We start from the raw sequence: 72089 nt of genomic DNA, 5'->3' as shown, positions 1-72089 counted from the left end.
TGCCCGTATGGAACTCGTCGTACATCGTACAGAGCAGGGCCCGTTACAACTGCATGCCCCCATGCTAGATAATAAAATCCCTCGGCATTGAAAAGTGAAATACCGCAATTTCATTAAAATGTCCTAACGAGATAGTCACTCAGTGTAATGGCAACCCTACTCAACGCTCTCGTCATATATTTAAAGCCGTCTGTGCCAGTGGTGGCTGAGCGGCTTCGACTACACCGCACATCTCGCTTTTTGGATAATCCCAACTAGAATCCACGACTTAAATTCTGACAGCGTTTCTTTCATTTCTCCTCAGGGATTATTTTAGCTGGTTAGTCTCAGGCAATAACATACGTCGTTGCTCGACACAATCCCTAGAATGTCAAACATCGTAGTCATGTAGGGCTAGAGTGGGCAAATTGAGCCGAAACGTTTGTTATATTGCAGTATGCGACCCACTGTGGCCTGTTTCTCTGCAGTTGGGGGTGGCATCACCGAGGCGCGCACGGATGCAGACATCGACAGCGGCCCACCCGGAAGGCCGCATCCCTCAGCAGCAAAGCACCCAACGCCAGCCACCCCAGAACAGACACCTTCTACCCTACCCATTGGTAGGTGCCTTTTGTTATCGAAATGTGTTAACAATGCTTGATTGCATGGTAATTTCACTGATCATACCTTGCTGGTGAAGCAGCGCACTGACACGGACACAGTGAAGACACACACGAAAAGACGACACTCGCTGCACTCGCAACTATTTTATTTCAGAACACATACTTCATGTTTATATACCTGCGCACCCTCACGCGTCAAAGAAAATCAAGGCAAGATTAAAGGCATTTTCTAAAAATCATTTGCCCGCGCATACTCGGGCGTCAAAGATATGGCACCTATCTATCATGGTGTGCAATCCTATCGTATTTGTTGCACCCCTGACAACCATTTTTATTACACAGCAATACGACAGGATTGCACACAAATTTTATTACACAAATACGATAGGATTGCACACAATGATAGATAGGTGCCATATCTTTGACGCCCGAGTATGCACGGGCAAATGATTTTTTTTTAAATGCCTTTAATCTTGCCTTGATTTTCTTTGACGCCTAAGGGTGCGCAGGTATATAAATATGAAGTATGTGTTCTGAAATAAAATAGTTGCGAGTGTAGCGAGTGTCGTCTTTTCGTGTGTGTCTCCACTGTGTCCGTCTCAGTGCGCTGCTGCACCAGCAAGGTATGATAATTACTCACCAACTAGCCCAACTTTTCACTTTACCAGTAATTTCACTCTTTGCTTTCTTCTTTTTCTACAAGAGTGGTTCAAGGGAGGCTACAGTTTAGAAACGTCCATGTCATAAGCGTTTAAATTAGACTGGGACGAATTGAGTGCAGTTATGAAAATGACCATGTCCACCTTTAATGACCGTAGCGCACTGCTCATTGGCTTCAGCAGTAATGTCAGTCTCAAGACTTTCTTCCTTTTGTAGCCATAGCTATATTACGCCAGGTTTTCGCCTCTTCGCCGGGGCCGCACTTTGAGCCGTGGCCGCACTCTGACGCCACACCACGGCCCTCGACCCTCCAGCAATGCGGTTCGTCGCGGTCGCCGCGCGGCCACCGCTCCTGCCGTTCGGCGCTCGCTGCGCCCTCGGTATGACGTCACGCCCTGCGCTCCGCAGCTGTGATAATCGGGAGTATAGAAGGGGCGAGCGTCGCTGCTGCGTGTTAGTATTGGGAGATCAATCCCACCACTCGTAACCCGCTGTCAAGATTGGAGTCGGGCATGAATTAGATGGTTGCTGGCCCACGCCATCGTCCAACTTATCCACGCTGAGGACGTTGTTGAACGGAAGGACTGCTTCTCATTGAGAACGAGGAATATGGAACTAGGAACAGTATCTACATAAGGACGTTGCAGTTCATCAGTCGAGCATGAGTGCGAGAGAAAGTACCCTGAGCAGCCGCACAACAGCGGTTTATAAACACTCGCTCCTCCCCCGATCCCCAGGTGAGGGAAACGTCCGACCACTCAACGCAGCCGAGCCGCCGTTTTGCGGAAGGGCTTACACAAACACACAATTCCGCACCGACTTCACGGAGCCCACCGAGGTCCGACGCTCTTCGCAGAACTGGGGGCTTAAGTCAGGAAAGGTGCGTGGGAAGAGGCCTGCAAATACGCTTCCTCGGGAACTTCCTTCCTCACGGCAGACCGGGTCGGAGGTATCGTGTTCAGGCACAAAGCCTGGTTCATCGAACGCATCTCGGCAATCCCGCGACGAAGGGTCGACGACACGGCGCATTTTTCTCCGGCCACAGTAGACATAGTGACGCCGTGGTGCTAGAGGCGGGCGGTGGCTTTCCAGGAAAGTCAACGCCGTTCACACACCTGGCTGGCAAAAGTTGCTCCTCTGCAGGCCGTTCTTAACACGCCAAAGTTGAGGCCGAAGTATGGATGGTGAGAAGTAGGCCATTACTGAGTTTAACAACAACATGTCTAACTACAAGCGAAGCCTAAGCGCAGCCGGGGGTCTTTAGCTATCGCTACTCCACTAGGTTTAGCCAGAGCTAAAGCACATTCAATTTTTTTAATATATATTAACACTCATAGTACTTAAAATCAAGTGATGGATAGTGCTATAATTTAACATCTATGCTCTAGGAAAGGCCCAGGATCATAATGGTCCTAAAAAATCACGGCTCTAACAAAGTTCGCATTTCCACCATTCGCTTCAGCTAATACACTCTTTTTGCATTGTGTAAGTTCCGAACAAACGTATGACAACTCGGGATGGAGCGGCGTGCTCCAATTTTCGTATTAGCGCTCGCAGATTGTCCGTACACTTAAGGAACCGCTTATCTAAACAAAATTCTTGTTTTCATAAGCGGGTGTCAGTTTTTTAAAGAAGTCCTCAACTACCTTACGCTGAACCCTCAAAACGACCTTGGGACCTACATTTTGCCTCCCAAATATATTGCATTCCTTGTTCTTCAAAGGCTTCCTTCGTACTATTACGGCCCAACCTTCACAGTTGTCACGGACCACCACTCGATCTGCTGGCTCATGAACTTTCGTGATCCGTCTAGTCGGCTTGCGCGCTAGGCCGTTAAATTTCACGAGTAAGATTTCGCTGTGTCGTACAAGACCGAAAGGCGCCATGCTGACGCTGACTGCCTTTCAAGTATGTTAATTGGGTCCACGAACTGCGACGCTAACTACGTTTTAACACTATCTTGCTTCCCTGGCACCTGCTTTGCTTTCCCTACAGCGATGCGTTCAAGGTTCAGAAGCTGAAGTACCCATGTTTCAGCCATGTTTTTCCGGAGCACGATATTGTGCCCTTGCACGTTGTTTTCGCGCCCGCGATGGTTTACCCTACAAAAAGAACTACACTACAACTGATGCATCCATAAGATTGGTGGGTCCGGAGAGCCTTCGCCATGTTGCTGTACGTGTGCAGCCTCCAACCTCCCCTTTTGAGCGAACTGGCCTTTTCCACGAGCTACCGCGGGTAAAAACTGGATAGTCGTGTGCGTTCACTGCAATACTTGTTACGGTGAGATGGCAGCCGCTGTTCCTGCGCTCTCTTTTTTCTTCATTGCCTTCATAATTCCCTGGCAAAGGCAGCCTCCAGTGCGAGTCAGCGACCGTGGGCACTGACTGCACATCACTGCAGATGTGCAGGATCTCCTATGCTCGTGAGCTCTTACCTTCTGACATTCCACGCTGTACCATTCCCAAACAAATGTGCTTACATAACAGGCCAGCCTAACGCTTAGGCTTACAAATCTATGTCACATGAGATCATGGGAATTGGAATGAAATTATTTCGTTTATGACCTACGCTTCCCATCCCGCAAGGCACCCGACGACTTGCTACAGCCCATTCTTTCTTCTGCGTGCGCCCCCGTCTCGTTTCACCCTAGACACCACCCTCGCTGTGTCGCCTATACTGGCGATCCTTCTATGGCTGAGACACCCTGTCGTGCTGAGGAGGCTCGTCGGCTTGCTCGTCTACGCACGCTAGCTTCGCATGAGGAATCGTAGACACGATGCAACAGCTGCCGCTGCGGTGTCATCTATACAGCTAGTTTTTTGGTCTGGTTGGCGACCTCAGCACGAAAACCCGGTCTGTGAACACATGAATTATTGACGCTCAATGATGGCCCTTTTGCCGTACTCGACCACCTCATCAGGATGAACTATACAACAGCGCGACTCACCAAAAGACGACGTTCTGCCCCGACTGAAGTAGCGCCGGGCTGAAACCATATACCCAGCGCAAACCCGCGTGACTCGCCCGGAAGGCTGCGTCTGTATTGCTGTTTTTTGTGTGAAATCTTAATATTCTGGCATCTTGTGCTGAATTATGGGTTTTTCCGTGCCAAAACTACGACTTGATTATGAGGCATGCCGTAGTGTGGGACGCCAGGAATTGGGGCCACCTGGGGTTTTTTAACGTGCACCTGCATATTGTGTTGAGAAGAACGTCATCAATATTCAGAACTTATTATTTTCGTTGAAAACGACCAGCTTTTACTTTCTAATTAGCCGAGAATTACAATAACAGAGCCAAATCCCTTAATCTGTAAGCGGAGATCACCCGACAAGGCCCTAGTTCAGGTGAAGGAAGTGCAAGCATTGGCTTCACATTTTCTTGTAAGAGGCTACGGGAGTTTCCATTCCAGCAGTTTTTATTTAACCTCCTTGGTGGTAACGAAGCGATAAATTTAGGACTTATCTTTAGCACAGAGATAGTGGGAAGGGTGATGTTTAGTTAGGGGACGAGTAATTACATGGTACCGTTCAACACTCATAGACACCCACAGTAAAGCAATAAATAAAGATACTCCAGCATATAGATAAGCGAAGAAAAGGCTTACTCAAGCCCCAGCACAGGTAACTTCGAAATAAATGGAAGGCATAATGTAGCAATATTGAAACGAGGTACTTAGGGGCCACAATAAACATGAGGTGAGCGTGAAACCTGGGAAGCAGTAATGGTGCCCGCGCTAACGTCTGCAAATGCCATTCTGCGCTTAAAATCGAATATCTTCTCGGGGTTGGAAACCAAAGATCGTTAGGCCGGTTGGCTTTGGGAGCCCACGGTAAAATCACAAATGAGGCATTGCAGGATGGCATGTCGGAACGAAATGTTTTTCCTACTCGCTCTAAATTCATTCTACCGAAAAATGGTCCCCTTCTGTTCTGCTTCGTGAACACAAAAAAGAAGAACAGTCTGTGGTGGTTCATAACAGTTTCGGTTCACGTGCAAAAATTTTCGAAGCAATGTAACGATAAAAAACCGTATATTTATTTTCTCAGTAAGTGAATTACGAATTACGAGATGATGCTCAGTGGATTGACGCAAGGCGCTGAGCATGATTTCGCAAGCAGCACGTCATCGAGTGTACTCACTGAATTGCGAGGTCGCTGTTCCGATAAAACGAGGTTAAGCGAATATAAACGAAGGATGAAGCTTCGGTAACAAAGCGATGTGCCCGTAGAAAGCGAAACGATAAGCTCTGGGTTTTTCTACGATGCCCAACTGCTAGTGCACCGAACAGCATGCTTACATAAGTGGAACGCTCCACCGGCTGTCGCTCGCATTAACCCTGCCTGAGGTACGCGCTTATGCGGATCCATGAGATGCGCCCTAATGCTGAGGTTGCCTGACGTCGGTTGTTTTGGGTTGCTGACTTGAATTGAACCCAAAACCGGTAAAAAATATACCGGCTTCATTCCAAAACAACATAATAAATAACGTTTCGGTTACGTGTTCCCCGCAGGTTAATATTATTGTTTTTTTTCGTTTTCGTTTTTGTTCCGACAACATGGTGCAGGATGACTTGGGTTTGGCCAGTCAGAGAAGTGCAGAGCAAAATTTGTGTTGAAGCATGACTCACGAACATCGATCAAGATAAATGGGCGGCTAAAGTGCACAGGTATCTGTAACAAAAGAGTGCGGACACAGGATGGAGGAAGAGCTAAAGAAAGTTGGCAAGCAAGTACAGGTTCATTGAAAGTGTAAATAAACAACGAGGTGTCATAAAAACAAAGTGAAAAACAAAACAGAGACAAGGAATTAGATGCAAGGAATGGAAACAAAATAATCACTGTAGATTTTTACAAGAACGGCAACAAATAAATTAGAAGCTAAAAACCTGTACGACAACACAAAGCGCACTGCCTTGCTATTTGAAGCTCGACCTGGTATCCTAAGGACGAAAACATACCTAAGAACATGCTCCCAACAAAATGAAGCCTCAATATTTTGATGCAAAAATTGGCAGACTACTCAGCACATTGTAATCCAATGCGAAGGAATTTACTCAAGAAGATATTTAGGTAACGTATACCTGCCAGATGCGCTTGGATTTAACTTCAGTAGTCGAGATAAGCAAGAGACGTTAGGAGTATTGGCGGAAAATAGACACGGACACGATTGATACGACGGGTTTCCTTAAAAACATAAGTAGCGATACAAGGTAAAGAAGTTCTGATAAAGATAAAGAATGCACCGACCATTACGATGCTCCCTAATGCGCAATATGAGCGCAGCTCTATACGTGTTTGCCTTTCGCGATAATAATGGCGCGGACAACTTGTCTCGTGCGGCACGTTGCAAATGGAGCGAATTGCAGCGCGCCTGCCTCGCTAATCTGCATTTTGCGAGAGGCAGCGTGTGGGTGACGCGTGAGAGCGATTCACAGCAGCCGCCGCCGACTGACCTCCCAGACGACGCTTGCGACTCTGGCCCCATCGTCGCACTACGCTTTCCTCCTCGCCGCTACGCTCCGCGTTCGCTTTTTGTCTTTTGCTGCTACGCCGCCGTCGACGCCGACGCATGCCGCAGGAACAGGGGCGTAAGCGCTGTGCTCAAAAAGGATCAAGGAGATGTACACGAAAACGTTAGAATGAATACCCTGTATAGGATACCTGATTAAGTCAAGCAGTCTAGATGACTGTCACCCCCCCCCCCGCTTCAAAGTGGATACAAGTAAACCATCATCATCATCTTCATGTATGAAAGCCGCTTGTTTTCGTTCGCACGGTCTGCAACGACGGCTTGTTGTGCCGGTTGCATTTGCGAATGGTTCCTGTTTCATTTATTCATTTTGTTCAATGTCCTTACAGGCTTCCGGTGGAGTAACGCATAAGGGGGTTAGGAAAGATTAAATATATTCAAAAGCAGAAGTCAACTCATTACATAAAGTTTGCCAGTGCGAAATGGAATGTCATACAATAGTTACCGGCAGAAGTCCCAATCGTCGCTCATACATCGTCAGGCTGCAGATAATCAACAGCTGTGGATATGCACACTCATTTCTTCTAGTTACGTGTCATACAAGAAAAAACACTAATTATGAGGATTTTTGTATGCCGACACAACTTAAAAAATAAATGAACATTATGTAATCTGGCTGCTTGCTTTATACTTAGTCTCTTGATGAACAAGGTGTTCAGTATAGCAACAATACTTAATTACAAAAGGAATGCATAACTAATTACGCAGTTGTTTAATGTGAAATATGCAATGAATGTATGATTACTGTGGTTTTTATACCAAAACCATGACCTGATTATGAGGCACGCTCGATTATCATGCAGCCTCCGAAAAAGTTGTGACAGGGGACCTTCCACGTGCGCTCAATGCACGGGACGCTGGCGTTTTTTCGTTTGCCCCCATCGAGATGCGGCTGCCGGGTTCTCGAAACACATGAGCCAACATTCAAAATCAATAAATGAGTAAATAAACAAATGTTCCTGAAAAAACGTAACCATACTCGTTATTTAGATTAACAAATATCCAAATAATTGAGCGAATGAAGTGACTTCATTACTTTAGTATATCATTAAGTGCGGATGACAATATTCCGGTGACAACCGATGTCGGGATTTCAAGCGAAATTAAATCGGGCAAAATCAAGCCTTTGCTTTAAACGAATGCGTCACCTAAATTAGAAAAACTAGGAAAAATCACAAAGAACACGAACTTGGATGCCCACGTGAGCCACGCACAACCAGTGTGACTAATAACCGCAGTCCTGGGTAACGACGGATGTTGGCGATGGCGTTACTGCCGCGTGGGCTGGCCCGACGTTTCCACGCTTGCACCCGACACCAATGCATGGCGTGCGCCACTCCTGGGGCCGTATAACGTAAAACTATTCCAATATGTTTCTATTCCAATCTCCTGACGTCAAATTTGCGTAACCGCCGACGCAAGCATCGGGTGGTCACCCGCACGGTTGTCTGAACAAACCAATCGAATGCTCCCCTTGTTCATAGGAGGTCACTTTGTTTGCTTGAAAAACGAATAACATTGCCTGCTCTGAGCGGCTTGTCTTATCTAATTGACTCACAAGAGGCGAGGAGCATGCTCAAGGGGAGAGGGATTCGATAGGGCCGAGCCACTGCACTGAATATCGATAACATGATGAAGAGGGTGGTGCCGGCGTCTGCGATTCGCCCTCTTTCTCTTACTTAGCTTGCGGTGGCTCGTCGACACTCACGGCATCATGCAATGGAAGCTTAAGAATGGATCCTCAGCAAAGAAGAGTTGGCAAAACGAGGTCGTAAATGGGCTGAAAGTTCTCGAAAACGTTGCATGTCCACGCAAAAAGTTTTATTGCACGAAAATAAACCCATGCTCTCCGGCAGGGGCAAGTAGCTAGTGCCGGAGCGATCGCAGGCAGCCATCTTTTATTCCTTCCGGAACGGGGCAGCCTTAGGCCATTCAGAAGAAAATTCAGTTTTGTTCGGCATATTAATGGATATTGAACGCGTACGCGTCACTGTGACGCGGTAAGTTTTTGCGGTTTTGTGACGTCACGTGAGAGGCAGGTGAAGTGGTGCAGCTGGAAAATTTTGACCAATAGCCGAGGGCTATTGGCAAAAAGGCGTCGAGTCAAAAATAACTATTTCTGTTTTGTTCGCTCAAATTATACATAATAAGTGTGTACACGTCATATCAGATGGGGAGCTATCGCAGTTTTTCGTGACGTCGCGTGACAGACAGATGAAGTGGTGGGGGGGGGGGGGGTCCAAATTAGCTTTTGACGAATCGGGGTGGGCTGATTGCGGAATTGGAATAGAAAAGTTTGGAATAGTTTTACGTTATAGCGCCCCTGAACAAACTATCAACTTCCAGTACACTTTACTTCAGCGGCTGCGTGTTGCAGGAGACGATAGATTAAAGTACAGCCAACTATTTAGTTTACGTCCTCCGAAATCAGCGGGAGTTGCTTGCCTTAACCGTCGCCGTATCTTGGTTTCATATTCAACTAGTGCCGCCTCTCTAGTTAAGCCCACAACGAGAAAATAGTGAGTACGCACCTCAGAAACGGCGCCCTACTGTCACCAATGTATTGCTGTCGAAGCATCATGACAGAAGCTTAAGGCAAATGAAACTCAGTTGAGCACGAAAAAATGAAAGAGCACAGGAAGACGCCTTTGTATAACCGAAGCCGCCAGCTCCCTTTTTTTCTCGGTCGCCATGTTGGTATCCGCAAGGTTCTTTACATGCCTTAGCGTTGAACGTAATTGGGGAAAAAACGTGTCATTTTTGTGATAACTATTTCATTTGAGTAATAATTAGCATTTCACAAACGACATTTACGTTACTGAACAGAGTCGTTAGGATGAGACTTATGAAAGTGCCCAGGAACACATATGCCTGCAAAGAGTTAGTTCCCTAAACAAAGCATTCCTTACGTGAGAACAGGTGAAGGGAGATTTAAGAATATACTTGTTTCCGTCAGCCATCCTTCATGGTAAGGACGCTTTAAGGACGTCTGACATAATGTTCAGAAACGTTCTAAAGAAAGGAAGCTTTCAAAGGTGGCGTAAGGAACACGGAAGGTTTTCATGCTATGCATGAGTTAGGGTTGAAAATTTCCTGGCGCGTTTCTCTAAAGAACAGCGCTTTGTCGTACAGGTTCTTCTATTCTTTTTGGTAGTTCAGGTCCCCTGGACAGCTAAAAAGACGCTTGCTACTACAACGACAACGACGACTACTACAACGACGACTATCACCACTACGACGACGACGACAATAGTCCCAGGTAGCTGCACCCTTTTACCTCCTTTTTGCCGCTCACTTCCCTACTTCGTCCAAAATGAGTAACGGTTAGAAAACGCTTTATCAATTCCAGAACCAAATATGGTTCTCGCATTGTCTGCCGACGAATCTGGGGCAATTACTCTTGACATCGGTAGATGACTTGAAACCTACGTCGAAAAATTTACGGTGCATTGGGCCGATAGAGATTAATGGCGATGGCAACGCGATTAACATTTTCTCGCGACTGGTGGTGTGTAGCTGGTGATTATACGTGAGTAATTGTTGTTATTGCGTAAATACTGAGACACAAACAGGGTTATATGGTAAATGCAGTATCAGAATATAGTTTACATTTACGTTGTTAGTTGCTTTATATATGCCTTTCTAATTGCAATATTGTACATTTGAATATATGTAGTTGTTATACACGCTGTTCCAGCGAACACTTTCAAAAATGTTGAAAGATTGCCGCTGGCAGATAGCGCAATTCTAGTTCAGGAGCTGGTCTGCTAAAAGGGGCGTACAACACTTGCACAATATATTGAAGTGCATAAGAAGCTAATTAAGGATAATTCACTGATTAACTGACTTAGGAATTACCTAATGGTACATTTTGCTATCTAGAAATCCTAGCGTGTGAGACTGTAAAGAAAATCCACTTGAAAAGAATTGTGTGGATGACACCATTTACGAGATATACGCTGTCAAACTTCCAGCAAAAATGCCCTGTCGTTCCACTTACTTTGTGAACAAGACGTCGTTTTATGCATTGAAGCACAAAAGTAGCTTTTCACAAAGAACATTTCTCGGCAATGTTCGGAAAATAATATCTTATCCAGCGAATTCCTTCGACGTGGATATGCATTACGATATACCCAGCTAAAATTCTAATTTGCAATGTTCGCATAAGCTAGGTAGCTGAAAGCTTAATTAGCGTGTTTCTAATTAGTAGGTTATTAATATTAATTTTTGTTCAAGCAACGTGTGCCTCTTTGTGGAGACCAACTCATCCACTAGAATTTGGCTATCTGCCATGGCCATATTTTTAGAGCGCAGCTCTTTGGCGTCCGTTCCTGGGTTTCGCGTCGTCGTCGGCCTCGTAACCAGCTCCGCCCCCCTTTCATCCCCCCAGCGCTAGCAGCGAGCGACTGATACCGCTGGATGCCGCTGACGCCGCTAGAGAGTCAAGATAACGTGACTGCATAGAACACCGTCGCCGCCATGCAGAAAGAGGAGGAAAGGGTCCCCCCCCCTGTATCGGCGTCAGCGGCATCAGTCAGTCGCTGCTATCTCTTCCCTCCTCCCTTTATCGTGTTGTCCGCTTGCTGCGCGCGCTTCTGCCCCCATCGTTTGCCGCTGGGTGTACACGCCGCCCCCCTCCCCCCTCTTCCTGCGAGTCTCCGGTTGTCAAAGCGCCGGCTCGAACTTAATTCCTTTCTTCGCTCCTCCTCCAATGCAACCCCTGTGCGGTGGCAATCAGAGAGCCAGATCGGTGGCGGCGGATCTGTATATGTGCACCGCCCGAGCCGAAATTGCCGCTGCCGTTCGCCCTGTGCGGTGGCAATCAGAGAGCCAGATCGGTGGCGGCGGATCTGTATATGTGCACCGCCCGAGCCGAAATTGCCGCTGCCATTCGCCACTGCGAAATTATCTGCCAGTTCTTTCTGAGCCATAAGCGAGACGACCGATGGAAGTCCTCCGTCTGCTGCTGCTGCTGCTGCTGCTGCTGCTGCTAAACGAGCTGCCAGAGCAGAGGCCCAGCGCCGTCGCCGTCAGAATCCAGAGGTGCGTGCCGCCGAAGCAGAAGCTTACCGTCGCCGCCGTCGAGATGATCCAGGAGTACGGGAAATATAAAAAAAAAATTCTGTGATAGCGCATACATGTGTTGCTCGATTTCTTTGCCTCAATCTATCGAAAAGGTGAAACAGCTTATTTGCTGCGCTCAAATTTCGCATTAGGAAGTAACGTAATCGTCGGTAATTTTTTATTTGCAAGTATTCGCTCAAACACCCGGTATATGTTCTAGACATCTGTACAGCTCAGAACGAAATGCCCTACAGTTCGATAGTCCTATAATAAATAGCGGAGTATCATCATCTCGTCTGTCGCTTACGGTGACGAGCAGAGGCTGATTGATTGAGAAGTACGATACAATCGTGCGAGGCACAGAGTCTGCGATTATTCGGACAAAATTTTGATCGAGCACACCAGCGGTCATGACCATGGGTACCATGACGAAGGACGCCCGTTCGGCGCGAGACATATCCCTCATATATTCAGAAAATCAGGCACTTTGGGGTTTGGAGAGGTCGATGTACAAGTCCCGAAGATGGGGAAAGTGGCATGTATCGTTCTCTAGCATTGTCGTAGTGACGTATGAGCACAGTCTTCCTGTAAGCTATTAGGTTCATTGACATGAATTGCTGCACCATCTACTTGTTGACTCCACGACTTACGTAGACACCGGCGACAATGTTTTGCCCGTTCTACGCTACGTGACCCGTACAGACGTCTCCGACACTGTTGTGCACTAACGTGGCATCCACGTGGGGCGACATACGTAGCCTGACGGATTGGAACGTGAAATGGCGAAAGAAAACTTCCTTGTATAGGCGACGCCGGCGCACCTTCACTTGATGTGCTTTCTGTGCCTGACGAATTCCAACCCGCTTGCACTATGGAGCGGTTTGGCATTGGTACCACGTTTGGTTTCTAACCCTGTTCTCCCAGCGCAGCAGCTCGATGTACCCTACTCAGTGACTTACACAGGCGGGGCAAACGGACGGACACGGAAGGACGGACGAACGGACGGAGGTTACGCACGGACGGACAGACGGACGGACGGAGGGACGGACAGACAGAGACACAGACAGACAGACAGACAGACAGACAGACAGACAGACAGACAGACAGACAGACAGACAGACAGACAGACAGACAGACAGACAGACAGACGGACGGACGGACGGACGGACGGACGGACGGACGGACGGACGGACGGACGGACGGACGGACGGACGGACGGACAGACAGGCGCCTCTACTTCGGCCGCGGCCGCACTATTCCCTTTGGTCGACCGCGCCTGCCCCTCTTTTGGGGTGGCAGCCTCCCTCCGGTTTCGCTCGCTCGTTGCCTTTCGAGGGCCGCCGAGATCTGCTGGACGGCCTGGCTTTGGACATCTTGGTCATGGCACCTCGTTGCGGCCTCGAGCCGCGGCGGGATCGTTGTCATCGTTGCAGCTTCCTGCGGATTCTTAGCACAGTCCCAAAGGATGTGAGATGCAGTGGCTTTTTCCTTTCGGCACACACAACACAGATCACTTTCATAAACACTTGGACACACGTGCCTCATCAGCACCGGGGTCAATAACGACCCCGCTTGAAGTTGTCGATATAAAAGCGCCTCCTTACGGGTCAAGCCCGGATCAGGTGGCGGCATAGCCGTTCGCTCTAGTCGGTAGAATTTCATAATTTTGTTGTAATAAGTCATGTTGTCCTTGGTTTCTCACCACCACGACGGGTCGGCCGTAGTAGCAGCGGCGCGGTTGCTTAGTCCTCGCGCCACCGCGTTCGCCGTCTCGTTGTGGTTTGCGTTGCCGCGATCCGACACATCACTGCCCATGTGGGCCGGAAACCACTTTATCACAACACACCGACTTTCACTCGCGAGATCGACCACACGCAACACACGCGCGGCTTCACCACACACCCTTGCTCTGGCGTAATTTTTCACTGCCGTCCTAGAATCACAGAGCACAGTCGTGCACTCGGGGTCGGAGATGGCCAGGGCAATGGCCAGCTCCTCGGCTTGATGCGCCCCTCGAGTCCGCACACTCGCCGCTGTTCTCGTTGCACCGGCCGATGCCCCGACGACTGCAGCGGCGAATGCCTTGCTGTCATGCGGATACTCTGCCGCGTCCATAAACACGGCACCCCTGTCTTTGGCATGGAGATCGATGAGCGCCTTGGCCCTCGCCGCCCGCCGCTCTTTGTGGAACTCAGGGTTCATGTTTCTTGGCACCAGACATACCCGTAGCCGTCTACTAATTGCGTCCGGTACAGGCACTTCTGTATTTTCGGGTCCCCTTTCCTTTGGCCCCAGGCCTAGGTCACGCAGCACTTGTCTGCCCGTTCTTGTTTCCAATAGCCCCGCGAGCTGAGCGGTCCTCTGCGCGTCGGCGATTTCCTCCAGGGTGTTATGCACTCCCATGGCCAGGAACTTGTCGGTGCTTGTGCAGTCGAGAAGTCGGAGTGCGGCCTTGTACGCTTTGCGTATGAGCGCATTGATCTTATTTCGTTCGCACTGCCTCCAGTTGTGGAAAGCAGCAACGTATCTGATGTGGCTTATAGCGCAGGATTCCACTAGCCGGGTGAGGCTTTCTTCCTTCATGCCTGCTGTTCTGTGCGACACCCTCTTAATGAGGCAGATGGCCGTGGTGACTGGCCGCCAGACGGTTGACCGTCTCGCCGTTGACTCGTTTGCGCTCAATCAGCATCCCCAGCACGCGGATCTTCTCGACAACCGGGATCATGTGACCACCGCTCGTCTTGATCTTTACTGTGTCTTGCTCTCTCGCAGGTTCGTTGCCTTTCCTCTTCCTAGCTGACCTTTTCGGTGGCTTGCTTGGGGAGCCGACGAGCCCAGACCCGTCCAGCTGCTCTTCGATAGCGTCAACCGCCTCTTGCATTGTATTCTCGATGTGTCCCTCGTTTCCTCCTGGGACCCAGAGTGTTATGTCTTCGGCGTAGATGGTGTGTCGGACCCGCGCGACTCGTGAGAGGCGCTCGGCCACCGCTATCATTACAAGGTTGAAAAGTAATGGCGAGATGACTGGGCCCTGGGTGTCCCGACACTGCCGAGCTTCTTCTTTTGGAGCCGCCGGTCACTGGCGATGATTTCGGTAGTCCGCTCCGTCAAAAAATTCTTGATGTAGGCATATGTTCTCTTGCCCATGTTTAGCCGTGACACCTGGGCCAGAATCGCAGAGTGTCTCACTTTGGCAAAAGCGCTCTACAGGTCCAAACCGAAAATCGCTCGCTTGTCTTTCATGTTGGTAGTGTCATCGAGGATTTCATTTTTCAGTTGTATCATGGCGTCCTGAGTTCCGAGCTCGTTTCGGAACCCGATGACGGTGTTTGGGTAGAGCCCCGAATCTTCCAGGTACCTCTGCCACCTGTTCGTGAGTACATGCTCCAACGCTTTGCCCACACTGGACGTAAGCGAGATCGGCCGGAGGTTCTCAATATTGGGTGGCTTGCCCGGCTTGGGAATCAAGATGGTCTTGGCTGCTTTCCACTGCCGGGGTAATGATCCGACTCGCCAGCAAATGTTGAAGTATGCCGTGAGGTTCTCGATGGCCACTTCGTTAAGATTTCTTAGCGCTCTGTTCGTAACGCGGTCGGGACCAGCGGCGGAATTGCTGTTGAGATCGTGCAGGGCAACCCTTACTTCCCATACTTCAATGTCTCGATTGAGCCGCTCGTTTGCTTCGCCTAGGTAGTCCGAGTGCGTCTCTGTAGGAGTGACCGGGAGGTACTTGTCGTAGAGGCGTTTCTTCATTTCGTCTCCCCCGTGCTCGGTCAGCACCCTGCGGATGATCTTGGCCAGGTTGTGGTGCTGGTGAGACTTGGTCGTGGTCGCATCCAAAAGATGCCTCAGCATACTCCACGTCCTGCCGCAGTGCATCTGGCCGTCCGCTGCCTTACAGACCTCATTCCATTGCTGAGTGCATAGCACTCGGCTGTGGGACTCGATCTCGCGGTTGAGTTCGGCGACCTTGTTGCGTAGCTTTCTGTTTGTCCTCTGCGTCTTCCACCTTGACAAGATGGACTGCTTGGCTGCGATGAGGTGGGCGAGGCCGCTGTCGACCCTGTGGACACGATCGTGCATCTCGACTTCCTTGGTGGCCTTCTCTACCTTGTTTATAATCTCGGCGGACCACTGTTCAATGTCCGTAATTTCGGTCTGCTCCTCGGGTAACAATCCTCGAAACACGTCCCAGTCAGTAAATCTATGTTTCCGAAAGCTTCTGCCAACTTCTTCGTTACCACCGAGCGGGACAGCGACCTCCACAATCTAATGGTCACTTCCCAATTCGTGGCCCGTGTTTCGCCATTCAAAGTCTGCCATACCACCGCCATTACTCCTGACGAAAGTGAGATCGGGCGTTGTGTCTCGGTTGATCGAGTTGCCGATTCTTGTAGGGTATGCTGGGTGGGTGATTGAGATATAGTCCCAAGTCGGCAGCATCTTGCATTACGTTCCTGCCCTTTGCCAATGTTTTGGGGTAACCCCAGGCTTGATTCGGCGCGTTAAAGTCCCCGCAGATTACCACCCTGTTATCGGGCCCCGAGACGTTGCACGCTTTGTGTAACAGTGATTTGAATTTCTGCTTTCCGTGCGACGGGCTACTGTACACGTTTACCAGAAAGGTGCTTTCCTTCTGCTTTTTCCCGGTAACCATGGTGTGCTCGATTGGGCTTTTGCTCACTAACTTGTGCTCAACGTACGTGATGTCTTTTCTCACCAGGGTGCAATTCCCCTGCTGTTACTGCCGGCCGCGGTCCGGAGGCTTGGTGGGCTGGCGTGGGACCGGCAACCTGAGAGCTTTACTTCCTCAATGAGGGTCTCTTGCAACATGATAATATCTGGCTTTCTTGATACTTGTTCTAAGTGTTTCTGAAGTACAGCCTTTTTACCTGCAAAACCGTTGCAATTCCAATGCCAGACCAAGAGGCCTTTCACTGCTGTTGTGGTTGCGGTAGTTGATGTCCTATCCATGTTTGCTGAAAGTTAGCCATTTGAGTCGCCAAATTCTGTACTGTCGTAGTTAATTGCTGGCACATCTCTTCGATTGCTATGAAACGGTCGGTGATTGTCTTGGTGAATGTCGTGCGAATATACTCTTCAAAGTGGTTGAGCCTATCTTCAAGGTTGTCTACCCTATCGCTGAGTCTCAGCTCTTTAAGATTTTCAATTGCTCTTCTCTTGGGTGCTGGACCCGCCGAGGCCGCGTTCTCTGGCCTCGGGTTCATCGCTACTTCTGGTTCATCCACGGTCATTGCCATCTGCTGTGGTTGTGGCGATACATGCTGTGCCTGCTGCTGCTGTAGCTGGACCGCCATCATTCTCTTGATCTCTGCCATTTCCTTACTGATCTTTTGACTGTCGCCTCTAGTTCAGTGTTCTTCTTCCGCAACACCTCGTTTGCCTCTCTTAGCGCCTTCATTGTCTCACTTTCGTCTTTAAATTTCCCTCCACCACTTCTAAATGGCGGTGACTGCTGCTGCTGTCGCTGCTGTTGCTGCTGCTTTTTCTTGGCTATCCCCGACTTTACTACGTCTGCCCAGGCTACCCTGTCTTTGCATTGGGATCAGCAGTGGCGGCTGATGCTTCTGTTTCGACCTTCGCTGTTGTTCCCGCGCGAGCGTGACTCATGGCGACCAGCTGTGCCGCTCGCTCCTGCTGACATCATCAACGGTGGAAACTCTCCGGATGCTAGTTGTTGCTGCACGCGCTGTTCCGCCATCTTGCGCTCCCACTTCCTTTTCGTTACTACGTAGGGAGTTTTGTATTTGTTCTTACATTCTCTATCGGCCGTTGGGTGTTGTCCCCCACATAGTTTGTATTTAGGGTTACACTCGTGGCCATCGACAGGGTTACTGTCCCCACAATCGAAGCAAACTTTCATATTGGGGTTAGGACAAACGTCTCTTCTGTGGCCTATTTTGCCGCACTGTTTGCAGGCATCGAAGTGCTTGCGGTACAGACTGCACCTCGTTAACACAGGGCCATAACATACATAATTTGGAACTTTTTGGCCTTCAAAAACTACAATTACGGTAGTCGTATTGCCAATTCTTTGCGCCCCTCTTGCTAATAGATTTCTTGCGTTAACAACGTTCCGGTCAATCTCCGCCGGAGTATCTTCAATGGGAATGCCTCGAATGATCCCCTTGACCGTGCCATATGGTGTGGTTTGGTTCGCGCCTACCTCGTGTATCTTGTCCCCGATGCGGATGGCCTGAATCTTGGCATAGGGCAAAGCACGCCCCTTATCGGGGGTACTCACCACCATGATATTCTGGTGTAGGTTGGGGCAGAAGGTATCCGCCGCACCGTCTTCTCTCGAAACTATCGCCGCCGCCATGATGGCCGAGGCAACGATCCCAGTCTGCGTTCTTGCGATGTTTAGGCCTCCCCGCGGCCTCACGATCAATTTGCTTTCCTCTCTCGGCAGCACGTCTGGCATTCTCGCTGCCCTTGTTGTCGTTGCGATCACTTTTCTGTTCACGTGGTCTCTTGTTTTAGGCCTCGACTGGCGAGCGGCGGAGCCCTCACTCGCCAGGGTTGTTATGCGCTGGCCCCCTTGCCACCAGCCGATCCCAGTGTGCAACTCCTCAGGAGAAATCTCTTCCCCTTGCACCTCGACGCTCATCTGGCCGGAGCCAGGGCTCGATGTCGTCAGAGACTTGGCCGTCTCCATCTCGGACGCCATGTCGTATGGTTCCACGCCGGGGTCAGGCCCAATCCCGGCGGCCACGATGCAAGCCTAGGCTTAGCTCACCACCGCACCGTGGCCGCCGAACAAGTTCCAGAAAACGGCGAAATACTCGCCTTACGTTGAAAGTTGGGTATCGGGCGATTCCTAGTGCCTTCACAAATACACTGGTAACAACGAAACCTCTGTGCAACTTTGATTAAAAAACGCCTTTTGGCGAACCGAATAAAATTTTTCTTTACATAATGCTTTTTGTTTCATTTAGGCCCCATTGAAAAAGTCCTCAAGCTGCTTTTAAGCAGAAAGGCACTTGAAATATTTAGCGCAAGTTCTCTCAAGCGGATTGCTGCTTACAAGACAGCGTCTTGCGACGTTGGCGAGGGGATATTGTGAAGTTGACAAGTTACCAATTTCTATGGGGGAATTAATTTAACCCCGTGAGAAGTACGCAGGGGGTACGCTTGCGAATTCTGGAAGCTCTCCCCTGCATTGAGATCAATATTTACCGAAAACAATCGAAAAACCTATTAGTACAGCAGCCACAAGTTGGACCTTGAAAGCGTGCGCTCTTCATACACGCGTGTGAAGACATCGCCTTTTTTTTTCTTTGACCCCATGCCTGGAAATGGCTATAACCAGCATTGAGCCCTCGTCATTATTCAGTTGCAAAGTAAAGAGCGATGCTGTTCAGTCAATTTTGCTGCAAATATGCTGCCACGATCCATTGCCATATCTGGGAATGGAAATGCACTGGCTGCGTGTAGCGCTGGCCGTACGCTACATTTCTGAAAAGAGGTAGCTATTACAACGTCGGCAAACGTACTCTCGGCAAACGTGGTGTACAGAAATCGTTAGATGTACCGGGCTTTGAGGGTACTGTTAGATACGGGATATTTTACTTAGCCGCCTTCGAGTTCCTCGGAGCACTTCGAATCGCTGTCACACCTAATTAATAAACGCGGAAGCACATCTACCCCGTTCCCGTGCAATGATGCTTTGCGGTTATGAAAGCTCACTCGAGAACAAACCACCTGCCCCAGCTCAACGCTTGGAAACCCGGAGGCAACGACGGCTGTAAGTCACCGTGAAGCCCTCGGAAACCCCATCCACCTATTGTGACAGCGCTTGCAAGCCGCAAGGCAACGACGGCCGAAATGCGCCGTTAAGCCCTGGGAGAAATCCCCCCGTCCGCCTTTGTGACGGCAATTGCAGACCAGCAAGGCAATACCGCAGACAAGTAATAACTCAGACAATTGGAGCCCAAGGAGCGACCCTCTGAGCCGAATGTGACGTACACTCGCACGGGCGCCTACCATTGGCCGAAAATGACGACGCCTGAGCGGGCTCGCCGATTGGCTGAACGGGACGTGACTTCGAGACACCGAAGGGGTTAAAAGCCAGAGACCGGGAGCAGCAAGGAGAGCATTCCTTCATTCACCTCTTTCCAGCTTCTTGCCACGGGCCGCAGCGTCCGAGTCGCTGCCGGCCAGCAATGATTTTATGACTGTTAATTTCTGTGCAATCTCAGTGTAAATAACGTAAATAAACCTCCAGTTTTCATCTCAAAATCCTCCTCAACTTCGGCCAACTCCTGCACTCAAAGGCAAGGTCCAAGATCTGGGAGACAGCAATTGGGATTGTCCTCCAGCTCCAACACTACGTAAAAAAATCCGAGCTAGTAAGACTTGTTCTCGAGCATTCCGCAGCTCTCGTAGTTTCTTGCATTGCCTGGCGGTGTTAGTTTCAAGACGACTCTTGGAATGCACTCAGAAAATAATAACGACTCTGCTCGAAGAGCTGCCCATAGAGTTTGTGTTCAGCTCAGATGCAAGCACGGAAAGCTTTCGCTTAGAAGAAACGCACCTCAATTAGACTTGACAAACGTGTGTCCGGAATAGTAATCCTCTTTTTCTCGTAGTTGAGCTACACATGAGTAATCGATAAGCGCAAGACTAATCCTGTGCTTCTCATTTTCCTGCACGCAGTGAAAGAAATCATCTGCACCGTAAACCAGGATGCCACAAATGAAAGGATGTACCCACCGGACAAGTACTGTGACTACCTCTTCTACCATGACGTGGAAGTAGGTAATGGCGTAATTAGAGGACCGGCAAATCCCATCAGCTGGGATGTATTCCTCGAGAGGGTCGTGAAATACAAGATTATCAAGCCGGGAATTTCGTTCGACATTGAGTAAGTTTTAAAAATCGCTGGCTTTTGAGGTTAAGAAAGTGATCTCCGGAAAACAACTTCGCAAGTTCGCCGCAAACGCGAGGCACCGATTGCGATAGCAAATTCCTATATAGCTGTACAAATTAAGCCACTAAATTAACAATGATAGTATGAGTAAGCTTGACTCAACGAGGACGTACAAAGAAACAGACACACGGAGACAGCGCTGTATTTGTGTGTCTGCTTCTTTCTACCTACTTGTTCAGTCGCGCCTACACATTCTATCATGGTTTAAAACCAAGTAGCCCGTAAAACACGTTTTAAATAAATTAACCAGCACCGTTTCACGCGCACAGGTAAACATGAACACTCATCGCTCGATGACAGCGGGAACTGTCTCCGAAAACGCTGGAGTTAGGAATCGCGGCCGGCAGCAGCGAGCCAATTGATCTCCGTGCATCAGTCGCTTCAACGCGTACGAAACATCGAAAGCACAGCGTACACGAAGCTACCGACACTACGCGCACTGTACCAACATCGCAGATGGCTTTGAAGATGAGGCCCGTGCGGACGCGCACATTACCCACGTCGCAGACCGCTTTCAAGACATACGAGCGCCTGCAACGCGTTCCCGCGGCGTTCGCCAAAGGCGTCCATAGAATAAAGAACCAACTTTACAGAAGGGAAACTGTACCTTCCAAAGTGGTTCGAAATTATGAAGCGGCAGCGCATGGAGATGCGCTGTCGCTTCATATTTCGTCGCTTTTGTCGCTTCCTGTTTAAGTTGCGCCATCTCTATGCGCTGTCGCGCATAGAGATGGCGCAACTTAAACAGGAAGCGCAAATGCCATTTTGTTTAGCGCAATATCCAATGTGACCGCTTTTTAGCGGTTGCGTACGCTGGGTACCCGCCGTGCCCGCGTTGTTGGCTTTGCGGCATGCCTCGGCTGCCGCGCTTTTCTCGCCAGGAGACTACAGAGCCTCTACTGACGCCCATACAAACAAGCCACAAGTGAATGAACAGGATGGGCGATTTTATTGGCAGAAGAAAAGCAGGGCACCTTCTCGTACAAGAGCACAAATAACATTTGCATGTCGAGATGCGCTGAAACTATTAACGCCAGCTCGTAAACTGCTCACTTTCGTCGTCGCACATGGCGATCTGGTAACGAGCGACGAACAGTAGCGCAAGCAAATTGGGCAATGCAACACCTGTTTGCGTCGACAGTCGCCGTAACTTGCATTGCGAAGCATTTGGGTGAAGCAAAGCATCTGCTGCCGCAACCAACACAGCGACATGGACTACCCGGTATTTTAACGTTACCTACTTTCCAACCTGCACGTTTCTTCTTGTTCTTTCGGGGGGCGCTAATGTGTAACTTATACTTGGTGGTGCCCACATTATCAATATGGGCATCGCCATTTTTCAGCCACTCTTGCAGGCCTTTCCACCCATGTGGCTATCGACTTCACACACTTCGGACCATGCAATCTCGTTTGCTGGTCTCCGTTCACGGCACATCACGGCCGATGAAGGCTCACAAGCATAATCTACCCGCTGCTGCAGCAGGAAAGGAAAAACAGGGAGCACCAATTACAGTACATGTAAACAGGGGGTCTGTGTCGCTGTGCGGTTTGCAGGAGCAGGTGCTTACCTCGAGAGGCCTTTGCCCAATGCAACTGGCCAGGCCGCCACACCCGAGAAATGAAACACGGTAACCATGGCCAAGTGGGACAACATTGAAACAAGACACTGCAATCACTTCAGCATACTCTAACATTAACGCTCAATCTATGCATTGGCACTATACACTATACATTGGCTACAATCCACTTGACAACAGTGAGCATACACGCACACGGGTTGCTTGTGGCACATTCAACCTTCCGTTTGTAAGCATAGTGCTTGCCTTCGTCGCACATGGCAGTCTCGTAACAAGCAACAACCAGCAGCGGAAGCAGATTGGACAGTGTGTCCCACGTGTTTGCACCGACAGTCGCCGTTGAAGATGAGCAACTTGCACTGCGAAGCACTCGGATGACACAAGCATTTGCTGCCACAGCCAACACAGTGACATGCAGTGCCCTGCATTTTAGCGTTATCGCCTTTCAAACCTGCATGTTTGTTCTTGTTCTTTTGCATGCCACTAATGTGTAACTCCCACTTGGTGCCCCACATTCTCTAAATAAAGGCATGGTCGGTTTTGTGGACTGCATCATTTTGCAGCCACTTTGGCAGGCCTTTCCACAAATGTCGATATCAACTTCATACACTCAGAACCATGTAATCATATATGAGCCTCCGTTGACGCCAAATTATGGCCGAGGAAGGCCACGAGCAAAATTTGCGCATGGCAGCAGCAGGAAAGGACGGAACGGGGAGCACCAACAACGGTGCGTGTAAATTCGCAGTCTATGTCATGGTGCAGGCTGTAGGAGCAGGTGCTTGCCTCGAAAGACTGTTTTCCAAAGCAACTGAACAGGCTCCCACATATGAGAAACGTAACACGGTGACAAGTACCAAGTCGGACAGCAGCAAAACCAGATTCTGCAATTAATCACTTCTATGTATATTGCGCAAAACCACAGGCTGTCGAGCAAGAATAGCAATCCTGAATGAGACTAGGAATTAAATATGGGAATGAGAAAGCCTGCATTCAAGAAAGAAGCCACTCTACCTTGCAAGCACTGAAAGGCAAAAACATTAGGCAAGATTGTATGCTACATAGCACACAGTGTAAAGGGTAATGCAAGACACACGCCAATGCCGCATTAGCTATTTCAGGAGAGGAATTGCACATGGCAACGTACACTAGAAAATTCTTCTACAGATATGTTATGGTACTTGACAGTGACTGGTATTAAGTAGGAGCGAAGAATCGGTTGACTTTTAATGTTTGGTGGAGCAAGAGGAATGACCTCTAACAAAAATGTGGAATGAAAAAGCTTCCATTCATTGTAAAAAAATTATACGTAGCACGAATTGGCAAGGCCAGGAAGCTCACTAAGGAAGGGCGAGCTGACGGAACACTCTTGGCCAGCTTCGTCTGTGCTTGCAGAGGTTGCAGGTACATCTGAACACACAGAATTTTTGTTGTTGAGGTACCTGAATTACTCGGCCAATATCCGTGCTCGTGGAATGATGGTGGAGGCTGTTTTCACTCTTGACACAGTCGTCCGTAGACTTGATATCTCATCCAAATAATTATGGAATGGCTTCTTTATTCGTGGTCTTGCGAATTCGGCGCAGCCCCTTTCTGTTGGTGTAGATTGTGGCTCCCGTGATGACCAAGATGTACTTGGCACAGACTCTGTTGGGGCAGAACAGTGACACATGAGATACAGCAGAGATTATCCAAACTCATGTAGTGTTTTCTTTTATGTTCGAACCAATTATGCGGAACTGTAAACATGAACAAACGTTCATATTATCTGCTACAAACAAATGACATGAATCCTGAGGCTAGAAAGCAAATACAGCCTGCATCAAGCATATTTATTTCTGAACCTGGTGTTTTTTTACCTTGTAGTAGCAGCCAAAGTCCACACAATGACCTTGTTGTAACAGGCAGCAGCTTCTGCTTAGTGCATGTAGTGTGTTGCTTTATACTGGTGCCATCCTCATTACTGCATGTCTGGAACAGAAATTTTAACTGCACCAGAAATTGAATAAGCACAATATTGCAATATAAAATGCGTAAAGGTGGACATATATATTGTAATGATTTGTGACTAAGGAACACATGCAAATGTACACTGTTTGTTCTAGGTTGCTTAAGCAGCATGGTAAATAAATATTGTTGCTCTGCGTAAAACTGATGTCTGCCTAACTACAATGCATGTCAACAGCTTAAGTATTTTTAAGATATCAAATGGGAACACCTGTGCGCTCGTTTATACCCAAGAAGAGATCACACTGCTGGTTTCACAAGCAAATAGCTGAAATGCATGAGGCTATAAGAAATGATGCATTCGTTTTCTGTATCAACGTGATGCACCACTTCACTATGTAAAAATAAATATCCTGAGGTAAACCAAACTGAACAGCAAGAACATTTGGAACCAACAGGTAAGAAATCTGGGTGAATTTTCATGCGTGCAACTGTTTAATACATTAAATTCTGTACATTAGCTTCTGTTTATCAAAGAGTTACTCGGCGGACTCGGAAAAAAAAAAAAATATATATATATATATATATATATATATATATATATATATATATATATATATATATATATATATATATATATATATATATATATATATTGATAAGGTTACTCAGTCATCCGTGGCTACGGCTACAACGAGAGGAAAAATGTGACGCGCGTTCCGATATCGCTTTCTCTTTCGTGAATGTGTATAATGATGGCCTCGCAACTGAAAGTTTCTTTCGGAAACAGAAACGGAGGGTCCTGACTGCTCATATGTATTGCAGCATTTAATTCGTTAACTTGCCTCTGCCTGTAAGTTAACGAGACGAATATATTACATAGCGACTGAAGCAGCGATGTTAAACAACTCACCGGTATTGCTGTCCCCAGTCGCAGTAGGACCCGGCTCCCATTACGATGAAGAGTTGTTCCACATGGCTCACGACTGAAACGTAGCTTTCGAGCTGACACCCCAAGTTAAATAACGCGAGATATCGAAGCGCAATAAACTGGTTTAAGCACAAGATAACCAACCGATGTATGAACCAAAGAATCCGTACCTGCCGTGCACTCGAACATATTCGCAAAAATTTTAAATCCAGGCAAGAGGTCACGTGGAAGGTCCATGATGCTGAACGCTATTTTGCGTTTAAAATGGCAAAAAAACAACAAAGTTGGTAATCAACGAGTACAATGTAAAATTAGGAATGATAATTTTGTACTGTTTGTCATGTAATAAAACCGCTTCGTTTATTGAAGAAAGTTGGTAGGTTCAAATTGCGCTTACTACGGTGCCTCTAGCGGGAGATAATGCGCTCACGGGGGAACCTTCTTAATTGGTATGCTATGCCTGTTTCTTTAGCAGCCGCGCGCGGTCGATTTCTCCGCCCTCTGTGGCCATTTGTTGAAATTGAGAGCGTTCGGGGCCTGGGCGTCTACTACGGCGCCCGCGATTCGCGTGGCCAACGTCGTATCAACCGCCGCGGTTGTCTCCACTCTGTACGGAGCGGCGGGCGAGGGGAAAATGGAGGCACCGTGCCAGCCCAAAGCCACCTAGAAAAAAAATGTAAGGCCACCGCATCACCTCCTCTCCCCTGTCAATACGTCACGAGAGTCGGATGGTAGCGGTGGATGGGGGAGCGCTGCGTTTCTAGAACGCGGCGCGCGTTCTGAAAACAAATTTTCTCCGTGGCTGCAACGCTAGAGCGGCAACGCGTGGAGCACTTGCTTGGTGGCTTTGGTGGGGCATGCTGCACCGTAAACGCGATTGCTTTTCTTCGATTGTGCGTGGTTCGTCGTACACGGAAGCGCAACAATGCCTGGCTGTTGTTGCGCACCAAACTGCAAGTCTAATTATGGCGGAGGACAAAGTGTCCGAGTGCACAAGTTCCCATCTGACCGAACCACTCGGGAAGCATGGACGAGAGCAGTTCCTCGGAAGGACTTCTCGCCAACGAAGTACACAATGGTATTTCTTCTCTCTATTGTTATTCTGGGTTTCCAGACGAATAGGTTTCGTCAGCATAGTGCGCAATGCATTCGTCCACGCGTGCACAATAGATGGGTCTCTGCTCCTGTCGACGCGCTTGTAAATTCAACATTTTCGTCGAGCTTCATACCTGTAACGGCTTGCTTTTTTTTTATTTCAGCTCTGTGAAAAGTATTTCTTGCCATCGGATTACTTGAAGACATCTTACACGGACGTCAAGACAGGAAAAGTGGTCGAAGTTGCCATGAAAAACATCCGTCTGAAGAAAACTGCAGTTCCGAGCTTGTTTCCCAATTGCTCTGCCTATTTATCGCGTCCGCATGTGTGCGTTCGAGAAGCGCCGGTTGCCAAAAGAGCGCGCTTGGAAGCGACATATTTGCAAAAAGCAATAATGCTTTCTCAGCAAACCCAAGCATAAGAGGACGCCAAAAATCTGGTTGGTAGCTTTGCGGACTTGCTGAAGGCCTTGCCAAGCTTTCAGTGTTCGGACTTCTGAACAGTTTTGAACAAGGGCTCCAAGGTTTTCTATTTGGACTTGTCACTTCAATCTGCTCCTGCAGTCCGTACTTCGGTAATCGTGTCCACAGACCTGTGCGTCGAAGTATTTTTTGGTGAAACGGGTGTGAGGAAGCGTGGTGATGTTTTAGTTCCTGAAAAGCTGTGCGACTTGAGAGATTTGAAAAGTGTGTAACACATGATCGAACAGACACGTAAGGATATCAGCACTGAGCGTTCTGAAAAGGCCCGTCATCTACTGACATTGGTTTCGACATTGCTAGAGGAAGTAAGTGGAAAACATTTCGCATGCGAGTTGCAAGAATGGCATTTGGAAGTGCTTAAGTTTTTGAAGAGTCATGTTGATATTGTTTTGAATGATGCTGGCCGATATCCCCCCGATTTATTGGTTTTTGCTAGCCTTTTGTTCACAATTTCACCTCATGCATATAGATTCCTGAGAAGTTCGATGAAGCTTAAGATGCCGCATCCTGATACGATCAGAAGACTGTGTTCATCGTACGATGTACGCCCTGAAACGAAGCAGCAAGAATGTAGCTTTCTTTCCTATGCAAAGCGTATTGTAAGCACATATAAAGAGCATGAATAGACTGTAACGTTAATGATTGATGAGATTCACCTTCAATCATTTTTTGATTACAAGGCTGGGTTGGTTACTGGTGCTGCGGTAAATTCATCGACTGCAGCAAAAACTGCCCACGTATTTATGATACAGAGCCTACTTTCTTCAAACAAGGATGTTGTACACATCCTTCCTGTGGCACAAATCGATGCTAAGGCGCTGCACGACTTCCTTCGGAAGATTGTTCTTGATCTAGAGGCATCTGGTTTTAGAATAATCGCAGTGATCTCGGACAATAACTCCATAAACAGAAAAGCCATTTTCTACTTCGCTAAGCCGGCAAGTGTCAGCATTGTTTACCAGCATCCTGCTGACCCATCACGACCCCTGTTTTTTTGTGCTGGACCCAGTTCACATACTAAAGTATATAAGAAATAACTGGCTGAATCAAAGAAACACTGGCAAATGCATGCACTTTCCTGAACCGAAGAGTGATGAGGCTGAACCAAAGATACTTACAGCATCTTTCAAGCTATTATGCCAGCTGCACGAAGCTGAAAAGCATGAACTCTTGAAGTTAGCACCAACGCTCACTTTGAAGGCACTGAACCCCTCAAACATGGAACGGCAGAACGTTACACTGGCCTTAAAGATTTTTAACTCATCTACTGTTGCTGCTCTCAGTGTTGCAACGTTCCAGCATGCAAAGGAAACCTCTCCATATGTCGACACCATTTTGACTTGGCGGAACATTGTTACCGTCAAGACGCCAAGAAAAGGACAGCGGTTGCGAGATCAATTGCAAGGTCCAATAGTTTCATCGTCATGTCCTCAACTAGAATTCTTAGAGAGAATAGTTCAACGGCTTGATCACTGGAGAAGCCTCGAACGTGACAATGCCCGCTTGACACGTGAAACGCACATAGCTTTCAGCCACACTACCCATGTCTTGCACGAACTTGCCATATACTGTCTCAAAGAGCTTCATTTCGAGTATGCTCTTTTGGGCAAATTTCAAACTGATATCTTAGAGGATCGCTTTGGAAAGTACCGGCAATTGTCTGGTGCCAATTACCACGTGTCTATAAGGCAGATATATGAATCTGAAAACAAATTGCGTTTGCAGAAGGTTCTGGACCTGCCAGATTTGGACATTCTACTACCACCGAGCGCGAACACGTTGGAGACAAGTGTACATTCAGGAAACGGCCAGTTTCAAGTCACTGTGACCGACTCCGACATTGAGAAAAAAACGTCAAGGCTACCGGCACTAACCTATGTTGTCGGCTATTGTGCCCATGCAGCTCTAAAAAAGTTGACATGCGCACCTTGCAGTGAAAGCCTTGTGATGCAAGACGTCTATCTAGATGACCCTGAGAATGCATTAATAACGAAGATGACAAGGGGTGGCCTGAAGTTTCCACGAGCAGTTGTAGTTAAAGTTGTACGCTTTACTGAAATTATATTGGACAAGCTCAGGACACCAGAATATGCCGTACGATTTTTCAGCCTTCCTAGGCAGAAAGATACTCTTGTCGGCCTTGTGTTCGCTACCCTTCACGACTTTGAGGATGTCGATGTGTGTGAATTCGGTCATCCTGCACAGGAGGTAATGGGGCATGTTGTAAGTGCTGCCGCGAATACACTGCTGAACAACTTGTGCCGCACAGACAACGACAAATTACACAACGCCAAGAACGACCGAAAATTTCAGACCTTGAAGGCCTGAGATGTTTCTCATTATTTATTTTTTATTCATGAAGCTCTGTTTTGTTGAACATCTGCGTATGTTTGTGTTGACAGAACCCTTGTAAAAAGAAACCTGTGGCGTAGCTAGGACTTATTTGCCTACATTATCAAAATTTAAACCCTGCATTTTGGCCAATTCAAATGTTATTTGAGTGTATTGTGCTACCTGTTTATGATTCGAACTCTGCATGCTACCGCAATCCATTAATTGCATGTTTTCCTTTAGGACTGAGAGTAGGCCTCTCGTTTTTTACTTACTTTTCACCATTATCTCAGTATTTTATGAAGACCAATAAGGCCTGCAAACAAGGCGGGTGGAAATAAATTAACCACAAGAAATGGTACAACAAAGACGGAAGCTTATTCTATATGAGAATTAGTTGTGCGTGACCCTATAATGACAAAATTTTCACAATAAAATTAACCTCGATATTCGTGTGTCTAGCGAGGACTGTTTTACGCAATGCAAGAGTGAGAATGATAATTGTATATGGAAGATTTAAAATGTTTGTTTCTGAATGCAGTTCTTATCATTTGTGAATAAAGTATATTCTGTGTCTTCAATATGCAGTTTTCCTCTTTCTTTCGTTCCGTCTAAAGTTGAGTGACTAAGCAGCATGCAGTTTGCTTGTCTTAGTCCCGACCAAACATCACAAGCACAATAAGGCAGGTCGTGTTGCGATACACGCAAAAAACAAAAACGTTGCCAATCAAGTAATCTAAGGAAGGTATGAAAGAATGCTGCTTTATATGGTGGTGTTGACTGCGGTGAACCAGCGGCTCCCCCTTATTTTTTGCGTCAGCTATACCTGTCTTGCTTTGGAAACGAAGCATCTGAATTTATAGGTTGCTGTCACTTTAAGGACAGCACAAATTTTCTCATGCCATAGCATCCGCGACGCGCAAAGAGACACACTGCAAGCGCAACGAACCTAGGCGCGGAGACGCCGACGGCGTCGACTGTCCGGCCCATCCGACTAGCGTGACGTCACACCGGCGTGCGGAGGCCTTACATTTTTTTCTAGGTGGCTTTGATCCGGGCCGCGTTCCTCGCTCGCGCACGCGAGATTGAAAGAGTGATTGTGAAGAGGAAGAGGCGCTGAACATAATTATCGGAACCATGTTCGGCGGCTCACCCTCACACGCCTTCCCTCATACGGAACCTCAGGGTGACGGCGATGACAGACATACGACTGGAGTGTCCATATAATTGCTATCGCAATAAAGAAAGGTTGTTTGCAATTCTAATGCACAAGGTTTAATCTAAATAAAAGAAACTTTGAGTGAAGCAGGAAATTAAATGCAGTATAACCATTGGCTGTGGGTGCATAAATGTCTCTTTGACTACTTCGGAACGGGAAACCTCGTTCACTGTTCTTATCAACCAGCAATGCAGCAAATTTGTTCTCACCGAATGTTCTTTTACGAATCTTCACCAGTCGCAAGTTAAGTCGCACTGCAAGCACCAAATCAAGCTGGCATAGTTGGGATAGTTTACGCAACAAAGTCAGGACGACGAAGGCGATGTACGATGCTTGTCGACGGACGATTGACGATGAGAGGTGCATCTACATATAAGCACGGCATACATCTAGTTACATTCAGGAATTCTGTACAATTGTACAGCAGTGGCACATGCCCGTTCTGGAGAACTACCCAAGAATGGGCAGACACCCAGCGGATCACACACTCAATGAATCAATAAAAAAAAACTGGCAAAACAAATTGTTCCATGTAATGCGCTATTGCTGAAAGGGATTAGTGTGCTAAGGAATCTGAAATAAAATATATATCCTGGATTCTTAGCTAGATAAAAGCACATCGGAAGATTTATAGCGACGCCACCTGGTGACGGCAAGCAACTTTCTGTAGGTAACCTTACACAATGACGAAGCCAGTACCGCTTTCCTTGGACCATTGAAGGCCACCTAATACAGATTTGAGCCTTCCTTGGCACTTGCAAAAAAACGCAAATATGCAATTTGCCTGTTTTTGTAAATTCTTCTCAACCCACTTGAGCTCTTCTTCGACTTGACGTCTCGTTACTTCTTTGGTCTCGGTTGCTAAACTACTACAATCGCAGCCCTTGACATTTTTCACTGGTTGTTTGTTTGCTTTAAAACGTGTCAATGGGCTGTCCTATCTCATAGGCGCACGTGCTGTGTAAACGCTGCTTTTTTTGTGAGAGTTCCGTCATTTAGTGCGAGGCACTATTTTCAGCTGACTACCGGTTGACTTTTGTCTCAGCAGTATGAAAATCGTATACTATAATGGAAGGAAACTAACTAATCACAATATACTTCCTGCGTCCTCTGGGTGGTCTAAGGCTGACTCGGCATGTCATTTATATAATTCCATCCAGGTATGCTACGCCGAAAAAAAGAGGATGGAACTCCTTAACGGGAATAATTATGGGCCCACTTCGCCTCGTCGGATAGAATAGCTGACTGCCGTTTCTTTCGCGCTGCTATACCGAGCGCCTTGGGCGTAACTCTCACTCTGCACGAACGGGCCACTTTTCTCTCCACATAAACTATCTATACGTTTTCTTTTTCTTTGCTTACTTTTTCTTACATTTTGTACTTGATATTATTTTCTCTGACTGCAAATCACGTTGTCTAATTAAAGAACCACGTTTTGTCTTCAAAACTGGTGATTATTCGTTGTGGAAATCCAAATCCATCGAGTGCTTTATTTTCGCAGAGATATCGCAGTTATGAAGTAGCCGCCGTGGAGACCACGTGCACGCCAAACCTTCCGTTGCAGGTATGTGCAACCGGATGACTTGGACGAGGCAGCTGACGAACTGAGCGCGCTGCGTAGAAAAGGCATCAGGCACTACGGACTGCTCAAGGTTCTCGAGGTTCCCGACATGTTCACCGCCACGGTATCGAGAACAAAACCGATGCTTGAGGTGGGTGAAGGCATAGAGTAGCTCTGCGCGCGCGCACACACACACACACACACACACACACACACACACATATATATATATATATATATATATATATACGTTAGAAACTACATGGCACGTCAAACTTGCCTGCCAGAACCGTTCTCCACCTGTCGTCACTTTAATATGCCCCGGTTGATGCCACTTTTACGCAATATTTTATGTTCAGGTCGCCGAAAATATCACATAGGAGAGCGTCATGAACAATGTGCGTTGTTTAGATATTTGAACGCTTCGACCCCTCGCCCTGAATGAGCGCACGAATACATTCTTGTCTATGCAGAGCTGCACGAGGTGCAAGAAAGGAATTAATGACGCATTAGTGCTCCCGCCTTTGCAACGTTACGTTGGCAAGGCATCGAAAGCACCCGCTCGCATTTATCTAACCTTAATGCCATGAATAGGGTTTTATCCTGTAAACTGAAATTGAACGTGTGTTTGAGGTGCTCATGCTAAACGCCATAGATATGTACCTTGAAATCGTTCGTACGCTTTCATTTTTGTTCGGAAACGCTGCGAGCTGCAGCGCGAAAGTTTATAGAAGTGGTGTGTTTTTGGCGGTGATTCTTGCATCATGCAATTATATTTTTTTGCCGGCCGAAGAAGGAGAGTTGTTCGCTTGAGCCAGCTACATAACACAAGTAGATTAGTATGTTTAGCAGGAGCTAATTCAATCGTGGCCCGAAGGGACGCTACAGAGCAACTCAAAATAAATTTTCAACAGATCATGTACTATTTCAAATCTTTACTTTTATTATTTTGCGGTAGTATGTAAATTACGCAAAATATCTCTTTTCTTATCCCTCCGCCACCTAAGCGCGGGTCTGCTATTGTGGCATCGTGAATTTCAAAATATGTTATCTTATTTGAGCCGCTGTGGATGAGTGAAACTTACTGAAACCTAATAGTATTTGAATTAGTAAAGGCAAGGCGCAGAAGACCAGGACTCAATAAGAACACAAACGACAGGAACGGCGCCTTAAACTTAATATGTTTACCCTTTGGTTATTTTGCGAATAAAGAGTAGCCTAACTTTAGCGATAAAAATTAATTAGGCTCACGCAGACGCCGGCAAAATTGGCGACGTCACGACAAGCTGAAATGCAAAGTTCCAAGTAGCGCCGCCACCTCTGTTTAATTTTTCATGTACTTTCGGTCTTGCCAAACGTATTCTCCTGGCAAGGGTTGTGATTTCGGCACTTCAGAAATGTGTTGTACTGATAAAGGTCAAGGGTTGTGATTTCGGCACTTCAGAAATGTGTTGTACTGAAAAAGGTCAAATTATAGTTTCTCTAGTGTTCCCTAATATTATAATATGCAGTAAGTAAAACTAGTGTTGAATATCATTTCTCAGAAGAATTGATTTGTTTTACAGTTGGAGCGACCATTTAATGAAGGCAGCGTACATCACGTGAAAATGTTTTATCTGACAAGGGCAGGTTGACGTGGCTGCGCTACAGATTATAGTATAGAACCGCTATAAGGAAGTTGGCAGACCCGAGCCTTTATATATGTGAAATAACGCGGTATTGTTTCTTTTGGCTTTCCATAGGCCTACCACAAAGTACAAAAACTTTAAAAGAAGAATTGCTGAACGTGGACTGCTAGTTCGTTTAAGGCCAAATTACCCAGCTGTCAGTCACGCCTGCTATACTGGGCTTGACCAGCATGTCGGATCGGCAAATACCAAAAGAAGCGACTTAGTTATTGTTACACATGAAGGGAATGGCGTTTCTGTGTGCATACGCGTATACATCAGGTACCATGGTGACGTGGAAACCTGGTGGCCTGTAGCCTGAAGAAAGTTAGCTGAGGAAGCCATTAGTGGGTTTTTACGGGCTAGTAGTTAGGCGAGGACACTGATCAAAAGCTGCAAAGTGAGTTTCAGAAATAGCGCAGGCAACCCAGTTTATAAATTATCTTCATAGAAGACCGTACTAATCGTAAAGGATGATACAGCATAATTTTTAAGCAAGCTGGAATAAGTGAAATGTCCTGTCACAACGCACCGATATTCTTTGACAAGCCGCAACTGCACATTAGCCTATGCAAGGGTGCTTAAAGCAGCATTAGGCGTTCTGCAAAAAAAATTATGGTTTACATATATATCCGATAGTTTTAATGCTGTTTGATATGTTACGTTGGGTTGTGAATATTTGGGCGCACCAGAAACAGCAGATTTTAAATTCTGTGCATCTTTTCTTTCGGGACGAACCTTCGACAATGCGGACGATAGGCGGACCTTAAGGCTCCTCCTATTGGTCATCTGCCGAAATTCTCGATAGCACTGGCACCCTCCCTGCATGGCTGTGCGGCTCACTGACATAACTTCAGCCGTCACTTCACCGGTGTCGTTAGGGCACCGGTGGAGTGAGAGGCTGACATTGGAGCATTCCCTTTAACACTTGACCACAGTGTAGATGTCCACAGTCATTTCCGGCATAATGAAAGTGCTTCTTCGTCGTGCGACTCAGACGCAACCGAAACGCCTCTCCTGCAGTGACCGGGTCCGAACCGCACACAGGTTATTTTCGTGTAGCAGTGTCCTAGGCTTGCGCTGCTCTGCTCGAGGTCGCGGGTTCGATCTCCTGTGGCGGAGCGCTTACGCGCTTCATTTTAGGCGCACATTAAACAATTTCAGGTCATGCAAAGCGTTCTGTAGTCTTTCACTAGGGCGTGCTGCACAAAGAGATTCTTAGTTTTGGCACGAAAGACACTGACTGTATGGAGGCAAAAGGCGTAGCGCATCAGAGACAGGACAAAAGAAGAACACAGAAACCGGACACAGCGCCGCCACACGTGCGTGTCGTCCGTGTTGTTCTTTTGTGCTGTTTTTGCTTTTGCCTCCATCATGATATACCAACAAGCCCAATGTGCAACTTTAGACAGATTGCATACGTTAAAACGTGATACGTTAAGCCCTCTGCATTTGCGCCACGCCGTCGTAGAACGGTGGAAGACATGCTGAGAGATACACTTTAGCATACCATCCTGGCGTACCATGGTAGAGAGCGTAGCTAGAAGTGATTTATGTAACAAAAAATTTAATATGGAAGCGTTCCGAATACACCCCTCATTACCGATGCTGATGTTGTGGCACCATCAGGTAGGGGGAGACAGAAAGGTTCGCGACTTAGTACCATCTCGCTAGACATACCACCTTCAAAGCAAACAGCTGATCTGTATAATACGAAAAAATCACCGCTAATACTTTTTGCCCGCGTGAGATGATTCCAAATAGTGACCCATTTTATGATTTATTTCTTGCTCGCACGACACCAAGAAAGTATAATTGGCGAATTTGAAACAAAGTGGGCACTCTGAGCATATCGAAACGGCTGCACATACACGGCAGCTTGCAGAAGACACCGCAATAATGAGCTACACAAGACGCGAATTCGCAATGGGCCTAACGTATCACATGTCATGGAAAGCTTCAACACTTTATGACTATGTGTGGCTGTATACGTTAATAGCAACACGCAAATACATCGCTGATGTTCCTGCTAATACGTTGCGTTTGTTTTCCACGTGCGCAACTGCAACGTACTCGACCAATTGCATGCAGATGCTGCTATTTCACCCCACGTGTTGAAGCAGCATGTGTTCTTAATTTTGGTCCTTCAAAATTGATTATAATTTTTTTTTACAAGAACGCGAGTGCAACACATCGTTGCTAAACTCCTAATAATGACATTGTCAACTGTTATTCAAGCATCCCCTGTATATTTCGATGACTGCGTCGGCAGTGGGCACTATCGCTTGTTCCGTAAGATTGCCAAAGTGACGCATACAGATAGTTGCGCATAATTCTGCATGTCGACATCCCCAAGTGGAGCGCTCAGGGCTCAGTTTGTATTCAAAGGCTTACAAGCGAGCGGGAAGCAAACGTGCACCTCCTGTTTAGTCTGTCCTACACCGGGTATCTTCTCTTCACGACGTGACTATTTAATAACAGTGCGTATGCGACATGCTAGAAATCAATGACTGTGTTTAAAAAAAATACAGAGCGATGTGGTTATGAATGCAGGTTTCCATTTGCTCAAGCTCCTACTATGTAGACGACTAGAAACATATCGTATCCATCATGTTTTGCTGGTGTTGCAGAAATTTAAACAGCTCCAGGACGGGGACCAGACTGCGAAATCCGTCATCGCCATCGGCTGCTACAATTACGGCGGTGACTTCTTATCCAACTTCACAGCGACATTCACGGAAGTTGCCAAGTAAGTGATAAGAGAACCCCATTGAGGGTGAACGCATATCAATATGTTCAGTGATGCTTTTGTAAGCTAACGCTAAAGTAAAATAGCAAGAGTGTACCTAACACAGGCGGCATATACTGCGAAAGCAACTTCAGGCACGCCATACTAGTATTTATTTGGAGCTTACAAAGTGGCACTAGGCGTCAGCTGGAAATTGGTGTCTAGGGCTAAGAAGATTATTAAGGGGGCTGTTAGAGAAACTTAAGAGGGAGCTTTCCCTCGGGGTCATGAGGCCTCTGATTTCCCTAATCAAAAGAACGCGAAATCTCCAAATGCTCTGATTGGGCTACCGCCTGAAGATTTATATGAAATTGTTGCGTACGGAGTGAAAGGCTAAATTCTAGCAAGTAGGGAAGGAACGTTTCAGTGAAGACCCCATAATTGCAACAAAATTGCACAAATGTTTTAAGACAAAAATAAAACGAGCCTGAGGTTTACAAATCTGTGCACCAATGTGACTGTGCACCAAAACATACATGTATATTTATACATGCATACTCACATCCATGGGAATATATGTTCTGTTACCGTCACAAGTGCAGCATCTATAGAGGTCAAATTTGATATATGACTTGACTGCTTTATAAATTTGTAATAACGCTTACGTTCATCTTGCAAACGTACTTTTCACAAATTAATGGGGTATTGTAGATCTGTAAATGTTTCATACTGCCCTCTGTAGATGTCGTATTAGGGGCAGAGTAAGAATTGTGACATATTTCTAAATACGAAGCATCAAGGTCGACAACTTAGTACTTGAAATTTCCTTTTAAATTCGGCAACTTTCAACGAATTTTGTGAAAGAAAAGTTTAATATTGAATGGCTTTTTGTAAATAGTATTTAAACTTTCTTTGATATGCAACAGACCATCGTGCTCATAAGCGCGGTGAATGCCGAAAAAATTATTTCACATTGTTCCAGCAGTTAGGTACAGGCTACCAAGCTAAATATTTCTCTTAATGACAAAACGCGCTGCTCGTACTTGGGAGCAAATTTGAGACACGTGCGTTTTGCCATGAGAGGCAGGATAACCAGCACCTTCTTGCCTTGGTGGCATTACACCGTGGCATCGCACAGTGATGTCAGCAAATGCCCTCAGAAATCTGGTCATAGGTCGACAAACTCGCCAATCAGTCAAATTGATCAGACTCACTCGAATTGAGTCTGTGTAGAGCCAGTGGACGGACGCAAGGGCAAGGACCATCAACGTGTGTTACTTTCCAGTCTGAGTAAATCACGGAGCAAGAAATATTTAGGAGTGGAAACTCCGCTGTTTGCGGCGACCAGTAAAGGTCACAAGCCTGCGGATATATTTTCATGCTGGCGGCACCTGGCGGCATGGGAAGAAATTACCGCCGTTTCGGTTGCCAGGGCAACCGGTTGAGCGTGTTGCTACCGTTCGGCCGCGCGCGCCTGACTTCTACCACGGAGTGGCCGGAGCTGCCGGAGCCGCCGAGCCGCCTGCCGGGCGCTGCTTTTTTTTTTCCGCTGCGGCTTCTTCGACGCGCCGCATGATGCCGCCACTGCATACGGTAGCGTCGGCGCATGCAACAATTGTGACTTTATCTGGTCGCCCGCGCTCGCTCGCGCTGACGGGAGTTTCACCTCCTATATGTCTTACTCCGTGGAGTAAATGTAAGTCTGGGTGGGTCGAATAGAGTGCGAATAAGAGGTGGTATGAGTGGGACTAAATAAATGTGAGTAGAAATCTGCCCTGGTACTCGCCTGAGTGAGTGACAGAAGCGGCGCTCCTGTAAATGAAACAGATAAAAATTTAAAACATAAAACCTAAAGAAAATATTATTTCTTTACGAATACTCTTTTTTGCAAGAGTTTCGCAACGCCTTAATTAAATTAGACGCTGTATTGACACGTGTACTTGACTTTGTCGGGCTACACGTTTCACCGCCTAACAAAAGTTATCGCACAGCGCCGGACGCGCTTGCATGTGTCGGAAGTTTTTGGAATGTTATCGATGGTTCGATCAGCTGTCTGTTGTCACCGAATTGTGTAATGTGATTGCATGTATTCGCGACGCGAATGGCGTAGATCTTTGTGGAAGGAATCCGGGTCCCAGAGATTACTCTGGAACATTCGACGACTGATCTATAAAAGCCGACGCGCTTGACCCGCTGATCAGATTTTCGAAGACCGCCGATCATGTTCGCCGCTACCATTGTTTTTTGAGTGTAGCCTGTTTTTGAGGGCACAAGTTCGCCCTATAAAACGCTCTTTTCGTTAATCACAGTTTTGCTGCCTTCTTAACCGTCACTACCACGTGACATCTGCTGGAGGTGCTAGTGCGTTTATGTACCGAACGCCCCCGCAAAGCCGCGATCCAAGCCCGAAGCCCGAGGACAAAACCAACATCGCCCAAGACCATCGTGCTACCTGCAGACTGCAAAGACTGCCCCCAGAGCTACGAATTTCTACCTGAGACGACAAAGAAGATCGTGGTCAAACCAACCTCAATGGCTGCCCCAGCGTCCCCCGTTATCCTACAACTACCTGGGGACCCACGGACCTTCCATGGAGCAGCGACTGAAAACCCGGAATCCTGGCTGGAGACTTATGAACGAATCGCTATTTTCAACAACTAATACTCCGACGACAAGCTGCGGCATGTATACTTTGCCTTAGAAGACGTCGCCAGAACGTGGTTTCAGAACCGGGAGTCGACCTTGACAACATGGGACCTGTTCCGGAGCGGCTTCCTGCGCACCTTTACGAGCACACTGCACAAGGAAGGGGCCGAAGCCATGCTCGACACCCGAGTGCAGCTACCTAACGAGAACGTTGCCATATTCACAGAAGAAATGAACCGTCTGTTCCGCCACGCCAACCCGGATATGCCCGAGGAGAAGAAAGTCCGCCGTCTCATGCGGGGCGTGAAGGAAGAACTTTTCGGCACCATGATACGAAGCCCACCGAAGACGATAGAAGAGTTCCTTCGTGAGGCCACCAGCATCGAGAAGACACTCGAAATGCGGAACCGGCAGTTCAACCACCGCACGACCTCTACCACTTACACAGGAATTCAATCACTGGCCACCGACGATCTGCGCGAAACTATCAGAGCGGTCGTACGGGAAGAGCTGCAGAGATTGTACCCCAGGTCGCAGCCTCAAATAGCCTCAATCGCCGAAATCGTCAAAGATGAGCTTGAGCGATCACTTGAAGTTCCTGATCGGCAACCAGAATAACCGCAGCCCCAGCCGGAAGCTATGACCTATGCCGCCGTCGCCCGTCGTGAAGGCCCTCCTCCACGACCACGCCAGGGCCCTATAATGCCACAATTCCGTCGTCCACCGCCGCCACCACCAGCCCGCCCGCCCGTCGCCCAGCGCCGTTACGCGAGGAAGACGGACATTTGGCGCGCTCCTGACCACCGCCCGCTCTGTTAACACTGCGGAGAAGCGGATCACGTTTACCCTCGATGCCCTTACAGGAGATGGGACTGCGAGGGTTCCCCGTGAACGCGCCGCGACCACAGCTTGGTGAACGACCTCGCGATATCGCCGACTACCTCGCCACCACTGAGTGGAGCCCTCGACGACCGTCCCGTTCGCCGTCACCAGGCCGCTACCTGTCGCCGCAGCGCCGACCATACACTGGCCCAGCACGGGGGCGCTCTGCGAGCCCATATCCGGAAAGCTAAAAGCAGCAACTGATGGAGGTGCGGTTGCTGTTCGTCGAACTGACGAAGATCCTCCGCCGCCGACGAAGACGCCGAAGAGACTACCTCGACGACATAACAACGACACGCCGCCGTCCCGACGAAGTCCGGAAGCAAAGAATACGCCGACGAAAGGCAATCTGACGCCACCACATACCAGCTACAGGTCAACGCGACGCAGCCGTGATCCGACGCCAAGACCGAACTGTAATGCACGACAAAGAACCACCGACCACGACGTGCTTCTCGACGGCTACGCAGTCACCGCCTTAGTAGACACAGGGGCCGCTTACTCCGTCATGAGTGGACCCATCGCCGCCCAGTTGAAGAAAGTTAAGACTGCATGGGAAGGTCCTTAAATTCGGACCGCTGGAGGACACCTCATCACGCCGACTGGAATGTGCACGGCAAGAATTACCGTTCATGACCGGACTTACCCTGCCACATTCGTTATCCTCCAACAGTGTTCACGAGATGTCATTCTCTGCATGGAGTTCCTGAACCAACACGGCGCAATCATCGACCTGAAGTCGAAGTCGATAACGCTTTCCGAAGGTCGAGAGATACCGCCGAAGAGCTCTCGTAGTCACCATGCCTTAAGCATGCTCCAAAGTCAAGTCAGCATCCCGTCTCGCTCCCACATTGTCATTTCCGTCGGCACCAAAACACCTGCGACGTAGAAGGCGTCATCGAGGGTGACCAACGTCTACAGCTCGACCGTAAAATTTTAATCGCAAGAGGGATCGCTCGACTGCACGGAGGGAAAACTGAAGTGTTGCTGACAAACTTCAGCCAGGATATCAAGCACGTCAACAAGGGCACGACGATCGCGTACATCGAGGAAATTCTGGAAACCAGTAGTGCGTTTGTCCTCTCGGATTCCGCCGCATCTACCCCGAGGACCATGGTTCTCGAACCAGACTACGACGTTAATCCATGTCTCCTCATGATAAAGCAACAACAGCTCAGAAGTCTGCTCCGACGATACAAAGGCTGCTTTTCGACGTCATCAAGGATTCGACAGACACTAGTCGCAAACCATCGCATAATCACCGAGGAGTGCGCTCGACCACTCCGCCGGAGCCCTTACCGAGTTTCGCCGCGAGAACGTGAAGCTATCAGAGAACAAGTCCACGAAATGCTGCACGACGGCATCACCCAGCCGTCGAAAAGCCCATGGGAATCCCCTGTTGTTTTGGTGAAGAGAAAGAACGGAACCTTACGTTTCTGCGTCGATTATCGTCGACTGAACAAGATCACAAAGTAGGATGTGTACCCGCTACCACGGATAGACGACGCATTAGATCGGCTCTGCAACGCAAAATACTTCTCGTCAATGGATCTCAAATCTGGGTACTGGCAAATAGAAGTCGACGAGAGAGATCACGAAAAGACCGCCTTCATCATGCTAGACGGCCTCTACGAGTTCAAGGTCATGCCATTTGGACTGTGCTCGGCGTCTGCAACGCTCCAGCGCGTCATGGACACGGTGTTAGCAGGAATGAAGTGGCAGACCAATCTTGTTTACTTGGATGACGTCGTCGTCTTCGCCGGAAATTTAGACGATCACCTTATGTGGCTTGCGATAGTACTAGAGGCCATCAAGTCATCGGGGCTCACTCTGAAGCCAGAAAAGTGCCGCTTCGCTTACGATGAGCTTCTGTTCCTAGGCCACGTCATCAGCAAGTCTGGAGTCCGCCCCGACCCGCAGAAGACAGCTGCCATCGCAAAGTTCCCGCAGCCCATCGACAAGAAGGCAGTGCGTAGATTCCTTGGCATGTGTACCTACTACAGGCGCTTTTTCAAGGACTTTTCACGCATCGCTGAGCCGCTGACACAGCTAACTAAATGTGACGTCGAGTTCAAGTGGGAAACTCCACAGGCCGACGCATTTCAAGAACTCAAACGACGCATGCAGTCGCCACCCGTACTTGCACACTTCGACGAGGACGCCGATACCGAAATCCACACTGACGCCAATAGCCTAGGCCTCGGTGCCGTCCTAGTCCAGAGAAAAGATGGACATGAAAACGTGATAGCTTACGCTAGCCGGGCGTTGTCAAAAGCGGGAGGCAATTATTCTACAGCCGAAAAGGAATGCCTCGCCATCGTTTGGGCCACAGCGAAATTTCACCCTTACCTATATGGCAGGCCATTCAAAGTCGCCAGCGACCATCACGCCTTGTGTTGGCTAGCGCATTTACAGGATCCTTCAGGACTGGTGGCGCGGTGGAGCCTAAGACTGCAAGAACATGATATCACTGTAACCAATAAGTCCGGACGAAAACACTCTGATGCCGGTTGCCTATCACTCGCCCCCATTGACTCGCCGCCGCAAGATAACGAAGGTGACGACGCCTTCCTTGGCATTTTAAGCGCGGAAGACTTCGCTGAACAGCAGCCAGCAGACCCGGAGTTGAAAAACCTCGTCGAGTATTTGGAAGGGCACACCGACGTCGTCCCTAGGGCATTTAAGCGAGGATAGTCTTCGTTCTCGCTCCAAAACAACCTACCCGTAAAGAACTTCTCAACAGTGCGCGCCAACTACCCTCTTCTTGTCCCGTCAGGAATGCGTCCAGAAGTATTGCACGCCCTACAAGACGATCCGACCGTTGGACACCTAGGCTATTCTCGGACACTATCGACGATACAGGAAAGGTTTTATTGGCCGCACCTGACCGCCGACGTCACCCGTTATGTCAGAACTTGCCGAGACTGTCAGCGACGCATGACACCGCTGACAAGGCCAGCGTTATTACTAAAGCCAGTCGAGCCTCCTTGCCGACCATTCCAGCAAATCAGGATGGACTTGGGGCCCTTTCCGACGTCAACAACCGGAAATAAGTGGATCGTCGTGGCAACCGACTACCTCACCCGCTTCGCTGAAACTAAAGCACTGCCGAAAGGTAGCGCAGCCGAAGTGGCGAAATTAGAGTCACTGGAAAAAATTTCACAGTACCGCATTTGTTTTCCCCGCGCCGCCGACGCGTTCATTGGCCCAACCGTACCATGTGACCTCTGAGGTGCCATATACCTTCCAAGCACCGGGCGGGCCGGCTGAGTTAGAGCGCAGGCAGCGCAGGTTCCCTACGTATTTTTTTTTTGTGTGTGTGTGTGTGTGTGTGTGTGTGTGTGTGTGTGTGTGTGTGTTCCGATTGTCGCGCTCGCATTTGACTGCAAGGAAATCATGCCTGGCTGCTGCGCCTTCGGATGCAGCAACAGAACTGAGGCTGGAAATACTTTTTTCTAGAGTCTGACCGGCAAAATTGACCGAGAGCGTCGTTCTGCGTGGTTACACAGAATCGGCCGGGAGAACTTCAAGCCTACAAAAAACACCCGCGTGTGCGAGCTATAAGTGCACCTTGCTTGTGATTTTCGGCACTGTTTTAGAAGATATTTAAGCGAAGTGCACGCGGTGTTATCGATGCTACGAAAATAGGAGTTCATTGCAGGGATCGTTCGCGTCTTGCACGTTTGACGCGGGTACACGTGTACGCGTTTGTTGCTCAACACACGCGATTATTCCGCGCTCGTGGCACGCGAAGGCACACTTGTCGCGCGAGAATTCCGCGTCCTCACGTGCACCAGGTACTCGCATGATTTCTCCACGCACGTGAGCGCGCTCTCTCCTCGAGTCAATCCACCCATATGGCACTTGTATTTCGCAGATCGTGACGATCGCAGTCAATAAAAACATGGTCAATACGAGGCCCATGATACCTCCTTTTTTCCACTTATCCTTTGCTCATTTATACATACGCATTTCGAGCTTGAAGCCAATAGCCAGGTGATATTCACAACACATGCTTCAAATTTTGAGCTTTTAAGCCGAGCACATGCAATGAACTGAAGTCAGCATACATATTATGTTTTATGTTGAAATGCTACGGTGCATAACCAAATAATGTTGTGCTTGATGCATAACAGGAAATACAAAACAACAGAACACCCAGTAGTTTTGGTTTCACTCTGTCACTATGCATGTTACATAAGCCGCTCTAAAACCAAAAGAATTTTATACATCGCCTATGTAACTTAGAAAAAAAAGTGCTGCGTCACCAGCGGGCGTTCCTGTTTTTTGTTTTTTTTACACAGGCAGCAAATCTTGGCAGTCTAAGAAAACAGTCATAAATATGTTGAGAAGAGTAGCCGCTCATGAACGCACTAGACAGCCGCCTTCATAAATCGAAATGTAGCAAACTTTCGCTCATTATCAGTGTACAGAAGTACATATACGTTGCTGTAATCACGGAAATGGCTCATATTGGCCTTCCACAAGATTTAGTGCGCAAAATGCTCATCAAAGTTGGTTTTTACGCCTGCTGTGCAGAGATCGTCTTACGATCACGGCAAAACACCGGTGCGCACACGGCAGTCGCAGTGTGTCGTGCGTATACGGCGGACAAAGTCGCCTTGCAGAATCGAGAACGCGCGGTATCCGTTTACAAACTAAATTAGATGTATCCTATTTAGCTTGTGAAATTATACAATGAACTTACGTGCCTGTGAGACTGTCAGGTGTTAGTTTCGTCCTGCTTGGAATCATTCAATAGAAGCCGACGGCGGTCCACGATGTGCCTCATTCCGGCTCGAAGTGACGAAATGTTTCCTTCGTAGCTCGCTCCGCCGAAGGACAAAAAAATGCGTGCATAAGCTCCCGATAGCAGCGCTAAGCTGCTGCCCACAATCTTAGCACAGTTCCAGCAGTAAACACGATCGGCGTGCAAAACAACCACCGGCTGCATTACTTCGCACAACATAACATTTCATTTTCGTTCTTGGCAACCATTATTTCCGGGCACAAAGTATTTATACTTCAGTAAACACTCAACGCGATGTGTCACCGAATATCAAGCTCTTCCAGCACGGCGGCCTTCCCGCGACGCAGTCGGCTTGGAAGGTATATGGCGGTGGTCGCTCAGTGTTGCCAGTCAAATCCCGACCTTTGCAGTACTCTGAAATTTTTTCCAGTCACTCTAGGCGAAATTCTTTGTCGAAAACATCCTGCTGCGACATGGCGCGCCAGAATTCCTCATCACCGACAGAGGAACGCCCTTTATAGCGGAGCTCACCCAAGCCATTGTGCAATAAAGTCAGACAAGGCACAGGAGGACAACGGCCTACCACCCACCGACGAATTGTCTTACGGAGCGTCTGAATAAGACCCTCGCCGACATACTAGAAATGTACGTCGACTTCGAACACAAGACCTGGGATGCCTTCCTGCCGTACGTAACATTCGCTTACAACACGGCGGTGCAAGAAACAACACAGATCACGCCGTTTAAGCTGCTTTATGGCAGGAACCCGACGACGACGCTCGACGCCATGCTGCCGCGCGTCACTGACGAGGAGAATCTTGACGTCGCTCCCTATTTCCAGCGCACCGAAGAAGCTCGACAGCGCGCCCGCCTACGGATCAAGAACCAGCAGCGTACCGACAGCCGACACTACAACCTCCGACGACGCTTCGTCGAGTACCAGCCCGCCGACCGTGTTTGGGTATGGACCCAGATACGCCGTCGAGGACTGAGTGAGAAATTATTGCGACGCTATTTTGGACCCTTCAAGGTCATCCGACGTATTGGCGCGCTTGACTATGAGGTCGTGCCAGACGGCATTTCGCATTCACAGCGGCGCCGCGCACATTCTGAAGTGGTCCACGTGGTGCGTCTTAAACCCTTTTATGGACGCTGAAAAACTTCCTTATTTCGTTGTTTGCTTTCGCACGAGTGATTTTCTTTCGTTTCTTTGCAGCATCGGGTCGATGCTTTTTAAGAGGGGGGTATTGACACGTGTACTTGTCTTTATCGGGCGAAAGGTTTCACCACCTAACAAATGTTATCGCACAGCGCAGGACGCGCTTGCATGTGTCGGAAGTTTCTAGAATGTTATTAAGGGTTCCATCCGCTGTCTGTTGTCGCCGAATTATGTAGTCTGCTTGCATACATGCGCGACGCGAATTGCGTAGAACTTTGTGGAAGGCATGCGGGTTCCAGAGATTACTCTGGAACATTCGACGACTGATCTATAAGAGCCTACGCGCTTGACCTGCTGATCAGATTTTCGACGACTGCCGATCGTGTTCGGCGCTACCATTGTTCTTTGAGTGTAGCCTGTTTTCGAGGGCACAAGTTCGCCCAATACCACGCTCGTTTCGTTAATCACAGTTTTGCGGCCTTCTTAACCGTCACTACCCCGTGACAGTATCCTACTGCAAGAACCTGAAACACTTAAACAAATCTATTCAGATTCCCATTGCCAGTTCATCTCATTCCATTATCTAAATTGTTAAAAAAGTCTGACCAAGTATGGTGTTCTTAGGCATCCATATTAGGTTTCTTTCTATATTTCCTTTAATAAAGTACATTTTATATGTTCCAAAATCAGCGAAGAAATATGGTATGCGGATCATCTGACTTATCCTTTTTGATGTCTACAAGCTGACAGTGGAAGGAACGAAAAAGGCGTGGTTAAGAAAAGTCTGTTGCTATTGGTAAATAACTATAAATAAATGCGCAAAGAATATTCAAGCTTTTCTTTTCAAGGAATAAAGAAATAGCCTGAAACAATAAATTCTCTTCTAACGATGCTTAATCGTTAGAACAAGACAGCCAGCATTGTCTATTGGCAGTTACGTTTTAGTTTTAAACGGATATTATCTCTTAATAATGTTCGGTCATAGTAGTGAAATTTACCTTTTGAGTCCACTTAACTAAGAACACAAATACATTACTAAATGATTCACTCACCTCATAACTACTGTTTATCAATATGAGCAATTGACAATAGAACTCTTAAACAAGTTTTGTGCTTTAGAAAGAAGAGCCATGCGATCACTGCTAACTTGGCGCACTGAATTCCTATGAGTAAACATGTGATATCAAAATATTCGTCTACTTAGCTCCACAACCATGATAAAAACTCAGCGCCCTTCCACTCTATCAAACACGATGATCAGCGAAGCAGTGTATGTGGGCCCCTTAATGGCGAACTGCATCTCCGCCGCGGGTCGACCCATTATTTCATTATCACTGGGATGGCCTCACGTATAAGGAGTGTTTAACGCCTGCTTCACTTCCACCGCTGGTCGACCCGGTATTGCAGTATCTTGGGGATTGACCCACGTATGAAGAGAGCTTGACGCCTGCTTCACCTCCATTGCGGGTCGGCCTGGCATAGCACAACTTTGCAATCGGCTCACGTATGGGGTGCGTTTAGTACCTGCTACACCCACGCAGTGGGTCGACCCGGTATTGTACTATCTTCTGGATCGGCCCTCGCATGGGGGACTGCTTGACACCTGTTTCACTCACGCCGTCGGTCGGCCCGGTATTGTACTATCTTCGGGATCGACCCACCTATGGGGAGCGCTTGACGCCTGCTTCACCTCCGTTGAGAGCCTGCCTGGCATTGCACAACTTCGGAATCAGCCCTCGTATGGGGATGGTTTAGCGCCTGCTCCACCCACGCCGTGAGTCGGCCGGTATTGTACTATCTTCGGTATCGGCCTTCGTATGGTGGAGTGCTTGACACCTGTTTCACCCACGCCGTTGGTCGGCCCGGTATTGTACTATCTTCGGGATCGGCCCTCGTATGGGGGAGCGCTTGACACCTGGTTCACCTCCACCGCTGGTCTTCCAGGCATCGCACTCTGTTTGGAACCAGCTCACGTATGGGGAGTGCTTGCGCCAGCTTCACCTCTGCCGTGGGTCGGCCCGGCATTGCACTATGTTTGGAACCCGCTCACATGTGGAGAGTGCTTGACGCCTGCTTCAACTCCGCCGCGGGTCTGCCCGGCATTGCACTGTCTGCGGAAACGCCTCACATAGGGGGAGTGTTTAAAGCCTGTTTCACCTCCACCACGGTATGGCCCGGTGTTGTGCTTCTTTCGGGATTTCTTTCTACACGTGGGCACAAGAGTGGGTAAAGTACGCCTTAACTGCTTCGCTGTAAAAGGCAAAACGAATCAGTTGCTTCTTGAGTCATTTCCGTCATTCTTTGTGTAAAATAGATTCCAAATACCTCAAAAAATATTGGGTGGAAAGAAACACTGTTTATGTTTTTACGCAATGAATGCAGTTGCGGAATTTCACAAGAAAAACATGTACCCAACACAGTTTCAAGTAAGGAAGATTTATTATTAGCGGCCACGTTCCTGATCCTGCACTCCAATGTGCTTGCTTCGAAAATGTCCCCAGGAAACATTGAAGGAGAAGAAAGGAAACTGAGGGCCCTATTATTTGTTAGCAATATCATAAGATGCGAGCAGAGAAAAACATCAAAGAAAGCATGGGGGAAATTAGTTGTACGTAATAATTGAATTGAAGAAATGATAAAAATAACGGAAATGAAAGTGGATGAAATTACAACTGTGGGACAAAACAAATGTGGGGCATGCAGCCACTTCTTCGCATTATGCGTCTGATTCTCTCTCTAATTGAATTACCGCTGTGGTGTTCTGCCATCCATTTTTGGGGGTATTTATGTTTATCTACTAGAATAAACCTGGGGAGTGTTAGCCAGCGCCAACACTTACGGCCTTGACGGCGGATGTGGAACATCCTTTCTGTAGCATACATCACGTGTACGTCATCTTTTTGGGTGAAGGCAACTGGTTAATAAACCAACACATGCTATTTGAAAGCATCAGTGCTGCCGTATTCGAGGCCTCACTATGTAATTGAGAAGAAAGGAAACCAAGGGCCCGATTTTTTATTAGTCATATCTTAAGAAGCCAACATGCAAAGACAACAAGGGCAGATTAGAGGAAATTACTTGAACTTATTAATAAAGATATGATAAGTATGAAAATGAAAGCGGTTTAAAAACCAACTCGCAGCCAGTTGAACACGAGCGCACTTCTTCGCATTACGCGCGCGATACTCTTTTGAATTGAGCCATTATTAAGCCAATTCTTGTAACAATGTGAAGACGTGGGTTCGTGCCCCACCTGTTGCCAGTTGGTTTTTAATCTGCTTTTATTTCTATCATATTTATCAGTTATCTAATTGAATTAGTAAGTACAATTATTTTTCCCTATGGTGTCCTTGGTGTCTGTTTGTTGGCTTCGGGATATGCCCAGTGTACGTCGTGTTTTTTTGACGTAGTGCGTTGAATTACACTGCTTTCTGAATTTGTAATATTGCTTTTTTTTTTTGTAAGTAAGCATCCATACCACTGCATATTATTCGGTTCTCATGTATCTTACATGGCATGAATTACGCCATTATTTTGTCTATAGCTAATGTATTCAGTTTTGTTGGATGACATTGATTCAACCTAAATATTTGTCTAAATTTTAATGTTATGCATTGCAATTGATGACTGGTGCTGTACGAAACCATTCTTGCTGCTGCGACAGGAGTCAAGACACAGTTTGTAGTCTAGCCTCCTCGAATTCTGCTTCATACTGCGCAAAATTTTCTAGAAATGACCATTCGCCGATCGCAGTAGCTCAGTTTACATCGAGTTTAGCCGAGTACGAGGCCAAGGCAGGATCACCTGGCACTGCAGCCGCTCACCGATGTGGTAAAATAACAAACCGGTCTGGGGCTAGGATTTAGGTGCAGGTTAAAGACCCACAGGAGGTAAATTTTTTTAAGGAGGTACTTCCGCATCTTCTTTGAAACCCTCTGCGTTGTTCTCAGGTGTGAAATATCGATGCGACGGTAAGCAGTGCTTGCGTGTAGTGTAAACCCATGTTAAAATAAACTGGAGGCCTAGCCGCACATGTTTGTATAGCGATTATTCTATAAAATTACATTTTTTGGCTTCGCGGCCTACATTGGCAGCACATTAAATGTTAGCCTATGCTGTTGCTAACCACTGGCTAAGGCTGCGCCCACTTGGCGCAGCCGAAGAGACCCTAAACATTATTTTCCACCATTTGTTCGTCAGAGATGTGACTATTTTCTCTAATGCGCAAGTAAACGATTATCCATCATCGTCGCCTTCGTCGAGATCGGTCATATAGCGTTGTAAATTGGGTTATGGTGTCTCATTAGCCTACCGCTGGACCGCTGCAGGACCCTCATTTCGTGCGTCACTCGCAGCGAATTAAAATCAACTGCGGGAGGCCCAGGGCACTCCGGGAAACAACAATCCGCCCCGCTCCTCTTCAACATATGCATGTGCCTGGTGCATACGTGGTACAAAAAGCACACGTTCCCACACCCGTCTATTCCCTCTCTCCACCACATCGCCCGGTAGGGTGCGAGCCCGCTCCTGAACCAAAATCTGGTCACAACACTGAAGCAAAGCGACACATATTAGCGATGAAACGGCAACAGTTGACGCTGGTGTCTACTGACGGATGTTGCATTGATTACGGAGTAAGCACTGATATCATCGAGGCAACATATTTTCTTAGAGCCACCACGGTGAAAAGCTACGAAATCCATGCGGTAGCTATGTCGCTCTGGCGCTGCACTGCTGAGCGTGAGATTGCGGGTTCAATACCACCCGCGGCCGCCGCATTTCGATGTGGATTGTAATGGGAAAACGCTCGTGTACTATAATTAAGGTACAGGTTGGAGAACGTCGAGTAGTCATAATTCACAGGGGATGAACTTGGAAGAATTGGTAATCCATTTTACCTTGCCAAAGCGCGTTACCTACGCGACTTCGACTGAGGTGTTCATCTTGCATGTTTCTTCGTCTGTGTCCCGCCAGTAACGCATTTTAGCAAGTTCAAAGGGTTATAATTCGCTCCGATTCACCACTTTAGCGTGCCTCATAATGAGATCGTGGTTTTCCTACGTAAGAAGCGAAGCTGTACCTTCTGTAGGGCTACGCATTAATTCAATTCGCTAATGTCATGGAGCGCAGCTAAATCAGTGAATAGGCCAAAAATAGGCGGCATGTGCCGACACGTGGACACTACGTCCGCGAGGCTAGTAGCGCTCTCTTGGCACGTTGGAGAAACGCTGTTGAAATAAACAATCGTAGCGAGCTTGAGCACAAGCCGCAATTTAGAGTGACTCATTTAATTTAAGATTCTCATCATTATTCGCGCTAAGCGACCAATCCTGGTACTATTTCAACCGCGAGATTTTGCCACAGCCGTCGATGAAGGACCTAAAGAATGAAAAATACTGTCTCGTGATGAAAATTCTGCAGATGCGACGTATCCTGCGGCATTCTGTATAGAGCAACGCTTACGTGGTATTGTTCACGTGCGTCTTCTGATCTGGCTCAAGGACGCCCCTAACGAGGGGCTCTGCAATGCAGTGCACCTTCGAAAGCAACCAGCGTTATAGTGGCTGAAAGAGGCAAGCTGGCTTTCTCCGCCACTTGTTTGTGGTACCGTACCTCCCCTTGGAGGCGCAGATGCGACCGTCCACGTTGTTGCTAGGTGGCATCAGGCACGCGCAACGTAAGATCATCCCTCCGGTCTTATCGCGGCTTTACCAACACCCTCTAGAGAATTTATGGCCTTCTGGCTGCACCTTCTCCCCTTGAGCTACGTCACGCAAAAAGGCCCACATAGAAGTTCCGTGCAGCGTGCTACGAAGCTACGAGCTTCGCACCTGGGTTGAAAATGAGACGCGGAAGACCGAGTGGGGGACGACGGCGATAACAATTCGATTAGTTCCGGAAACCTTGCCGCTCCTTGGATAGCTTCGGGGTTAGAAAAGTCCTGGCATGCTGCGATATGCTTCCAAGCGCACTTTTTTTCTGGACATGAACCGTGCATGTATGTAGTCTCTGCGCTTGTGCTGCGATTGCGGTTGTGGGTCCGGCAAGCCTTCATTGCCGCAGAATGTGGATTACGTTCATACCAGGATATGCCTAATAAGTGCTGCGTGCTCATTTGCTGGAGCAATCACAAATCGGGGCCGAAAAATCGTGCGTTCATGTTTCCGCAAAATCAATGACAGAATATTGGGCGCCAGTGCTAAGGCAAAGAAAAGAATAGCTGGAATTCTGCGGAATAGGGCAGCTGTTCCATTGTAAATAGTTGCACGAATGTTTTGTATCTCCATTGCTGAACTCATTTGAGGTGTTGTAAATATGTGGACTGTGGTACTGTATGTAATAATGCCTAGAAAGCGAAATTATTCCTTTAGAGCCTAATCTAGACTGGAATAAATACATGTGTCTCGAATGCGAAGAAGGGCACAAAGTGAAGTTGTCATGAGATATGTATTATGGTGCTGTGCTAACATTCTGTTGAAGAACTCTTGTGGGAAAACTAACAGCAAACTCTTTGGCGTCGATGATAAATCAACGCAAAGAAGCTACTGTGAAGAAGAGGGCAGCACTGTGACTTTTCAACCATTACATTTCTTATGGATGGGCTTTTTAATGATGCAGCACGTAAATAGTTTTGCATAAATAAAATAATCTTGGAATACCCTCTGTTCTCTTCGGGCCATCTGTTCAACTATGCCTGAAAAACAACGGCGCTCTGGTTAACATTGCCCATGAGGGCGCGATACCTTCATTCAACCCGTATCCCCGAGCACGCCGCCGGTCTCTTTTCCGTGACGTCACTCGCCGAGCGCTGATCCGTATGCGCAGGCCGTCTTCCCCGCTCTACCTTGCACTGCTGCGGGAAAATTCACATGAGCCATCGCTCCTAGATGGCACCACCGTCCCACAGCCGAGGGGGATATATTCGGTGACAAAGCACAAGGAGCAGCAGCGCAAGCAGCAGCAGGCAGCTACTACACTCCAAGAAATCTGGGATGGCTCGCAAAAAAAGTTTCGCTTCGAAAAAATTGGAGGACGCTTAAGCTTCGCCTTCAAGAGTGGAACGCGATAGCGTTATTGCACCCCCTTCGCACCGCCCACTCATTCGCTCGGCATGCTCTTGACAAGACGGAAGGGGAGAAGCGAGAGAGTGGCGCGCCATCTGTCGGGGCAGCGCCGTACATTGCGAGGAGGGGGTCTTCTGTGTCTGCCGCAAGATGGCTCTGCGTGTGCTCCAAGCGCAGCAGGAATGTAGCGGAAACGTATTTCGCTACTCGTTTAACTGCGACTTCTGTAATTTACATGCTCATAATTACCGATATACACCACAGTGTATATCGGCACGTTTATACGGCACATTTCTAAGGCAACACCGCATTCACTAGAAGCACTTTTGTCCCGTTTGAACCACCGAACTCATGGCTGAGTGGTAGCGTCTCTGTCTCACACTCCGGATCCCTTGGTTGGACACCCACCCAGCCCACCTTGCAAGTTGTTTCGCTCACGGCCAACGCCACCGACGCTGATATCGACGCCGACGACGCTGGCTTTTCTGCGACGGAAGCTCCTTAACGCTGTCGCGTTAATATGGTGTCCTGTCTGTGCCTGTGCTGTGCATTATCGCGACCGCTGTCCGAGGGAGCAGATCGCTGCATGTACGATACGAAAAGAAAGAAACGCAGCTGGTAAATTAAAAGCAGGAAACCCACTAAGAGTAATAACTAGCGAGTGCGATGTCACACCGCTGCGCGCCAGGTCGCTATAGGTGGCACGAACCCTTATTGAACAATATGACCCGAAGCTATGACAATGTAGCACGACCTGGAGTAGGTGACAACAAAAGTGTGTACATGACTTAGGCCTAATAACAGCACTGCACCAAACCTTCCTAACGGAAGCAACGCGCTCCTTCGCCGAATTCCCACAGTGCTGTGTACAAGAGCGCCCGAAAATGCCAGAGCTGGCCGCGTTGGCAGAATGTCGTGCGAGGTGGGAGCGGTTATGTGCTTGTTTTGTGTCTGTATGTGCATGTGTCTGCGTGCGCGCGCGTGTGTTTGTCTGAGACAGAGAGAGACTTCCGAAGCAACAGATCCACTACAACGTAGCTACATCGTGTAACATAATCATCAGCGCATGCTTAAAGGCAGATACCAGCTTCCAGTACTTTACAACACGGGAGAACACGTGTGGCTGAGTATTGTTCGACCGCCTATGACTAAGCCCGCAGTGCTATATAGGGCGATTATTCATAAATTAGTTGAAATAATGGGCCACCGTAAATGACTATGCGATTGTTGCTCGGCGTTTTTTTCTCCGCAGCACTTACCCGGTCGACATTGTAATTGCCATCAGTTCGGTGGAATGGGTTGGTCCCCAGGGATGTCATGCCTTGCCGCCCACCATGTTGACGTCGATGACCCCATTTTACGAAGGCCTGGTGAGTATTCTTATAGAATGTAAGAGGCCACATTCGTCGCTTCGTTGAACATATTTTTGCTTCACATATGGCCGCCTAACCACATCCCTTCAGCGCGGCGTTCGGGCAAGCAAGGTGAATGGTCTGAAATCTGCATTATCACGTTTTCACTGTCTTGCTTTTAGGTAGTGAGCCCATCGAACAGTTCAGAACCGATCCATTAGAGCTACAGCTTGTCTTGGTCTAATGCTTTCCGTACCTTGTTTCGTGTTGTCTTTCCATTTCTTGCTATTACTCACTTTCAATTTTAAAGACTGTTTTAAAGACAGCAGAGGGAAACACAAGGCTCCGGGTAGGGATAAACCATTTATCGAGAGTGATTGGGAATATCTAGCATAATGAATTACTGCATAGAAACAAACTAATATTATCGGCTGTCACTAGGCAACTGCGAAAATAATGCAATGCAGCAGTGTAATTTACTTAAATATTCATGATTAGTGCTGACAAATATGGGAGAAATAAAAACATGTCAGAGCCATAAGGAAAAGAAAGGTGTTTCGCCAAAGGTACCGTAACTACCTCACTTCCTTGCGGGCTCCTGCTCCATCCCACATCAAAATAGGGATAAAGTGAGCCTGCTGTGGATATCAGGCGCGGATTGTGAATGGAGCATTTGGGTAAGAAGAAAAATGGACACGTTTAGTTAGGAAAAGTGGTGCAAAGTCCTCATTAGCATTTTTCTTTACCGATTTCTTGCTCGCTATGTCATATATTGTATTTAGTTTTTTCCTCCAACATTTATTTCATGACCTTACACCAAGTACATTGATGCGTTCTCGCAATTATTGTGATTAATAACTTTATTGGCGTTAAATCTTGGACAGCAACGTTGCGCAACTCTCTGAAGGCTTTGAGCGCTACTGCTTCATGTTTAGGGCTGTTTTAATAATATTGGAGAAACTCAACGTGCCTTGTGTCCTCCTCCAGTGTTTACGCGTACTTTTGGTTTTCATGACGAGTAGGTGAACATCACAAAAATAACCATGCGCAGTAGAACACGGGCGGCAGTATCTACAAAGCCGTGCGACATGGGTACAAGAATTTCGGTTACAAGAATTACAGGGAGCGCAGTGGTTGGCATGTGCTACCCAGGCGTCTACTGCGTGCTTCCCTCAGGGCTTCCTTTCGGTGCGAACAGGTTATGCCCACTTTTTAAGACGTTAAAATCTTGGAGACGAGGCCACATTTTCAGAGTGCACAATCTTCAGGATAGAGCCACATTTTTTAAGACTCCGCTTTCTTAAATACCGGCGCACATTTTCGGCGGAGCAGTTATATAACCAGATCAGTGGATTGTCCGACAATGCCAAGAATGCACTTCACAAATAAACGACACTAAATTATTTCTGATCTATTGCGCGGCGCGGAGAATGCACCCCGCAAGTTCATGAGCTCTACACATAGGGTCAACACCTAGCTATCTTATACCATCAAAATATATTCGAAGTCTGCGATGCGCTTGACACCAACGGAATAATGTTACAGCTGCTGAAAGAAAGGTCCAGTGCTTTTCGTGACGTTCTGGTTTATTATCTGCAGAAATTATTTGTTCAACTCTTCGTTCATATTGACTGCAGGTTTTAAAACACATTTGCAAACACGGATTTCTGTTGTTCGCGCTATCGCTTGCGTAACCCTCTGTTTTACGCTTTAAAGCAAGCCCATGGAGTATTAATATAATAGCTCGCCCGGCTTCCCGCTTGCTTACCACATCAGCGCTGTCCTCAAATACGCATCGAACACATTGATTCCTGCCACTGTAATGCACCAATTTCCTACAGTAATATGATCAACTGCATTTCTCCCACGTGAATGTTGCACACATTGTCGTGTATTGGTTCACCCAACGTGGCAAATTGTTAGCCTACGCTGCCATGTTTCATAAATAGGCCCTGAAACACCGTTTACAGTCCGCACAAATCGTACCATGTTCAGGCTGGCCGCTGGCATCTACAGAGAATGCCACGGACCCTACCCAGGTGAAGGCCCCGTGAGGGCTGCGAATCCGTCGAATTAGGCTTAGGGCACCCCTAGTTTCATTGCTTCACCTTTAAAAGGAGCACTGCTGCGCTACGCAAACGGGAAGCTTCGTTGCCGTTCTTCAAATCTCGTTGCCTTTGTTTTAAAGGCGAGAGAAAAAGGCACGCCAAAGGTAAGGCGCGGTAAACAATGCCAGATCTTTCTGATGTTCTAACAGCTAGTCTTCACGTCACTACCATAAATATAATAAAAGCAAGGTGAAAAAAAATTACTCAGCAAAAGATTTCTGGAGGCTCCTTAAGAAGGATGCTATCAACATGCATGCAAGTCCACAATTTTACACAACACGTTGTACTTGTTTCTTTATGTAATGAATAATTCAAAAAATAGTAACGCCGGTAGATATTGCTTACAAAAAATGCACGATTTGCTGGCCCCTAATAGTTGTGACAGTCCTTGGGCAGGGACTGAAGAGTTCCACTTCGCTTTGTTAACGTCGTTTGAAATTCCAGGCATGGATGCTGTGGCAGGAAGCTGTTTTGCCTCTTATTGCTCAAAATACAACACTGTCAACTACATTATGGCATTCAGTGCTAACTTCGGCACGTTACTCATGTACTGCTTCATTTCTTCAGAAAGACAGATTTTCAGTGCATTGCAGCGTCCGAAAATTCATAACTCACGGCAGTTATTTGTGAGTAAAATATCGTGGTAGAACCCATCTCACGATGACTCTCGACGACAATGCTTTAACATTGAATCAATATAGCGACAGAACATATCGCCACCATCGACATGACTTGCGTGTGAGGCGTGCACTTCAGCAGGACTCCGCTCACGTGCTTCCACAAGAACACTTGGCGACATCCATCGGTGCAGCGGAGAAGCCTGCGCGTGGACTCCGAAATACGTGACATGCCGATGCGTGCGAACGAGGGTAAACGCGTAACGTGGTAACGGGGCTCCTCTCGGACTAGCCAGTGCCCACCTGGGCTACTGGGCAGCCCGGTGCCGTACCAAATCCCTAACAAACTACCCAGTGACGCAAGTAGACGGGGAAACGGTTAGAGAAAAACATACATTGGCAGCCCCGGGAAAGTTGGTGAAGTACCCTCAGAATTCTAACACATTCGAATTTAGCATAGGAAGGAGCTCCTTACTCATGACTGCTTACTGGGCAAAAGAAAAACCTGCAAGATAATCCCCATCAATGTGCTTACTGCAAGAAAAATCTCATGTACGACCTACGCAGGGCAAAAAGACAACCATCGACGGTTGATTTCCTACCCTGTTCCCTCAGCACAACCGCGCGATTCTGTGCCAATTACACCAAGGACTACACAGTTAATGAAGTTGTCGGGAGAGCAGGCACCCCCGCCTGATAGAATCACAGTCCCATGAAAGTGCATGGTGTTCCCAATAAGTGTTAATCACATAAGATAATCGCCTGCTATTGATAGCTAAGTATAACTTATGTATAAAACATTGGGTCTGTATTTCCCGACAGACTGGACATCACTTACAGCGTTTTTATTGGATAATGACGGACGCCCTCCAGTCCTAACATTTTTGCCTTTGCCATTTGGTATTGTTATCCACAAGACAGCACTGAATAACACAGTGCCGCAAAGTGTCTTCAGTGAATGAACACTGTGCGCCACAAAACAAAATGCAAGCAATATTCGTTGCGCAAAAGTGGAGAATTCTGTGACAATTGCAATATTGAGAAATTGCATCATAGAATAATATATTTGAATTCATTATTTCCAGCAACAACAAGACGCATCAGTTGAATAAAAAGTGTAACACATAGAAATCAGCTCGTATAGCTGCGAAAGCCGCCGTCTTATAACAGACGATAGCTCCATGTTTGTCTATTTTTCGCAATGCTGTGCGTTTAAATGTTATTTGAAAACATGTCGCATAAAGCACGCAGAGTGCCGTAGTGAGGCGATAACTTCTGGATGCAAATTTTCCCAGGTATACAGTTGTCTGCAATGCAAGCGCATTTATGAAGACAATGCAATGAAAGCGCGTTTGTGAAGACATTGGCTAGGCTACTGCATCGAACATAGCATAAAGATTACGCAAAGATAGACGACGGTCACGTCAGGTTGCTTCTTGATTTCTTTCATTTCTTTACGTCTTTATTCATATGCTGCTTCTGTTGTGGTTATTTCAATGCTTACGCCGCCTGTGAGCCTAGGAAGTGAGCGCGACAACTAACCACAATAGTCGGAGGAAGTAGGCAAAATTATTCTTTGAAAAGTGCTACTATGCTGCCAGCCCCTTGTTCAAGTAAAGGACAAACGAGTTCCAAATTATTACTGTATATCAAAGTATATAGTGTTTCGCTTCTAGGCTGCGAAGACCTGTACGTGTTCAAATTGAAATTGGCCAGGTACAGCTTGTCACTTTTTGGAAACCCTCTCATAAACCTGCTGCCACAGTGTCACAAAAGTCCCAGTCATCATTCCAAATTATTACTGTATATCGAAATATATACTCTCTTTCACTTCTACGCTGCTAAGACGGATACGTGTTCCAATTCAAATTGGCCAGTTACAGCTTGTCACTTTTCGGAAGCCCTCTCATAAACCAGCCGTCAAATTGTCAGAAAAGTCCCAGTCATCATAACGAGACACCTGCTCTTTGATATATGCATATGACACTGTTTTCAAACTGCCTCACTTCCCGTGGCGACTGATTGACTGGCTGATCCAGAGTGACTCCTAGAATTCGGAATTAGTTCTAGGATTGTCATAACCTCAGAAACATCATGCGACGTTTCTAGTCACCAGGTCACCGTTGTTATTCAACAACCATCATTCCATCGTCTTCATTTTGTTTTCGTCATGCCGCCAACAGTAATTCCTTGGCAATCACCGTCATGTTGTCTTCGCCACCCGCGCGATAACATCAAACACAGTTGAAGAGGTCCATTTGACAAAGCTGTAGCTTGAGACTTAAGCAATCTTCGACCGATTGTTTCTGCCTGAACCTTTGCATGCTTAAGTTTTTTGTGACCCCAAGGAGCAGGCTGGTGCAAGCGATTTTGACGTGACTGTTCTATTCGCAAAGAAAGAACATTTTCTTTTTCGTCCAATGTCTAGCGCAACTCAAATTGAATGTAAAGGACAAGAAAAGAAGATAAGCAAGAAAAGGTTTAAATGGTGGGCGCCAACTTACAAATGGTTCATTTTATGACACCGGCGATCGCATTTTGTACTCCGCGCACAGCAGACATGATATGATAGAAATCCGTAATATCAGCTCACTGAACTCATGCCGACCGATGAATATAAGTTATTTCCTTCAAAATGAAGTTGAAGAGGTTGCGCTTCACCATGTATAAGCAAATTCTGAAATGACCCCTGACTGAACGATATCGTGCTTAGGTTAATTGTGACTGCAACGTATGAAAACATGTGTGTTCAACGCTTTTGTACAGCCACATATTTTACAGTGTACAGCGAAGAAAGCACTCGATGAAATGTCATTCTTGACATTTTTATGTTCACGCAAACGCTCATTAGGACACCTACCGGCATGTCGAATAAAACTTTTGACACACGCTAAAGTAATCCTGATTATTTAAGTCTCATGATCCGGATACGCGGTCACTACCTGTCCTAAGTTGATGTATTCCCGTACCACTTCCAGTGCCTCGCTACCTATCGTAATCTGCGGTTCCCTTCCGAGACTGTAAAACATTACTTTAGTTTTCTGCAGATTAATTTTTAGACCCACACTTCTGCTTTGCCTGTCCAGGTCAGTGAGCATGCATTGCAATTGGTCCCCTTGGTTACTAAGCAAAAAAATCTGAATCTGACTGAAATAACCAGAAGAATAAGAATGGGCTGGGATGCGTTTGGCAGGCATTCTATGATCATGAACAGCAGGTTCCCATTGTCCCTCAAGAGAAAAATGTGTAGCAGCTGTGTCTTACCAGTACTCACGTACGGGGCAGAAACCTGGAGGCTTACGAAAAGGGTTCTACTGAAATTGGGGACGACGCAGCGAGCTATGGAAAGAAGAATGTTGGGTGTAATATTAAGGGACAAGAGCAGATTGGGTGTTGGAACAAACGTGAGTTAATGGCATCTTAGTTGAAATCATGAAAAGAAATGGGCATGGGCAGGACATGTAATGAGGAGGGAAGATAACCGATGGTCATTAAGGGTTACGGACTGAATTCCAAGGGAAGGGAAGCGTAGCAGGGGGCGGCAGAAAGTTAGGTGGGCGGATGAGATAAGGAAGTTTGCAGGGACGACATGGTCACAATTAGTACATGACCGGGGTTGTTGGAGAAGTATGGTAGAGATCATTTCCCTGCAGTGGGCGTAACCAGGCTGATGATGATGATGAAAGCAATCCTACACACCACACCTTATGCGCTCTCCGCAAACTCCATCTTGCGTCATTTTTCATAGCCAGAATGTGTGACCTTTTTTGCATTATTGAGCTTGCAAAGCCTATCTAAATTATTTTGGTGCAGAAGAAAGCCCATCACTGCCCGCTCTTCAAGCAATCTTCATCAAATTGTGAGATGCAATATGAATATATGGTATTACATTTATTTCGCTACGTGCTAATTCCGCGTCGGTTTCTTGCTGCTGACGCTTCCAAAAACTTTTAAGCATGCGTTCTCCCACAGGCACTTTCAGCAGCTTGGGTTAGCCTGCTGTTGACAAACGCCTGCTTTGTTCATCATAGCAAACACATGATGGTGGCACGATTTTATTAAGGCATTCTTAAAGCAAGGGTTAGCAATGCTTCTCTTCACAAGCTAGGAATGAGCCGAGTTGTAGGGTAGGACTGGACTTGGTGATAGTGTTTCGTAGCTACAACAGGTGTGTCCTACCGAACAAAACAAACGAAGGTCGAAATGCCGGATAGCACCGCCCTGAAGGAGCTCGAGTATCATATCAAGTGTGCAAGAGAATCTCATATTTGACACCAACGTATCAACCTGGTCCTCCGCCTGAACTGAGGAACACGCAATATAAAAAAAATCATCAACATATCGAAAGACCTTCTAAATGTCGTTCTGAGGGTGCTCGTTGGAGAGAGAGGTGGTGACACTCGTTAAATAAAGTCGCCATTTCGCCCGAAAGGCGAAGCATCTACAGCGATAGCAAATTAGTAGGCAGCTATAGGCAATAAGGAGTGTAGATTTATCAATCGTATGAACATGAAAACATTCGCTTACTCACTAAATCAAGTAGCATGGGGTCACGCGCGCACATCAACACATGAATACATTTCACTCGATGAGCACGGAAAAACACTCTCAGGGAGCTGGCGTTGGGAAGCACGGCAGCATCAGCGAGAGAATGGACCGTCGTGCTGCTTCTCGCTTCAACGCGAGTATAAAGTGCAAAAACACAGCGCACACGAAGCTATCAGCACTCGGAGGACTCTGTCCCCATCGCAGATCCCTATAAAGATAGGGCCCAGGCGGCCGTACCATATGCAGCAGCTGCCGGAAAAGAACGCCCCCTCTCTTCCCTTCCCCTGCAGCGTTGCTCGTGACGCAAGACGGTGCGTTTCCTCCCCGCTTTCCTCCCATTCAAGCGCGAAATTGAGCCGCCATCGTCCGCTCACCTTAGCACGCTCGTCGCACCCTCATACCTACAGCATACGGCGCATGGCGATGTTATCACCCTTGGACTCCTTCCGGAACCTCGTGGCCCAGGCGACAGCCGAAATACGCGTAGAGTGTCCGTATAATTGCTATAGCAATAAAGCAAATCGCTCGGTATAGTAGCAATGCAAGACCCGGTTCATGCGCTTTCTTTTTCTGCGAGTAAATAAGGTCTTCGTCGTGGTCAGCTTACCTTAGCACCCTCGTCGCACCCTCATACCTACAGCATACGGCGCATGGCGACGATGTTATCACTCTTGGACTCCTTCCAGAACTCCGTGGCCCAGGCGACAGCAGAAATACGGGTAGAGTGTCCGTATAATTGCTATAACAATAAAGCAAATCGCTCGGTATAGTAGCAATGCAACAGCCGGTTCATGCGCTTTTTTTTTTCTGCGAGTAAATATGGTCTTCCAAGGTAATCAATGCGGTTTTTAGCTCTAAAATAATAACGCTACGGCTCAGGATTTCCTTCTGAAATCGTAAGTCACCGTATTTGTCTATGACGTAATTATCTTTTATTTTGATGGAGAAGTGGTGGTAGCCTTTGTAAGAATTAGGTTCAATGAAGTTAGCTTCATCTGTGTTACGTTTTTGGAAAGGATAATTAACGGCCAAACAAGCAAGCCTAGCTTGTATAAAGAAAGCTGTTGACTTCTGCCAAGTTTCATTTTTGTTGTACAACCACCCTTATTGGTAGGGTAAGTTTAAGAGTTCCTGAACAAAACGAAATATGAAGATGATTTATCCTAATGCTCTTCAACAGTTTCGTAAGGGTAAATCTATAGGAAAGTTTCTTTTGGTTGGGTTTCTACCTTGTTCAGTGGCGCTCCGTCGCAGCATTTAAAGACAAAGAAGATAGCCTCGTTTGCTCTGGCACAAAAATTGGGTGTGGTTTAAAAGTCGGCAGGCGGAACACAGAGATAATTTGCACTCAATCTATTTGCAACATGCTTAACAGAGTACTTAGGACGTGCATCATTAGAGCGGGAAACAATTTCCACACCTTCCGAAATAACGTAGGCCTCGACTTCATCTGGGGTGAACTTGGAAACTTGCCTTAGCACGCAGAGTTGCAACAATACCAAGAATAGAACTTGATTCAGTGCTTTCCACACTGCGCACTGTAAAATATGTGGTTGGGTCCCAGCATTCAACAAATGTATTGTCCTAGGTCGGCGTTAGAATCTACTTCAGCGCAATGTTGATCTGGAGGATATTTCGAAATTTGCAGATGTGCGAGTGAGTTTACCCTCTTCATCCGGCAAAGAAATACACTTTCTTGGTCAGTAGGGACGTGCTCAGTCAGCTGTTTTTAACGACTTTTGTGTGATTTTGCTGGCTGTGCGCGTAGAAGAAAATATGATCGAAAGTGTCGCAAAATAAACCAGCTGAAAATTAGCACCCATTCTTTCATTTTTGTTTCTTCTCTTCGCTCTTCCTTTGCACTTTTCCTCAGCTGCGCTAAAAACAATACAAGGTCATGCCGTACCAATTTTCCCTAGTCAACCACACTTGTTAATTGCCTTTCTTAATTCCTACGGAGTTTAGTTTCCAACTTTATTACGTGCTTGCAGTAGTGAGCTGGAAGGGCTGTATAAAAATCTGGTTCGCCTTTTCCGCATACGTTTTCTATGCCTTTCTCAATACCGTTGTCTATGCGTCTGCTTATGGCTCCTTTCAGTTGAATCACTGGCACGCCGTGTCGCCCACAGTCAGTTACACCAGACCGTCGATACAGACTGGCCTATCCTTCGAGCTGACCACACTGCAGTACGAGCTTGAGGAGAGAGCACCCTCGCTCAGCGAAAGCCTTTTCCGCCCGTGCCGGTCATTGCGGCGGAGGAGTCGAAGAGTGGCAAGTCTCTTTCATGGTCACTTAAGTTCCATTTTCGCAGTGAATATTGTACTTATTTAACTCTTAATTGCCCAAGGTAACAAATATTTGCGCGGTTCTGACACCATAAAAATTTGATGTCTGTCTTTCTTTATTCGCTTATCGAAGGCAAGTCAAAAATTGCCTCAAGGGACATTGCTAGAGGCAGGAGAGTGCCTCACGAACCTATGTCACCCTACAAAGTCGCTGTTACATAAAAAATAGTGGTAAAGTTCAACAAGGTTTTACATAAAAACAAATTTGCGCATGTGCAGCCGAAAGACAATAGCCTAATTTGCAATGCACTATCTTAAAATGCACTATCTTAAAGAAAGAAACATAGGCTAATAGAGAAAATTCGTGAAATCCATCCAGGTCACAGAAAACAATGGAGACATTCTGAATGTAGAAACAACTCCACTAACATGAAATATGCACGCATTGAGAAAGAATGATATATGTACACTAGTCGTTTACTAAATTTAGTAAAAACTTCTTGCCACTTCTTAACATAGACAATACACTGGTGAGTCCTGCATCTATAGAACAAGCTTTGAAAACTTAAGACATAATTTATAGCAGTGTTTTTCATATGCTGGAGAAATTTCTATGTTGCTAACCGTTATGAAGACCAAGAAGAAGTGAAAAAAGTTCAAATTTAGGTGTAACAAGTACAGAATATCATGTTTTTGTTAAAGGGTGCTCACAGTGATCTTAAACTACTTGCTAAAAAGTTGTTTCAATTTCATTTCATGTATGATTGTGTTTGGACATTACGCGATTAAGTTACACTTAAGGCGCTAACATTGGAAGGAGTTTCTTAGAGCCCTCCCATAGCCTTAATTGGAGATTTAACAAGGACTATCAATGCAACTTGGCCCGACAAAGCTTGGTTAAATTCTGACGACAGCACTTTTCATTTAAAGCACAAAGTTCCATCTGCAAGCGTAAGCGCTGGCAGGATAAAAGTTTTCAAAATTCCTCGAATCAGATCGAATTTATTCTAGCCACAGTACTCTTAAGTTTTGTTATTGGAGCATTCTGCGTGACTTTCAGTTTTATAATATCTTGGTAGATGCTTTACATGTTTTTCTTTTGTTGATGTGCATACGCACATCTTCATATTTCTTTACTATGAGCATGACTTGCTGTTCAATTGAAACCACGTCATTACTCGCGTGTTAATTACAGATCAAAATTTCCCGTTTATGTGTGTTAAACTCATCGCCTAGATTCGTCGCTCAATTACCACCTATAAGCGCAATTACCGGGAAATCCCTTTCGTTGTTCGGAAGTAGACGATATTTTCTGCGCCCCTCCTCATTTGTACCAGTAGCAGCAAGTCTTACTGAGTTTCCTACAATAATTTTAGGAGAGAATCCTGTTGCTGCGATCGTGCTACCCCGTGTGGATGACGCGAAGTACAACGATTTGTCTTATCTTCCTGCTTGTGCATTCAGACGTTCTTGAGGCTCTGTTTATTACGCATTATCCGACTTATATCCGAAATTTCAGAGCACTCTATGCTCTTCTAAGTGCAGAATACTCACTCTGCGAACACTCACAAGTGCAAATAAGTGCAGCAGTTCAGCATGTCAAGGTTGCCAGATCGAAATGTGCCAAGCGTCTCAACGTGCTGGTTTCCCTGTCAAAAGTTCATGAGGCCGACAAGGGGCCATGAGTTCATGGCCCCTTGTCGATGCATGCGCCTGTGGCCTAATGATTTGAATGTGGCGCTCATGTGCGTCGTAGCGATCCTATGGTCAAATCATCCGCCAGACAATGTTAGTAACATTTACCCATTTTTTTTCCAATGTACTTTGTCAAAAATAACGAGGTTATAAAGTCAGAAAGCCGCCTGAACCCAGAAGGACGAATTTTTGCGAAATCAATGCCCTACCCATGATTCCCATGCTGACTGAACCACCCTGCTTGCAGCTCCCGTAGACACATGCGCCGGACTTCCGTCTAGTAATTGTATTAAACTCTATGGCTAGTGGTTCACACGTGCTTCGCCACACTTCGCTCTTCATAATAAACTAATGAGCAAACTTTCAGCGCGACGATTATCCGTCCTACCTATCGTGTTTGCCTGGCTGTTATCGACTTCTTCAGAAAAGCGAAAGGAAAAGGAGCGAACGGCTTTGTAATTTGCGCTAGGCTCCCTAGTTGGCTCCCCACACGGGTGTCTGATTTAACGCGGCCCATTGAGCGCACTCTATTTGAATATTGTTTTTTCTTGGCACAAACCTGGAGGGGTTGCCGGCAAACGGCCCTAAGTTTCGAAGGTTTCAATGTTTACTCAGGCTATGTAGGTGGCGCCATCTGGTAGGGCCTAAGCTGAACTTGTTGCGTAGACATTGTGCATCGAGCAGTTTCGGAAGTGGAATTACACACCTCATCACACCAGGCTATTCGCTTAGTGTAGCAAGATCCGTCAGAGCCAAATCCCAGTGTTCTGTCGAAAACAGTTCCTAAATGTAGTACTTGCGGCGTTGATTTTTTAATCTTGAATACTTATGCAAAGTAGACGCCTGTGAAAAATACCGCGATTTTGCTGCATAGCTACGGTGGCCGACAACTTCACTTCAGTGGCGTCCTCGTTTAGCGCAGAGAAATATTTTTAAACCTCGGCCAAATTTCGCTGGGGCTCTGTATATGATGTAATTTTTCACTGTGTTGCTTCCTAAAAAAGTGTAGAAAGATTCTATATAGCTCAAAAACATCATTTTTTTATTTTATGGTCATACTCCCCAGTTGGTGTCCCACCTTTACAGGAGATATGCCGGTGTTTGAGGAGCATTTGGACGTTTGATTGCATTCGCTTTCTCTACCTATACTACGCAACAGCTGAAGAGCTTGCCTTTTATATTCGGTATTTTTCTATCTGGACGCATCTGTATGGGTATAACTAACGCTTGTTATGCATCATTAATTTCAGCTTTGCGCAGATGGCGCCTTCAGAAGCAAGGCCGATAATTACTTGGGCGATCAGGTATCAGCGTACGGCGTTCTAACCAATTCGTCGAAAGTCGTCGCAATAAGCGAGTACAATGACTCCGTGGCTTTCAAGGTGAGTATTTAGAAACTTTAGGTCTGTATTCCTTCTTGTCTTCTGCGCATGCCCTGAAATATTTCTTTGGCACCTAACGTGTATAGCGTAGTTGCAGCAGCTTGGAAATGTTGAGCGCTGGGTGCACTTGTTCCTGTCTTAGAAACTTTGCTCATTAGAAGGAATTCAATGGTAGTCAGAATTACACTTTATGGGGAGTGGCGTAGAGAAAATTTGTTCCCTTGCTGTTCTCTCGTTTTCCTTTTGTCTGTTGAAATGTACTTAGCTTCACCCTAAGCATGATAAAGAAATTATATTCGTTGCATTGAGATCTCTCCCTTACAAAAATTTTTATAGAAAGTCCATAGACAGTCTATAGACATTTGTCTATGAAGTCTATAGACTGTCTATAGACATTTCTTTAGACTAGTCTATAGACAGTCTATAGACATATGGCCATACACTTTTTATAGACTAGTCTATAAAAAGTCTGAGTCTATAGACTGTCTATAGACATCTCTTTAGACTAGTCTATAGACAGTCTATAGACTTATGGCCATACACTTTTTATAGACTAGTCTATAAAAAGTCTGAGTCTATAGACTCTCTATACACAGTCTATAGACTGTCTATAGACTTATGGCCATACACTTTTTATAGACTAGTCTATAAGAAGTCTGAGTCTATAGACTGTCTATAGACGGTCTAGAGACTTATGGCCATACACTTTTATAGACTAGTCTATAAAAAGTCTGAGTCTATAGACTGTCTATACACTGCCTATAGACAGTCTAGAGACTTATGGCCATACACTTTTTATAGACTAGTCTATAAGAAGTCTGAGTCTATAGACTGTCTATGGACAAGTGTATAGGCTTACAGTTCTACTTTTGTAGACTGAAGTCTATAGAATGTCTACAGATGAGATTTGTCCGTAGACATTTTATACACTTCAGTCTACAAAAGTAGAACTATATATACAGTTCTACTTTTGTAGACTGAAGTCTATGGAATGTCTATATACAAATGTATATAGATAGTCTATAGACATTCTATAGACTTCAGTCTACAAAAACAGAACTTTATAGTCCGATACACTTTTTTATGACATTCTGCAGACATTTGTTAACAAATATGAATTTTTTTTAATCTATAGGCACTCTATATACACAGATATCTTATAGACAAGTCTACAAAGAGTGTATAAGGTCATAACTCCATAGCGGCTATCTACAAGTTAGTTTACATTTTTGTTTACATGCGGTAGCAAAAAGTTTTGAATGTATTTATGCATGTGCACCTGTTCCTTTTCATCTGCACTTATGCATTACCGTTAGTAGATTAATAATGCTTCTGAACCAGCTGTACTTTCATATATGTTGCATAAACAGAAAGAATATATATAGTGCTGAATCATGCAGTGCGAAAAATAAAACAAATGCGCCAGCAATGCATTCACCGTTTTTATTGCTCGATATAATAGATGAATTCCTTAACTTCATGTCGTATGCTATTATGGAAACAGATTAAATATTTACACTACCCCTTGGCAAGCATGGTCGCCAGGCTGGCCTTGACCTTTGTGTCATTAGTCCCAAAGGTACTGCAGGTGTATGCTGCAAATAAGTAGATGCAGCAATATGAGGCAAAAATAACAAGTGTATATTCTTTGTGTGTTCATCAAGCAGCTTAATATATTTGCTCAAACCATCTAAGTCAATACTTAATGAGGTTTAACTATGACTAATGGCTGCTTGTCAATACAAATCAGCACCTTTATACAATGTTTTATTGCATGGTGTGGTGAACAATTAAACAGTCACAACTGCTGCTCGTGCCAGCAACAGTATGTTCCCTTTTATGACAAGTTCATATATGATGGATTATTGTACTTATCCCAAATGGTCTCTATATTTATTGCTGAAACGTTACCCAGTTGGGCTGTCTGTACATTTTTTTTGGCTGGTAGTTCAGTATGCCCGTGCAGAGGGATATTTTCAGAAGACGTGACCGGAATATTCACAGTATCATGCCTAAGATTGTAATTTATTTTGCTTAATACACATTTAAATGTCTTTCTCATACTTTTAAATGAATGGGTGATTGGCCATAACTTCAACGGAAGGCAGATGGGCTGATTGTATCGATATGGTCACTTAATTTGTTACAGGTAATGAGGCCTCTTGGGCGTGCTAACAGGTTTCCAAGTTAGGTATACCACATGAGCACCCGAAATACCACACGAGCACTTTGTGTCATGGCACGACAGATATGCACCTCCTAGGAAACTGAACTGATAGTATAGTTCGAATGAATTCTATTACAGTAAATTATTTAAGGTGCTTTGAAAGATGAAAATTTTTTCTAGGCTATCGAGGTTCAGGACGTTTTGTTAACGCAGAAAAAACACATATTGAGTAAGAACTGCCTTGTCAGTAAGCTTGACTTTCTTTTATTTTCGATAAATGGAACCAATTTCCTTTAATTTTTATCAGGTGAAACGTTTTAAAAATATATTTAACTCAGAGATCCTCTGGAAACTTTGTATGACCTATAACAAGACAGCATACCTATGTGGCCATTTTAAAATTTCCCCATCTTTTTCCAAGCCTTCCCTGGCTGTTTTCATGAAAATTTTCTGGCAATCTATGACGCCTGCAGCTTAAGTGTAATAAAAAAAAATATTGTGGTTTAATGCTTGCCAAGTACTGCCAGTCCATAATATTTAGATAAATCGAATAACACGTCAGTCACTTGACATGCAGTATTACATTCAACTGACTTGAATCCCTTGATTAATAAAGCTGACAAGGGCTTCGGCAAGTTCGTAATTGATGGCCGCACGAGTACAGCACGGAAGACACAGAGACACACGTAAAGCAAATGCAACAATGTGAGGAAAAACTATACAATGAGTTATACAATTAGTTATTTTTACGGTTCAATAGTAGTTTTCATCATAATTTGCTCTCATCACTTATGCCTCTAGTTAACTTTGTTTACCTCTGACTAAAGACTACATGGCAATATTAATCAGTACCAATATGATGTTTCGTTATACTACAGTATGATAAGCAGTTAGACAACCGTAATGGTCGCCGGTGCCAGCAACGGTACGTTTCGTTTTAAGACAGGTTCATGTGACACACAGTGTACTTATAAAAATAAAAGAAATGCGAGAATCCCAAACGATTCCTATAATAATACTTGTTGAAACAAAGATACCCGGCTGGACTGTGCACATTTTTCATGTATAATGCAATATGCCCGTGCCGAACGAACATGCTCAGCATACTGACTGCAGTTTTGAACAATCACGTTAAGATTTGCAATTTATTTTCGCTTAGAAAAGTCTGCAATGTCTCTTTTCTCATACTTCGAGATGAATACATTTGCCACACTTTCAGTACAATGCACATGAATGGGGGCGTACTGATCAGGTTACATATCAACTAAAACATGTTACGATCTCTTAGGTGTGTTGATAAGGGTAGAACAAATGCAATGCCCACTGAATTATTTGAATAATCTGTGCGTTATCTACTTAGAAAAGACCACCAAATTGATAATCTTGCTCTTTTTTCTTTTGTACAGCGCATATTGTATGCAGTCTGTCCAAGACGACGGCACTACATGCAACAGTAATGAAAACCGGAACACTTATTACGCACGACAATGGCTTCATACCATGCACGATTAGCACAATGCGAATCTGCGCCAGCAGCTGCCTTGTGATTAAGAGCACGTAAACTGCAGAACGCCGAAGCATCGGAAGCCGCTTAACGCTTTTCATATAGCTCGAAAGATAACTTCTGCTGCTAAATTGTTTAAAAAAGAGACAAAAAACAAATCTTCCAACTACCGTCAAACGCAATGCCTTCAGTTTGAAACGTGTAAAGGTGTTCCCGGAGCGACTAATTTATTGTTCTCTAATTTTTTCGGCTAAGTTGCGAAGCTGCAAGTGACTGAGATTATCGCAGGTTTCATGCTCCAAAAGCGTTTGTGGTTGCATATAAATAGATTGGGTGAATCTAGAGATTTCTATTAGATATTTCTCCAAGTCTCGTGTTTTGCTTGCTGTAACTTCCCAAAATGATTTAGATTGGTTGCCAGGAACCTTAAAAATACTGCTACTTTTAAACTATGCGAAAACGGCAGCGCACACACTGCTGATGCATGCCCCGCAAACACGGCCTTTCATCCGAGTACGCTAGCAGTTATTCAACTATGCCTGTCTGTTTGAAAATTCTTGATGCTAACACAATTTCGAGATATATGCATTCATCGCGGCCGGATCAAGCGCCACTAAATGAGATCTACCACACTGGCTGCCCAACACACACAATCCGCTTAGTGGTGGCTCCGTATCAAGTTAAAACATGGTGTACTTCCTTTTTTACGCACCTAAGCTATAATGATAAAATCAACAAGCACGAGCGATCGCTCGCCGTAAAACATTCCGTATAGCAGAAGCGAGAACAAGAGCGCGTTATCAAACCATGTCAACGACAAACCGACACTATACCCGAGTCGCCTGCGCTACATGCAGCCGGTTCGCGCTACGAAATGCGCTCACATAATCATGAGGTATTGACGCAAAACGTCTTTGATAAAGCTTACCATTCAGTGTAGTTGACGTGTGATGCCACAAAGAAGACACGCATACACAGACACCAACGTTCAGGGAGACACCGCACACCGGCACAACCGTTTACGTGCCTGGCGCACTCGTTGAGACGGCGCACTGCCGCGCATGCGCAAGAGCTCCGAGCATGCGCAGGAGCTCCGCGCGGGAGGGCGTGCGCTCTCGGAGGAGTGTGAGCGCCTTTTCCTCCTTCATTTTTTTCTTTGTCTCTTTCTCCCTCTCTGCGCGCCATGCGCGCCGGAACGGGTGGCTTTTCTTTTCCGTTATGCATTTTTTTCGTGGACGAAGGATATGCGCTGGCAGGTTGTATGACAAACGCTGCGGGCTATCGTATGAGACTGGAACGCTAACATAAATGCGCTGTTTGTAAAAGCCGTTACGGGGCCCTTCAGACGTTTTAGACACATTATTGCCAGCGTCGATGAGTAATACAGCGTATTTGTAGCATACCTTCCAGCGTACCGCCAAATGTGATGCCCGCACGTATGTTAGTGCTAATTTTCTGTTCCGATGATAGGTCAAAGCAATCAGTACAGCATTGAGGTACTCATATGCGTGGCTGCGCAGGCATACCACCGGCGAAATACTGGATGGGCTCAGAGAATTTGGCACCTATTTTAAGT

The 72089-nt window shown here is 46.6% G+C and overlaps 1 protein-coding gene and 1 long non-coding RNA gene across 2 annotated transcripts; both read left to right on the top strand.

Moving 5' to 3' along the window:
- Positions 1 to 25942: 25942 nt before the first annotated feature.
- Positions 25943 to 29759, top strand: LOC142563819 (uncharacterized). The gene is made up of 2 exons (XR_012824427.1): positions 25943 to 26347; positions 26529 to 29759. It is a non-coding gene; the product is annotated as an uncharacterized LOC142563819 (long non-coding RNA).
- Positions 29760 to 31890: 2131 nt separating this feature from the next.
- Positions 31891 to 65716, top strand: LOC142563368 (uncharacterized). The gene is made up of 5 exons (XM_075673928.1): positions 31891 to 32109; positions 36256 to 36374; positions 54107 to 54224; positions 63578 to 63751; positions 65708 to 65716. Exons 1-5 carry the CDS (start codon positions 32068 to 32070, stop codon positions 65714 to 65716), a joined length of 462 nt encoding a protein of 153 aa, XP_075530043.1. The 5' UTR covers positions 31891 to 32067.
- The last annotated feature ends 6373 nt before the right edge of the window (positions 65717 to 72089 follow it).

The sequence above is a fragment of the Dermacentor variabilis genome, chromosome 11, assembly GCF_050947875.1.
Source record: "Dermacentor variabilis isolate Ectoservices chromosome 11, ASM5094787v1, whole genome shotgun sequence".
In the NCBI taxonomy this organism is placed as follows: domain Eukaryota; kingdom Metazoa; phylum Arthropoda; class Arachnida; order Ixodida; family Ixodidae; genus Dermacentor; species Dermacentor variabilis.
Note: the sequence above shows the minus strand (reverse complement) of the source record. Positions and strands in the feature narration are given on the sequence as shown.

Bases quoted from the DNA above. Each gene is read 5' to 3' on its own strand.
- LOC142563368 (XM_075673928.1), top strand. From the start codon at position 32,068: ATGTTCACCGCCACGGTATCGAGAACAAAACCGATGCTTGAG. The intron at 32,110-36,255 runs GTGGGTGAAGGC...CTGGTGTTGCAG, and splicing joins GAACAAAACCGATGCTTGAG to AAATTTAAACAGCTCCAGGA. The intron at 36,375-54,106 runs GTAAGTGATAAG...TTTTCTCCGCAG, and splicing joins ACATTCACGGAAGTTGCCAA to CACTTACCCGGTCGACATTG.